At 31.7% G+C, this 60,916-nt stretch overlaps 5 protein-coding genes, 1 long non-coding RNA gene and 1 other non-coding gene across 8 annotated transcripts; 2 read left to right on the forward strand and 5 right to left on the reverse strand.

Moving 5' to 3' along the window:
* Positions 1 to 10,115: 10,115 nt before the first annotated feature.
* Positions 10,116 to 10,802, reverse strand: LOC112419410 (uncharacterized). The gene is made up of 2 exons (XM_024777058.1): positions 10,496 to 10,802; positions 10,116 to 10,408 (listed from the first exon to the last, which is right to left on the reverse strand). The coding sequence occupies exons 1-2, from the start codon at positions 10,800 to 10,802 to the stop codon at positions 10,116 to 10,118; spliced, it is 600 nt and encodes a 199-aa protein (XP_024632826.1).
* A 6,734-nt stretch (positions 10,803 to 17,536) lies between these two features.
* LOC11423868 (CTP synthase) lies at positions 17,537 to 24,524 on the forward strand. 2 transcript variants are annotated; one of them, XM_003595823.4, is made up of 22 exons: positions 17,537 to 17,842; positions 18,218 to 18,359; positions 19,020 to 19,099; positions 19,374 to 19,460; positions 19,557 to 19,607; positions 19,700 to 19,817; positions 20,024 to 20,080; positions 20,195 to 20,259; positions 20,424 to 20,507; positions 20,602 to 20,652; positions 20,749 to 20,811; positions 21,021 to 21,067; positions 21,498 to 21,567; positions 21,669 to 21,731; positions 21,871 to 21,960; positions 22,042 to 22,080; positions 22,199 to 22,426; positions 22,511 to 22,596; positions 22,910 to 22,958; positions 23,045 to 23,125; positions 23,243 to 23,336; positions 23,690 to 24,524. In XM_003595823.4, exons 2-22 carry the CDS (start codon positions 18,242 to 18,244, stop codon positions 23,884 to 23,886), a joined length of 1,818 nt encoding a protein of 605 aa, XP_003595871.2. In that variant the 5' UTR covers positions 17,537 to 17,842; positions 18,218 to 18,241; the 3' UTR covers positions 23,887 to 24,524. The 2 variants fall into 2 exon arrangements, with proteins under 2 accessions (XP_003595871.2, XP_039686550.1); XM_039830616.1 differs by lacking the exon at positions 17,537 to 17,842 and adding an exon at positions 17,942 to 18,061.
* A 2,034-nt stretch (positions 24,525 to 26,558) lies between these two features.
* Positions 26,559 to 27,372, forward strand: LOC112418975 (uncharacterized). Its single transcript, XR_003008948.2, has 2 exons — positions 26,559 to 26,664; positions 27,012 to 27,372. It is a non-coding gene; the product is annotated as an uncharacterized lncRNA (long non-coding RNA).
* A 58-nt stretch (positions 27,373 to 27,430) lies between these two features.
* Positions 27,431 to 37,696, reverse strand: LOC11445004 (ABC transporter D family member 2, chloroplastic). The gene is made up of 10 exons (XM_003595825.3): positions 37,224 to 37,696; positions 36,477 to 36,711; positions 34,323 to 34,390; positions 32,844 to 33,170; positions 32,568 to 32,732; positions 31,381 to 31,609; positions 30,226 to 30,464; positions 29,831 to 30,137; positions 28,247 to 28,506; positions 27,431 to 27,890 (listed from the first exon to the last, which is right to left on the reverse strand). The coding sequence occupies exons 1-10, from the start codon at positions 37,449 to 37,451 to the stop codon at positions 27,714 to 27,716; spliced, it is 2,235 nt and encodes a 744-aa protein (XP_003595873.2). The 5' UTR covers positions 37,452 to 37,696; the 3' UTR covers positions 27,431 to 27,713.
* A 3,028-nt stretch (positions 37,697 to 40,724) lies between these two features.
* LOC11440726 (uncharacterized) lies at positions 40,725 to 41,234 on the reverse strand. Its single transcript, XM_003595826.3, has one exon. It carries the CDS (start codon positions 41,162 to 41,164, stop codon positions 40,922 to 40,924), a length of 243 nt encoding a protein of 80 aa, XP_003595874.1. The 5' UTR covers positions 41,165 to 41,234; the 3' UTR covers positions 40,725 to 40,921.
* A 2,578-nt stretch (positions 41,235 to 43,812) lies between these two features.
* On the reverse strand, positions 43,813 to 43,899 carry LOC112419615 (small nucleolar RNA Z221/R21b). The gene has a single exon (XR_003009740.1). It is a non-coding gene; the product is annotated as a small nucleolar RNA Z221/R21b (small nucleolar RNA).
* Positions 43,900 to 47,075: 3,176 nt separating this feature from the next.
* LOC11441712 (uncharacterized) lies at positions 47,076 to 51,321 on the reverse strand. Its single transcript, XM_003595828.4, has 5 exons — positions 50,997 to 51,321; positions 50,376 to 50,510; positions 50,224 to 50,261; positions 50,026 to 50,092; positions 47,076 to 47,684 (listed from the first exon to the last, which is right to left on the reverse strand). Exons 1-5 carry the CDS (start codon positions 51,180 to 51,182, stop codon positions 47,271 to 47,273), a joined length of 840 nt encoding a protein of 279 aa, XP_003595876.1. The 5' UTR covers positions 51,183 to 51,321; the 3' UTR covers positions 47,076 to 47,270.
* Positions 51,322 to 60,916: the final 9,595 nt, after the last annotated feature.

A 60,916-nucleotide genomic window follows, 5' to 3' on the forward strand; every position in this document is an offset into this window, starting at 1 on the left:
TCGTCTTTGGTCTATGATTTCTGGTTGGGTAGGTTTTCATCGGTTCATCATGGTAATTTAAATGATTATCTTCTTCAGTTTGGTGGATTAGGGAGTTTTTCAAAAAACTCTTGACTAGCTTTTAATATAATTTGGATATTTTTGCTTTTTGTAATATGGAAGGAGAAAAATGGGAGGAACTTAACTCATAAGACAGTTCTTCTTCAATCTTTAATCGAAAAGGTCAAAATCCAGACGTTTTGTTTTGGTGGTTGAAATCATATTTTTCTCTATTTGAGTTTGATTATATCACTTGAAGGTCGAATCCTTTGTTGCGTTTAAAGACAGTTTCTTAATTTTTGTCTTTGACTACTTTAAGTAGCTTTGTATTGTAATGTAAATTTTTTGGATTGTTAAGTTTCTCTGGTATACCTTTTTACGAAAGAGATTTTGTTTGATTTATTAATATATTTTTTACTCTTAAAAAAAAAAACTTTTATTTTACATATCTAATAAATATGTCTTTGTCAAAATAAAAAGATTCTTAGGAAATATAAGAAGTAAGTACTTTTTTTTTACAAAAGGAAGTAAGTACTTTTGAAATTGATAGGATCCAAAAATTAGTATGCATGAGCAACTATATGTGTACTAAATATTAAAGTATAAGTTGATTATGCTTCTAAGATAACTTTTTCTTTTGTGATAAGCAAGTTAATCGGACACATGCGTCTGAACTAGAAATTTATAGTTAGAAAACATTATTATTAGTAATTTCAACCAAAAGTTACGGTTAAATGTTTGATTAACATTCTTGCGTCTATTAGAAATTTAAAGTTATATTTTATTACATGTCTTATTTGCATTTGTTCTTTAACAAGTAAGGGCGTTTTAGCTCAACAAGTGTCACATGGGTGACAATAGCATCAACTTTCCATATAGCAAATGAAATTATAAGCTTTTTCTTTTAATGTAGTCAACTAGTATGTTACTTTCTCCCACAAATTAGCTAGTTCATACTCAATAGTCAACATAACGTGTGGGAATCTAAACCTTAAAAGATGATAGGGCTCCAAAAAAATGGATGTCAAATTCCATCTTTTCAAGCAATAGAAAGAAATGTCCAATGCCATACACATTCCCCTCCCATCCATTTCAAAGGGCAATGTGCTCCAATAAGAAAGATAAGTGATAACTGAATTTGATAATAGAAGTTAGTTGCTTTTACTATATTGAGAAGAGTTAGGTATCTCTCCAAGACGTGATAAAGATTTTTAACCCTCGTAGTGTGTAAGTTTTTAATTGGTGCCAATAACAAAAAGGGATGTCGATTATTTTTTAAGAAATAGAAAAGATCAATATGATACTTAAGATTTTTTTTTTTTTTAAGGAAATATGTTTATAGCATTTCATTTATAATAATAGGTTCAATACATTGTGCGATTACATAATAAATATTGGGACTAATTAAGGAAGTGACTTTTCTTGCTAAACCATGAGCCGCCACATTCATTTGTCGCCTAATAAACTCGACCCTAGAGTTTGTGAAAGAGGAGAAAAATTGCACTCGACACTCATCAATAATATTGCCAAATTCTGTAACATCTGTCTCAAGGGAGTGGAAAGCATCCCTCTTTATTTTAGAATCTAGCTTGAAGTCTACATTGTCGAATTGCATGTCTTGCATCCATTGTATGGCATGGTAAAGACCTAGAGCCTCGCCAACAGCTACCGGATAAACTTGATCAAATTGCAGCACTTTAGCTAAAACAAAAGTTCCATGATTATCCCTAAGACACACTCTGATACCTGTCCGTTGGAAAGTTTCAGAGAAAGCCGCGTCGACGTTGTATTTGAGTCTCCCGTTGCATTTAAATTAATCTTTTTTTTTTCTTTCTAAGTTTCCTTCACATGAATTAATCATATTTGAAGTGTGTCATACATTAAATGTGGATACCTCTTTCCGCTAGGATTTAAAATGAAGTTTGTCACATTTTGAGAGTTCAGTGCCTTAGGCTAGACTTGGTCCCTTTGGTTAAAGTTGACTCTAATAAAAACTTAATTTTTTAAATATGACTAGAAATTTATTATAAAGATAATTAGTTTAACCCATATTTAACATTCTTAATAATTTCCTTAAAAAAAAAACATTCTTAACAATTAATTTGTTTTATTTATCATATACCAAATATGTCTATATGACTTTTTTTTGTGGTAAATATGTCTATGTGACTTGCTTGTCGAAGAATAAATGAGTATTTACACCAAAAAAAAAGTATTACTTGTGTGCCATATATTTTGCTTTTACTCGCAACATATTTTTAGTGTTCATACGTCTTATGCTCCTCTATAAGCTATGGGTATTTGCATTGCATTTTGTAATACACATTACACATTAAATGGAAAATAACATCCAAAAAAAATGACAACGCCCCACTATTCATGTATACTATGCTACTATTATAGGGTGTTGCTATTCCATGTACATAATAACTTAATAGTGCTTTTCACCCTTGTAATATATGTTATTTCCGGTTTTCGCCCCTATAAATTTTTCGGTTTGATTTGCACCCTCGTAAAAATTTTATTTTCCGGAAAACACCCTTAATAAGCCATTAAAAAATCAAAATTTCTTGAAAAAAAAAATCTGAAAATGGCCTATTAGGGGTGTTTACTGGAAAAAAAATAAATTACGAGGATGCAAATCAAACGGAAAATTTTATAGGGGCGAAAATCAGAAATGACATATATTACAAGGGTGAAAAGCACTATTAACCCTACATAATATTTTTAAGCTTAGCACATTAACAAATATTGTATCGGATAAAATAGCATAGACAATTTTTAAGAAACGAAGGGGTGAGGTGGGGAAAACGCCATTGAGCATCCTATATACATTAAAAAAAATAGTATCAGAAGCGAATTTGAGATGCGTAAAGATTAATTGTCCAAACCCTACACACTGTTGAGTTAGTAGATTTCTGCTATTCGCCCAATACAAAACACTCACGCCCAACTAAAATTACCAATTTACTCGTGCGCTACTTAAGTAACACGGCGTGAGTTAATTCACGCAAGTGTTAATTTCAGTTAATTTCAGCGTGAGTTAATTCACGCAAGTGTTAATTTCCAGCATGAGTTTCACTATGTAAGATGCACGGATTTTAACACTTGCGTTGGTTAAATTTTCAGCATTTTAGCTGAGCACGAGCATTTTGTGTTGGGTGAAGAGTATAAATCGAGTTAGTATTCCTAATGACTTGAGCTTGGCCCAGTTTCTTAATGATTTTTTATGGTCACTTGACTGATAAAAAATCCTCACCAAATCCAGTGTGCTCAACATTACTTGCTGCTGCTGACTCCCCATCTACGTGGATGGATAATACTTTTAAAAATGGGTACGATATCTAATCAATTCCAATAACTATTTTTAATTGAAAATTGAAAATCATGACGAAGGATTCAAGAGATCACAAATTTATGTTGCGACTTCAAAAGCATGCTACACATTATATTCCTAGTTATATATTGTCCAACTTCCGTGCGTAATGCATGCACGTCTAGATAACTCAGTTCAATTCCAATTAATATATTTTTTCCATAGGTTTTTGAAGATAATTGTTAAGATATCAAAACTGAAAGTGATAACATTGTTACCTTATAAGTCAGTTTTGTAAGGACAAGTTATACACAGTACAAAAACTTAATACGGTGTTAAAGTCTATCAATTCAGACAACCCATCATTTATATCAACTTATCAAATCAAATATTGATGAGTGTATATTGAAAAACTGACACCCCCACCTTACAATATGGTTTTAAAAGATGAATTAGATTCAATATAAAAACCTAATATTTCTTAAAAATAAAAAAAAAAATAAAAAACCTAATAATAATCACATTCCATATAGTAGGCGCTACCTCGTATGTCTTTTTGAAGATTTGACATTATTGTCCTCCTTAACTCAACCATGTTTTGATAATTGACGCATTATTAATATTAGGTGGTGCTCATCCTCAAGCTTAGATTGTTTTTCACTTTGTTTCTCTTCCATTTATATAAGGCTAAAGTCGTGAACCAAAGTGATTAAATTAGATGTCTTTCTTCTTTCTACTATCTCAGATATGTGTGAAATATTTCTAAACGAAATATAGTGTTTTTTTTTTTGAGCAAAAACGAAATATAGTGTTATTTGAAATATATTTTAAATCAGTGTGAAATTCTATTGAAAAAATCATTTCAAAATAACTAAAATATTGATGTGTTTTTGTCGGTAATTCGTCTAAAATATGTTTGAAAGAAGTTGGGATGGAATTTGAAACTGGCGTATTCAATTTTTGACGAGAAATTTGCAAACGATAGATGTTCGTCTGAAATATGTATTCCGTCCAAAGTTTTTATGTAATTCGTATGTGTTTTGTTTATAAGTCTGTGCAAAAAGGTAATGGGGTAGATCCAACAGTCTAACCTATTTTTTCATTTCTAGCATCAAATACTAGATATGAGCACATATTTGTGGCAAGATTCAAACTTTGGTTCATTATATTGTGAAAGTCTAACACCTTTTGTTACATTCAACTCTCGTTGGTTAGTTTATGCGGGGTGTGTAACACCCCGTTTTCCCAACATAAAAATTTCGCATAAATAATCAGAGTTTTTCAACATAAAGAGAATGTCACATTCTTTTCTTAAAATCATAAACTGAATAAATAACTATTTATCCTTTAAAATTCAAATACAAAATCTTTAATACTTCGCAGCGGAATTTATTTCAATAACTAAAACAGTCTTTGGCACGAAGGCCTCTTCATAAATGTCTCATAAAAATCCAATCTAAAAACATAGTCATAAATCTTCAAAAACAATACGTAAGGAATAGAAAAGCAATAACAAAGTTCTCATCCCGTTACGTATCAGAGCACCTAAGACACACGAGAAGGAAAGTTCACACGACATCAACTATTCTTGGTTACCTGTTAGTTACCCATGGTGAGCAAACAGAAGGGGTGAGATTTCACAAACAATAATATTAAGCATATAATTCATCAATTACATTTAACAACATAAGCATCATCAATCATATTTAACAACTCATAGACAACATCATGTAATCATCATAATATTCATCATAGATAATAATATATCATAATTCACTTCTTTAATAGTTCATATAAATAATCGCAGTTTTAAACAATTTCATGATTTAACAACTTAACAACTCGACAACTTGATAACTTGACAACTTGACAACTTAACCTCTTGACTATGCAACTTAATCTTCTAATCATGCATGTGGTACCAATCTTTGAGCGTAAATAGGCTCCAGGGCATCAAGCCCTCAACTTTATTTGAGCGTAAAAAGGCTCCCAGGGCATCAAGCCCTCAACTTAATTGAGCAAAGGCTCCAGGGCATCAAGCCCCCAACAATGAAATGCTAATGCATGGACTCGACCTCTTAACATCTTAAATCGACAACCTCTTATATAATCCAATAATTTGGAACTTCATCATCTTAATCAACTTAGACCGACTCATGCAGCTTAGTTAAATAACAACAGCAACACAGCAGTATACAAAAATAGCATGACATAATAATATCAAATGCAAGTCAACAACGTCTCAATTATTCACATATAATTCAAGTAATGCATATACAATTATATCACAGTATAACAACATCAAATAATAATCAACATCTTAAAACATCATATATACATATAACACTTCATCAATCATGGAAAATATCGTATTCACAACATATACATTCATATACTAATTCATCAATCATATTCAATTATTCACTGTGACCTACGTGCAGTAATTTGACTATAACTCTAGTTCTATAAATTCTTTTGAAGTCAAACCAACGGCATTAGAAAGCTAACATTTATACCTACAACTTTCGTGTTTACACCTAAGATCAATTCTGTACCAATCAATACCAGTTTTCATTTCAAATTCGGACAAGGTTGTGCTGAAATTCATAAAAATTCACTGTGACCTACGTGCAGTAATTTGACCATAACTCATAAACCAAAAATCATTTTCAAGTCAAACCGACGCCACTGTAAAGCTAACACAATTATCTACAACTTTCATGTTTACACCAAAGGCTAATTCAAAACAGAAACGTGTGAAAAAGACGCAAGAACATGAAACAGGACATGCTGTCAGAGAGCAACTCGGGAAAAACACAATTTTCACCCCAAAATCCCAATTTTAACTTCCCTATGCCCAAATTTGATCCCAAAGTTTGTCTAAACATTTATATACATCAAAAGAGACTCAAAACCATATAAAACTTGACCCAAAACATTATTTTAGAAAATCATCAAATAATCACTTTTAACCCTAATTCCCAAATTCTCAAAAACTAAAACCTACAACATGTTAAATCCAATTTCCAGAATTAATGACTTAAGATTATTGAATGTTAGTCTCACCCTTACCTTATAGATGAAAATCGCAGCACTCCTAGGTCTTCCCCCTCCTCTCGGCTTTTTCTCCCTTTTCTTCAAAATTGATCCTGTTATGTTTTTTCTAAACTAGGTTTCTCCTATTTATAACCCTTTTTCTATTTTATCTTATTTCTCTTTCTCCCCCAAAACTCTCTAAAATCTCATAACAAACTCTCAACTCAATCTTATTTCTATTTTCAAATCTTAATCTATTAAATAACAACATAAGCCACTTAATAAATCACATAATCAAATAAATATATTTTAAACTCTTCTTAATAAATTTTAGACTCAATTAAATAATGAAATAAATCAAATAATTCAAAGAGGGCGTTACAACTCCACCCCCCTTAAAAGAATTTCGTCCTCGAAATTCAAAGCACACAAGAAAGGAATTCAATTATTCCCTAAACATCTTAAACCAAACATAGCCAAATAGAAACTTCAAACAAAACATGTAAGCCACATCAAAGTTAGTCAATCAAACATGATCACATAATAAACATAACCATTAGTCAGAAAACACAACAACAATCAAGACAACATAAGATAGTATTTCAATTGTCACACGACTTGACACGACTCAACTACTTGGCCAGACGGACCGACCTGCTCTGATACCAATTGTAACACCCCGTTTTCCCAACATAAAAATTTCGCATAAATAATCAGAGTTTTTCAACATAAAGAGAATGTCACATTCTTTTCTTAAAATCATAAACTGAATAAATAACTATTTATCCTTTAAAATTCAAATACAAAATCTTTAATACTTCGCAGCGGAATTTATTTCAATAACTAAAACAGTCTTTGGCACGAAGGCCTCTTCATAAATGTCTCATAAAAATCCAATCTAAAAACATAGTCATAAATCTTCAAAAACAATACGTAAGGAATAGAAAAGCAATAACAAAGTTCTCATCCCGTTACGTATCAGAGCACCTAAGACACACGAGAAGGAAAGTTCACACGACATCAACTATTCTTGGTTACCTGTTAGTTACCCATGGTGGGCAAACAGAAGGGGTGAGATTTCACAAACAATAATATTAAGCATATAATTCATCAATTACATTTAACAACATAAGCATCATCAATCATATTTAACAACTCATAGACAACATCATGTAATCATCATAATATTCATCATAGATAATAATATATCATAATTCACTTCTTTAATAGTTCATATAAATAATCACAGCTTTAAACAATTTCATGATTTAACAACTTAACAACTCGACAACTTGATAACTTGACAACTTGACAACTTAACCTCTTGACTATGCAACTTAATCTTCTAATCATGCATGTGGTACCAATCTTTGAGCGTAAATAGGCTCCAGGGCATCAAGCCCTCAACTTTATTTGAGCGTAAAAAGGCTCCCAGGGCATCAAGCCCTCAACTTAATTGAGCAAAGGCTCCAGGGCATCAAGCCCCCAACAATGAAATGCTAATGCATGGACTCGACCTCTTAACATCTTAAATCGACAACCTCTTATATAATCCAATAATTTGGAACTTCATCATCTTAATCAACTTAGACCGACTCATGCAGCTTAGTTAAATAACAACAGCAACACAGCAGTATACAAAAATAGCATGACATAATAATATCAAATGCAAGTCAACAACGTCTCAATTATTCACATATAATTCAAGTAATGCATATACAATTATATCACAGTATAACAACATCAAATAATAATCAACATCTTAAAACATCATATATACATATAACACTTCATCAATCATGGAAAATATCGTATTCACAACATATACATTCATATACTAATTCATCAATCATATTCAATTATTCACTGTGACCTACGTGCAGTAATTTGACTATAACTCTAGTTCTATAAATTCTTTTGAAGTCAAACTAACGGCATTAGAAAGCTAACATTTATACCTACAACTTTCGTGTTTACACCTAAGACCAATTCTGTACCAATCAATACCAGTTTTCATTTCAAATTCGGACAAGGTTGTGCTGAAATTCATAAAAATTCACTGTGACCTACGTGCAGTAATTTGACCATAACTCATAAACCAAAAATCATTTTCAAGTCAAACCGACGCCACTGTAAAGCTAACACAATTATCTACAACTTTCATGTTTACACCAAAGGCTAATTCAAAACAGAAACGTGTGAAAAAGACGCAAGAACATGAAACAAGACATGCTGTCAGAGAGCAACTCGGGAAAAACACAATTTTCACCCCAAAATCCCAATTTTAACTTCCCTATGCCCAAATTTGATCCCAAAGTTTGTCTAAACATTTATATACATCAAAACAGACTCAAAACCATATAAAACTTGACCCAAAACATTATTTTAGAAAATCATCAAATAATCACTTTTAACCCTAATTCCCAAATTCTCAAAAACTAAAACCTACAACATGTTAAATCCAATTTCCAGAATCAATGACTTAAGATTATTGAATGTTAGTCTCACCCTTACCTTATAGATGAAAATCGCAGCACTCCTAGGTCTTCCCCCTCCTCTCGGCTTTTTCTCCCTTTTCTTCAAAATTGATCCTGTTATGTTTTTTCTAAACTAGGTTTCTCCTATTTATAACCCTTTTTCTATTTTATCTTATTTCTCTTTCTCCCCCAAAATTCTCTAAAATCTCATAACAAACTCTCAACTCAATCTTATTTCTATTTTCAAATCTTAATCTATTAAATAACAACATAAGTCACTTAATAAATCACATAATCAAATAAATATATTTTAAACTCTCTTAATAAATTTTAGACTCAATTAAATAATGAAATAAATCAAATAATTCAAAGAGGGCGTTACAGGGTGTGTGTGATGTTCTTTAATGTAAAGGTTAATTGTTCAGATTGACAATGCATTATATGCGAAAAATATGATGTGTAACATAGCATACATTTTTAGCACAAAAAAAAACGTAGTTCTCTCAGTCTTAATTTAGTAATGATGTATTTTTTTTAAGAAGGATAATAAGAATTATCAAGTATACACTTGAACGGGTTGGGTTCACGAGTCCAGTATCCCAAAATCTCAACCCACTGCCCGAACCACGTTTAGGTTTAAACAAATTAATTCGGGTTGGACCCGAATTTGAATGGATTGGATACAAAACTAGATTGGGTTAGTTGGGTGTATGGGTTCACAACTTGACTTGTACCCATAAACACCTCTAACTTTTGATTGCCTATATATATAGTTGAACCATGATTCAACCTGGTTTGAATCAATTCTAAGAGAGAAAGAATTGATCGAGATTGGACTAATTGACAGGTTTTCAGTTTAAGTTGTTGAATCGATCTATCGAATTTAAAAAGACATATTTTCATTCACATTTTTATCATCAAAATAAATAATTTTACCTTTGGTCCTGGATATGAGAAAAAGTTTAGTAAACATAAAGTGATGTTTTTGTCGAAATTTTGAGTCAAACACATCAACTTTTGTTTATTCAACTTTCTTTTTTCTTTAAGACTAGAGGGTCTTTATCCAATTTTGACTCAATATAATTTTTTGAAGACGAACATTTAAGAGGTAGATTAACCTTGTTTGGAAAAAATCAGATTTCTCATTGCTGATTTGCTTATTGAAATGACTACCAGAGGTTAAAGGTCTTAATTAAAATTAATAAATGAATATGCATTTTCATCCTTTTTTTTATAAGTGAAGAAGCTTAAAGCATTTCATTAATCAATATGTGTTCAATACAATCAGGTATTACATATAATAACTGGAAACTAGCTGACAATGTAGCCGCCTTAACTAAAGCATGAGCTGCCTCATTTGCTTGTCTCCGTACAAACTCCACCTTAGAGTTTTCATAATAATTCCTAAAAAGAGATTGACAATTTTGAATGATATTTTCGAACTCAGTTGCATCATGATTTGTCGATAAGAAATTATCAGCAACCTTTTTCGCATCCATCTCAAAATCCATAAGACCAAGATTAAGCTCGTGAACCCATTCTAGAGCAGATAATAAACCAAGAGTTTCTCCTATATGAACTTCACACATCGGACTAAACCATTAAGTTTTAGCTAAGACAAACGTACCTGTGTCATCTCTTATACATATTCCTATACCAACCTTGTTTAAGTGCTTAGAGAAAGAGGCGTCGATATTGCATTTATATTGACCTACAGTTGGTTTCTTCCACTTTGAAGAATCAGCGGTATTTTGTATCCTTGAAGAATGTTGCTGATAGGATTTAGCTGCTCTCCAGTCTTGTAAAAGTACTTTTGCACGTTCCAGAACAACAACCTGCGCTTCAATCACACCATTCCAGACCTTGTTGTTTCGTTGCTTCCAAATACTCCAAAGAATGCAGCAGAACAACGCTGCCTCATCACCATTTAACATCTGCAACAATTGAAAAATAACACTTGCACTATCCTGGCCTTGATTTATCACATTATTCGCAGTACCTAAAACGTCTTTGAATTTTACAAATGTCAATCAATTTCATCCCTCCTTCAAGGCTCACCGTTAACGGTGATGACATGTGATGTTAAACGCATACGTGGATTGCCAACTCATATACCATATATTTAGGGACGAAATTGATCGAAAATTTTGATTTTTTTTTTGAACTTTTTCTTAAAATGAAAATCATTACAAATTTCTAGATCATCATATCGATCCCTGAATTATTCATTAAAAATCAAGATGGTCCATGAATTATGTTATTCACTATCAAATCGATCCCTAAATTATTTATCTTAATTATTAAACTGATCCTTGATGCTGTCAAATAAATACTAAAAACTAAAAGAACATATTTAACTATTATTTATTACATTCTGCATGTTTGAAATGAAACTTCATCTATGTTGAATGTAGTCTCCAAGGTCTTCATGCAAAAGTGTTGAAACCACTTCAAATTATCTGTTTTCTACACCCACAAGCATTTTGCATATTTTTTGCACCCAAGATGATGATGAAAACCTTATTGCCACAACTTCTGGATCTATGAGATAAAGTCATGTTTCAGTTACCTCGGTAACTTTTCTTTTCATTAGGACGCCATAAAAATTTGAAAGAGAGGTTAAGAAAAACACTATGGATGAAAATGATGTTATTGTAATTTGTGACAAGGACCCTTTTAAATTTGCATACACATTACGTGTTAAATATTAATTGATGTGGATTATATTATTCAATTTTATCTTGTATTATCATGTTTTGGTTGTATTTATTTTTATGGGTTACACATTAATGCATGTTTGATCACAAACTGTCAACGTGTCTTATTCTCACGCTGCTAGTCACGATTTTAAATGGTGAAAAGTTCTTTTATCTCTTTATTGTTGTACTACCAAATCAAGGTTTGTTTTGCTTGAGAGTTAAAATAAAAATAAATAATTCAGAGATTGATTTGATGGTGGGTGACATAATTCAGAGACCATCTTAATTTTTAATGAATAATTCGGAGATCAATTTGACAATGTAGCGATTTGTAATGACTTTCCTTAAAAAAATCAAATATTTCCATCAATTGCATCCATGAATACGTAGTATCTGATTTGGTTATCCACGTCAGTATTTAACGTCATACGCCATCACCGTTAACAATGAGACTTGACGGAGAGAACAATGTGATCGATGTCCGTAAAATTATGAGACTTTTTAGTCATTTCAAATAATTTGAAGACAAAGCAAATTCGAAGATGGAAATGCCTTTTCACTCTACAATTACTCACTCCGTCCTGTATGTAAGCTCCTTTTGCTTTTTTCACATTTCTTAAAAAAAATTGTTAGTATAATTAATGTGTTTATTTTATGTGTTAATATTACTAAATTGTCCTTTGTTTGTATGTGTATTAAATTTGACTTTTTATATTTCAAGACAACAAAACAAGTTAGTAGTAGTATATTAATTAAAGGTATGTTTAGAAAAATAATAATAAATACATCTAATAATTTGAAAAGAAGTTTACATTTATCGACATTTTTAGTGAATTGAATGTTTTCATATAGATACGGAGGGAGTAATTAGGAAAAACATAGCTCGATTTTTGATGCACCGATTTTTAGAATAAAAAATAGGACTAAATGGCAATGTATCAATCTAATGCACACTCACATGCGAGTCAGGAACCAGAACACAAGAAAATGCAGCAGTTGCATGTGGATTGTCTTTGTTCTTATGTGTCTTATAAAATTAAATTAAATTAAACAAAGCCACATAGAGGCGCACAGGTCCAATAAAGACAAAACAACATCTTTGGGATTTTGTCCAAGTTAGATTATTGTTAGTAACATTCATTCATGATTCACTTTTACCTTTAACCTACCATTGGACTTAATAACTGTCATGGCTAAAAAATTCTAACCAGAAAACAAAAATAATATAATCTCACCAAACCAAACTATACAGCATGTGACATCAAAGGTATCTTAACAAACTCCCATGTGTATATATCAAATCAATCTTAACAAACTTAAACGGTTGAATTATTGTATAGGAAGTTATTTATAGTTAGTTTATTTATTGAACTAATGATTTTAAAAACTTATAAAATATATCAAGTGCATGCATGTGAAATTGGGGGATCAATGGATTCCCTCGTATTCAATTTTAGTTATTTGGAATCTCAACCTCTAATCTAATATGTTGAATGAAAGAGAGTTTCTTTAAAAATAAAGATAGATCGATTAATTGGTGGAGATTAAAGACATGATCCTTTCATATATTTTTTCAACATAATGGGGTCATATTTTTGTTTCCTAACAGTGACATTGACAACGACTATTCTTTGTTAAAGAACAATGATAAATGATATTTGAATAACTATTATTAGAACAACAATTGTGACAACATTTCTTGTCTCTTCTTTTGGATGAAAAACAATAGAAAGAAAGAGAGAGAAAGAGAATTATTCTTGAGAAATGATATTTATACAATTACTTTGGAACAAAGTATTAGAGTCTCTTACCATACTCATATCAACCACATGTTGGTAGGGAGGTCTAGGGGACAAGGATTATTCTCCCGATCCTCGTCATGCAAAGTGCTCCCTACCCCGTCTCCGTTCCCTATCTCGGGAAATATTTCTTGTGCCTGGGTATTGTCCATATGCCGATACTCTATCAACATACAAAAGAGACTCGAGAGAGCTTTCTCCCTCATCCTCATCCATACGAGGAAAAATTTCTCACCCGCGAATTTCCAAATGTGATAATTTTCACAGAAACCCCGCTTAAAAATACAAGTTGACATCCTTAAATACTGATTGACACATGTGAAGTTTGAGATGTAATCTTACTTAATGAATATTAAGAAAATAATAATAATGCTTTACCGTGAGAAAAGTCTAAAGGCACAGTAAGTAAGATATGGATTTGTTAATCATCCAAAAGAAAAAGAAAAATAAAGATAAGATTTGTTTAGCATATAATATAAAACGGTCAGAGATGTAACCTAAGTAAGGGATAATATAAAATAAAAGAAGATGAACGTAATCTAAGGAAGTAGGGTAGGGTCCTATGCAACAACAGGGAACGATGGCCTTTCATTTTCAACATTTTGAGGGCAATAGCATCAGCAACAAAAGGCCAATAGCCGCATGGTCTTGTGCTTAAATTGTGTCTCTTTCTTTTCAGATAATTTCTAATTAGGTTTGCCATGTGTTGCTTTATACACTCTTTATTCAAAATCTTATTTGTCTTGTGTGAATCAATGACTCTAATATGGAACGACATTGCCTTTTTATCTTTGATTTGATATTGCTTTTATAGAACCAACCAATTAAAAGTCTTGGTTCAAATAAGTGGGAAGGAATCTAATCTGATACATACCCTAAAATGGTTTCTAAATTTTATTTCATGCTTTCATATATGATACGTGTTATATTGAGATAGAAAGAAATTTTTTGAATTAATTATTTCAAAAATGTGTATTAAAATAAATTTTTGTGGACATATACATTTTTTAAATGGAAAATCAAATATATAAAAAAAAAAAATAATAATCAACGTAAATACAAGGAATATCACTAATACTCAAGTCAAAAAAACACTAAAAAGATAAACAAGAAAAAAAAAATATTACGCCCAACAACATTGACCCATCTAATAACCACGACCAACCTGCACAAGCCAACATGATCCAATGACATTCGATCAATAAACCTCTATCTGTCGGAACAAGTTCCACCTCCCACTCGTAGTAGTAGGAAGAACACCAAGAGTTCTTACCAAAAAACATTTCTAAGAAAATAGATAATTTATCCTGATATCCACCATTTGCTCTCCAGAGGTTAACTTCTTAGTGAAGATTATACCATATATCATAAGATTTTCAGATGAACCACACAACATCATACAAAATTAAAGTCAAACTCAACTCTTCAACCGACCCATAGTCCTTAGAAAAAGACAATGATGCTCTGCACATCCAACAGGGAAACAAACTCGCACTCTAACCACCTAAAGATATTACACCACACACGAGAACGAGCTCACATGTAACACACATGTGAGTAGACGACTCCAACACAACCCCACAAATGCATTTTACAGTTGAGCTCACATCTTAATTTACACACACATTTATTAATATGTTGTCATGTCGGTTAATTAAGATGAAAACACATGAGTTATAATATTCATTAACTCAGGTAGCAATATATCGTCAGATATATGTGTAAAATAATTATACACTAATAAAGTATACTAATTAAACTCTGAGCTCTTTACGAATGTCCAAAATTTCAATAGGTACCCATGCACATTGTAGATAAGCCACATTCCCTAAATAAAAAATTAATATATAAATTTAATAGAAAAATTCTTTGGAAAATTGCATTTTTTTTAATATTTTTTTTCAAAGCACACCTTTTTTTTTATACCACTTATATTTCCATCCCAAAAAAATAAATAAACTTAAATTAAGTAACAAGAACAAAATTAATTAAAGTCGAGTTTTTTTGTATTATATAACTACTGTTGAGCTAAAAAGTATAATCAACAAAGTGTATACATTTTTTAGATGAACACACTAATACAATAAAGTTTTATTGGTTGAGAAAATTCAGTACACCAAGAATTGAACAAGATTTTAACCTTAGTCAATGATGAAACCAAACATACCGATCAACCAGCTTAGATACACGTACTAAGTACGTGGCATATTCGTTATAATCTCCCTTTCACTATTTTGGTTAAAATCTCCCTTTCACTATATATAAGTGTAAATAATTCACGTGTAGTTTTTTTTTTTGTATTATTTAATGTTTTTTTTCTTTTATATATATATATATATATATATATATATATATATATATATTCGTATAATTGTTTTTTTCTCTGAACCGAGTATCTTTTGTGCAACTGCAAAGATTAATCTCTTAAAATAAACAGGATTATTATGAGTAATAGAACTCTCTCACAATTTAACATTGTTAAATTCTCGGACTCATACCATCAATGAAATGTTTACTTGCTACTTGATCGGTTGTAAATTTGTAAACTTTTGAGGTCCTTTCTCGCACACCTTGTGCTTTTAAGGAGTCTCCTTTGGTTGTAATATATTTATTTTTATTGTTAAAAAAAAATTAATGAAATATACTTTTGTCTCTCAAAAAAAATGAAATAGACTTTTGTAAAATATACTTAAAATTTCTCTTTTTTAGTTAAAAATTTAACGAAGTTTTTTACTTCTTAAAATGACATAATTTAGAATGAAAAAAATACTGATTTCTTATATGATTGTCTTTGAAGTCACTCATAATCACTTATACTGTGACATAACATGGAGGTGTGTGTCTCTTAATTTTATTTTATTTTATGAAAAAAAAGTCAAATATTTTTAATGATTTAATGATTATTATTGATTGGCAATTTGGCATTGTAAAATATAATTACACGACAATGTATGTTATATAAAGATAAATTAAACCCTTATACAAAATAAATGTTACATAAAAACTTCAATAGAGGATCACTGCTCTTAAAAAAATAAATACCTTTCATTTATGGTTTCACATAATTTTTTACTTTTATGGTACTCTAAATATAATAGCAAGTTCAAAAATCATTTGTTGATTTTACACATTTATGATTATATTATTCCTTTCTTTAGATGAATGTAATATTTTGGAGAGAAAATCATAACAATTAGAGATATATTACGAAATTTTTCAATATTCATTTAACGAGTTATCATCCACTATCAATATTATATTGACCGAGTGAAATTAAATTTAAATCTCTTATGTAAATGTCGGATAAAATTATAATAATGAAAAAAGACTCCTTTAAGAATGTTTATCTGAATCACCTATTGAAGATTAATCATCAACAAAGTCAATTAATATTTCACACCAATATAGTTGAAGAAAGAGTTGATATAGGCTATCAAACACTTTTTTGTACCCAACAACCATGAATAGAACCTTTAAACAATACATTGATATTGATATTTGTTGCTTCAACTAAAGAAAACCATTTTTTATTTTGCTTAATTTCATTGACCTAATCCAATACTTCTTTTTTTGACCATAAACCTAATCCAAAACTAACCTTAAAAGGACCATTTCAAAAAATAAATAAAAGAAAGAACTAATCTTATAAGTTGGAGGGAATTTTTAAGTCCAACATAATATAATATTTTATATCCAAAAGCATTTGATGAAATTGTAAGAGATCTCTTCCAATTTAACCATAGATTTTAGGTTTGAATTAAAAACTCTAGTAATTTAACAATGTTAAATCTTTAAAGGGAGAACTCTATGAACCATTGTAGTTCTAATCGACTTAAATGAATAGTTTCGGCAATCGCGCACAAAACAAGCAAAATTATAATATACTTTTTAACTTAATAAGGAGCTCAACAACCGACTAATCAAATAACCAATCTCAACGTATCAAATAACCAATCTCAACGTTCACTAACGTAAATACATACTGAAGCACGAACGTCTGATTCAACAATTGAGATCTCGAGAAAGACACTCATATGTCTCAAATCTTCGTCATCCGACCCAATTGAGATTAATTATTATATATTGAGTGATATAATTTATAAATATAATTATTTATATTTATTTTTAATTTAGGAGTGATGAATTTTGGTCCTTTTTAAAGTTGAAAGGTGAAGCCACATCTTCCATGTTCACCAGCCGCCTGTAAGAACAACAGCAACAAGAAGAAGAAGAGAAGAGAAAAGGGTGCATTTTTCACCCTCTTCCCTATCCAAAACTCTCTTCATTTTCCTTCTATTACAAACAATCAAAATCCCAATTCAAAACCCTTCAAAACCATCCATTTTTTGTTTGATTTGAGCCATTATAGTGATTAATACTTTTGTTGAAGATTTTATCTATAAAGAGAGAAACCCTTTCGGAAATAGAGAGAGAAAAAAATCAAGAACCATTGTAAACACCGTCATTGTGAACAAGGTTGTTGAAAGTTTCTTCCTTTTTCTATTTTTTGTTATTTTCCTATTTTCATATGTTTTTTTCCTCTTATGATATCTATGTTAATGTCTCTTGTCACTGCCACTATATATCTATCTTATCCGAATCATATTACTTTGTGTTTTCATTTTGCATTGTGTTTTTGTTTTTTTTGTACTGTTGTTGTCATCATTCTTAGTTTTATCAGAGCAACAAAAAAGGGTCTGTACTCTTTTTTCAGTATAAGTACCTAAGTGCTTGTGTTTACGACAATATATATCTGTCTGTTTTTATAGTCATAGGTTGTGTTGTTTTGTTTTAGTACTGATTTTTTGGTGTTTGTTGTGGATTTGTGCATTTTGTTTGGGACAAGTACAGTATCCAACGTAGGAAGGAGGAAAAATGAAGTATGTTTTGGTGACTGGTGGTGTTGTGAGTGGACTTGGAAAAGGAGTTACTGCTAGCAGTATTGGACTTCTTCTTCAAGCATGTGGTCTTCGAGTTACTTCTATCAAGATTGGTATTTTTCTTATTTATCTTCTTTGGATTTGACTCTCACAGCCTCTATATATACACTTGTATGTACATATATACATGGTTTTAAATTGCGGTTACGTTGTGTATTGTGGTAAAATGCAGCAGATGCGGTTGTGATGTCATGGCAGAGACCTCAAAATCTTTTATGTTGCTGTTGCAATTGTGGCTGCGGGCCGCAGTATAAAACCATGTATATGTGCATATAAATCACATAGATACACATATCTGTGTAATACATGTACTTATGTATATGTATGTATCTATGAAATTGCCATTTAAATGGATGAATAACCATCACTTGGCTATGCGAGGTTTCATTTGATTGGAACTCTCGAACAAAAAGGGGGTTTTTCTTTGTTTGATATAAAATTGGATTAGTTTGTTCTTATTGAGCTGGAGTATTTTTCTCTGATGTTTTCTTTTCTGATTTTGAGGTATCTTTATCCTCTTTCTGTATGTTCCTATCACCTTAATATATTTTTTCTTTTATTTAAGGTAAAAATAGCAGTTCCAATTTTGTGCTCAGTATTTCCCTTCCATTCTATAAGAAAGCAAAATGTTATCTTTCTATTTTATCATTTTATATAATAATATAAAGTACCTATTTTTTTTAATTTTGTTTAAATTTATTTATCATTTGTAGATCCCTACCTGAACACTGATGCGGGGACAATGTCTCCTTTTGAACATGGAGAAGTGTATGTCCTAGATGATGGTGGTGAGGTAAAAACACATATATATATATATTTTTCTATCCTAAGGATGCAAATTACTAGTTTATTGTTGGGATTTTGGTGCCTAGTTGATATTTACAATGACATGCCATTAACCATTTTCTGAATATACTTATGTTGTTTTTTACCACTTGTTCACTCTTTTCAAATTTTGTCATTTTACATGAAAGTACAGACAAATTTATCTTTTATTTGTTCACTTGGGTGGTTTGACTCTAATTTTTAGTTTGAAATTTTTATTCTTTCTTTTATATGTATTGAAGGTTGACCTTGATCTTGGAAACTATGAACGTTTCTTGGACATCAAATTGACCCGCGACAATAACATCACTACTGGAAAAATTTATCAGGTGAACAAATGAACGTCCTTTTTACCTGTATTTATTATTTGGTTTTGACTTGCCATGCCTAACGTGTTGTTGGACTTTTATTTGAATGTCTTTTAGTCTGTTATTGAGAAGGAGAGAAGAGGAGATTATCTTGGAAAGACTGTTCAGGTATGTTTAATCATTTTAATTTTTCTTCTTTGATGCTATTTTTAATTGTTTTTGGTGCCTTAGTTTTCATTTTGTCTTTACTTTATTTGTAGGTTGTTCCACACATAACAGATGCCATCCAAGAGTGGATAGAGCGTGTAGCACAGATTCCGGTTGATGGTAAAGAAGGGCCTGCCGATGTTTGTGTCATCGAATTGGGTGGAACTATAGGTAAGTTAATATTCTTAGCAAAAAGCTTTTTTATAAATATAGAATTTGAACTTGATTTGCAGTACTACTATAATTCCATCATCCATTCAATTTTTCCATATTTTAAAGAAATTTAAAATGGTTTCTATTTGGTAAATAGTGAGAGAAAGTAGTAATATAGTATTTTGAAACCTTTGTTTAATTAAAATGATTTTTCTTTGATGCAGGGGATATTGAGTCTATGCCTTTTATTGAAGCACTTGGTCAATTTTCTTACCGCGTAGGTAATGTTTGTCACACCGAAAACCTCTTGCTAATTTACATAAGCTAATTTGGTTTTTGGTGTACTTGAGTGAGTAAAACTATCTAATTTTTATTTTACAAAAAATATTTTGTAGGCCCTGGAAACTTTTGTTTGGTTCATGTCAGCCTTGTTCCTATTCTCAACGTTGTTGGCGAACAGGTATGTTGTAAAATATGTCACCAGTTTGCAATATTATTCTAATTAGAAATGATTGCGAAGTAAAATTGCTTCAAGTAATGCCATAAATAAACTCGGTGGAGTTTTTTTGGTTGTATCTTTACAAGTGGTATTATCGTACACTTATATGAAGTTTTAATCTGCAGAAAACAAAGCCAACTCAGCACAGTGTTCGCCAACTCAGAGGATTAGGTTTATTCCCCAATCTTCTTGCTTGTCGCTGTTCAAAGGTATGTCTCTTGTCTTTATTTCTCTTTTTATTGTTCTGCCAGTTCCATGTGTTGACAATTAAAGAATCTATATTTCACTTGTCTTTTTCACTAGGAACTTGACGACAATGCTAAGGCAAAACTTGCTCAATTTTGTCATGTGCCGGTAATACGACATTAATGTTTTCATCTTTGACACCGCGTATCAATAACAGCCGCACAATGATACTAATAATCTTAAAACACGCTTTTGTATCTGCAGTTATCAAACGTACTTACTCTCCATGATGTTCCAAATATTTGGCACATTCCCTTGCTATTGAAAGTAAGTAATTATATTGTCTTTTGAAACTCCTTTCTATGACTGGAGGAACTATATTTATGAAGTTCAGTTTGTTTATTTATGGCTTTTATTAACTAAACATTTTGTCTTTTCCTGGGAACACTTGAATTGCATGCTTTTCATTGAGTGGTTTAATTTGTGTAAGATTCTGATTTTCTTTTTCTTTTGAATTTATTTTCTGTCCCAAATAGGACCAGAAGGCGCATGAGTCGATCCTGAAAGCATTAAACCTGCCAGGGTTCGTTTGACAAAACTCTTTATTTTTTGTATTGGCTTATAACTCCCTCCCATGATTATTAATTTCATACGATACATGCGAGCCGTATCTCGATACGAATTTCTATTGTGTATCTATTTCGGACATGAATCTCAATCTTCTAATTCATTCTATCAATCACTACCTAAACTTTGTGTAACAAACCACTTTTTTCTTGTCAACTTTGTATAGATTACCACTTTTTCATTTGATTTATGACTTGAATCTTGAATTATCTTACAATTCAAGATTTAAAAAATAGATCTTCTGATTCACGGTTGAATCTCGATTTGGTAGCCATGCTCTCCCTCCCTGTTGCCATAAAAAATCCTTATACATTGCGGTTTGATGTTCTGAAAACGTAATGTTAGTTTAAGTTTCTTTCATTGAACTAATGGCATTTTTATTGCAGTGTTGCTACAAAGCCTAATTTGAAGGAGTGGACTGTTAGGACAAAGAATTATGACAAGTGTCATGAAACTGTAAGTCTGAAACATATCATCCAAAGATTAAAAAATCAACATATCTTGAGTTTTCCAAATATCCACAACTGTTGAGCTCACAACTATTCTGTGCCTCACAGGTTAGAATTGCTATGGTGGGAAAATATACCGGTCTTTCAGATGCATATCTTTCTGTTCTTAAGGTAATTTCTCCGAAATTAGTGGTCCATAATAATTTGCATTCACTTTATGCATTCTCTGCAACTTTCATCTCTAGTACCTAATGTTGCTAAAAAGAGATGAAAGTAAACTTATTAATCTAATATTCTGTTATTTATATAGGCACTTTTGCATGCTTCTGTTGCTCACAATCGTAAACTTATTGTGGACTGGGTTCCAGCTGGGGATCTTGAAGATGTTACCTATGGCGAGGTCATTACTAATGTTTCAGTTGTACAAAAATATTAATTAATTTTTTGGTTTTCAGTACGCTGATGATTTATGTAACTGCAGGATCCAAATGCTTATAGAGCTGCTTGGAGTCTTTTGAAGGTTTCCTACTATTTAAACTGAACGTGTTTTCTTCAATATTTCTAAACTAATGCTAATGTTTTATTTAAATAACTGTATCTAAGTGAAATTATTAACCGGTGTATGGACTCCGCTGCAGGGTGCAAATGGAGTTCTAGTTCCAGGTGGTTTTGGTGACAGAGGAGTGCAAGGGAAAATTCTTGCTGCTAAGTATGCTCGAGAACATAATGTTCCATATCTCGGCATTTGCTTGGGAATGCAAATTGCTGTTATTGAGTTTGCACGATCTGTTCTCGATCTCCATGACGCTACTAGTACAGAATTCGATCCTGAAGCCAAGACCCCTTGTGTCATATTTATGCCAGAAGTATATTCTCTTATACTCCTACACCAGTTGATAATATTGTTCCTCTGAGAACCTTTGTTAAACATGTATGTGTTTCATTGATAGGGTTCAAAGACACATATGGGCGGAACTATGCGTCTTGGTTCAAGGACAACTTATTTCCAAGTTGATGACTGCAAATCTGCAAAATTGTAAGAATTAAGAACTCAAGCTTACTTACACATGTATAGGTTTTCCGTCACCTTGTTAATTAAGGGCCTGATTGGATTGAATTAGTCTATTGACATAAGCAATTGTGAGATTGTTTGGGGGAGCTTATATAAACAATTTGCAACACTTCCTCAACAATTGTGACATAAGCTTTCTAGGATAGCTTATGAAAATAGCTTATTGCTTATAAAAAATAGTATAATTTTATTATATCTTTTGTTATAGAAATAGTTTATACATAAGCACTTAGTTGTTTATCCACATGACCTTAATATATTTTGGAATTTTTTGTAGGTATGGTAATGCAAGCTCTGTTGATGAGCGACATCGGCATAGATATGAGGTAATTTGTGTTTTTATGCTGAAACTTTCTTTGCGAGCAAAGATGCAATGGGGGTCACACTAACAACTTTTATGCTGTATGTACAGGTAAATCCTGACATGGTATCTCAGCTAGAGAGTGCCGGTCTATCTTTTGTTGGTAAAGATGAAACCGGGAGTCGCATGGAGGTGTGTATTTATTTACATGAAACTGCAAAGGCACTGATCTTAAGATTTGCGCAATAATGATATTAATTGTAGTAATAATAATAATAATAATTTTGGTAATTATGGTTATGAGTGCAGATTGTTGAACTGCCTAGCCATCCATTTTTTATTGGCGTTCAGTTTCACCCTGAGTTCAAGTCCAGACCAGGGAAACCTTCTCCCCTCTTCTCAGGTATTTTCTCTACAAATTCACCAGTCATCTTTTACTATTCAAAATCATTTATTGATGTTGTCATGTTAAAGTAATAACAAAAAGTCACGTCAAAGTAATTATTTTATTGTCCATCAAATTTGTCATTCTGGTTCCTGTTGGCGCTATTTACTTGACTATCGTTGATGAACCCTGTATCAGGGTGTAACAATGATTCCGTGTTACAGACATGGCTAAGAATTAAAACCAGTTCCCTTCCACAATCATTCTTGATTATCACTGCAAATGGTTCTATTACATTTTCTAGTCATCTTAGTTTGATTGAATGATTATCGAGTTATACACTAAATCTATTTGCCTTATTGATAAAACAGGATTAATAGAAGCAGCTTGTGAGCCAAAGAGGCCAGTGCTGAGTAACGGCCACGCCAAGTTAACTAATGGAATATATAATGGACACTCACCAATCCTGAAAGCACACCAAAATGGAAACGGTTTCATATCATCCAATGGATCCCTAAACGGCGTGTTTACCAATGGCAACGGAGTGTATGTGGATGGTAGTTGTTAGCCATCCTAGTTTTCCGTCTTTGAATAATGATGGCATAAACTATATCCAACGACATTATGGTTTGTCCTCGGTCGGTCGCACTGTACAGTTAGTGAGTGGATAGGTCTTTTTAGCTAGGGGCTTGTCTTTCATCATGAAACCAAAATTTTTGAGTCTAACAAGCTTTATTGTTTCCTGATATGGTTGTGCTGTGGTGTGGCAATTGCAGCCACCATTGATTTCACTTTTTTGGGTCAAATACTTGGCCAAAACTACACTCACTTGATTGATGATCATGCCAAATATTTGGGCTTTGGTGGCTTTTTTTCTTGCTATTTAGGGTTTTTTGTTCCAAGCATACAGGTTGAAGGTGTAAAATTACTTTCAACCAAGTGTCTTGTTTTGAGTGGCCATTAATGTAAACTCTTGTGAACATTGCAGTTGAATTTTGTTTGGGGGTAACTGCTTTTATCTTTCTTGATTTTGTATTTAAATTATCAGATGAAGTGTTAGACCACAATAATTGTGTTGGTTCTCTTTACCTTAAAGATTTTGCCTGTAAGATTTTTCTAAGAAACAAAGGACTGTGAAGGAAGAATATAGATCTACTTCTTTTGCCTGTAATTCAATCCATTTATTAGAATGTATTATCTGCTTCATTTTATTTGTGATAAGTCTTGAAATAATTATGTTGACAAAAATGTCTGTATTGCATGAAAACCTGGTAATGGAATTAATTAATATTGAGATATCAACAAATAAGCATATTGTTTTAAAATACTCTCTCCCTCCCTAAATATAAGACCAATTGTTTTTAAAAATGTCAAATCAACATTGAATGCATTTATACATAAAAGGGTAATTTACTCTAACAATTTTTCTTAATACCTATAATTTTTGTAAACTCTTATATTAAAGGATGGAGGGAGTATTATATTACAAGTTTCTAGACCTTAATCAAAATTGAAATGCTCCCACCATTTCTTTCTATTGATGTTTCAGTATTAGTGTTGATGTTGCAAATTTTTACATACTAAGTAAAAAATGTATTTTTAGCATTATTCTACGTTATAAATATAAAATAGAAAAATGTTAACAAAATGTCCTGAAATAATCAATCTTTTTTCTTTTAAATGTAGAATGAAGCTGTCTATATTTCCATCAGTTCAATTATATCCACCATTTGCTTGAAGTGAATAATTGCCAATTGGCAAGTTAGATTGATCCTGTCTAGGAAACAAAGGGTCCATACCATTAATAATTCCCATTTGTTTTCCAAATGTTGCCAAATCATCCCTCATGTTCTTATATTGAGTCTGACTGTTAAGGGATTCCTTAACATGAATGAGACTACTACCATGAAATCATGACTGACATTAAGATTGTCATATAGAATAACTATAACCTGTGTACCAAACAATTGACATATGCAAGTGGTGTACCCCACAAGACCCAACATAGTTCAGAAAAGGTGGATATGATAATTTATAATCAGTTTTTAGTTGAAAAAATAAATGTAAAAAATATTTATTCAAAAATCAAAATATTCCTTTTCATTAAAGATTATTCCATTTTCAAAATGAAGACTAACATCATCATAATGTACGAATGGATAGCAAGAATAATCTTTCTTTAGTATTGTGTAGTTTTATATACTCTTTCCGATCATTATTATAAATAAATATTCATTTTTTCTATGGTTAAATATGTTTTTGGTCCCTACGTTTTGCACGATTTTGAGAGTAGTTCTTACATTTCAATAAATATTTTTAAAATCCCTACATTTTTCCTCAATTAGTGTAAATAGTCCCTGTTGTCAAATTTCTAACGTGATGCCAATGTTGGCAGTTCAATCTCGCCGGAAAACTTCCCTATGAACTTCACCACGATCTTTCTCCGCAGCGTCGTAGATGTGGATCGCCGCTGTTCGTCACACTTCCGATGAAATATGTTGGTTTAGAGGGGAATATTTGGAGGCCGAAAGCGATGATGTTATCATTGAAAGCGCTTGCTGTTGCGGGTGTGGAAGGTGTTGTGGTGGAGATTTGGTGGGGTGGGGTTGAACTTGTTATGATGGCTTGCGTTTCATCAAAATGGCACTGATGGTAGGGACCAATTGCACTAACGGAGAAAAATTGTAGGGATTTTAAAAACATTTATTGAAATATAGGGACTATTATCAAAATCGCGCAAAATGTAGGGACCAAAAACATATTTAACCATTTTTTCTATTCATAGAGTAATTGATTTATATGATTTATGCTATAGACCAAGTACATCAGTTATTCAATGAAAAAAAATATTGTTTATAATAGCGATCGGAGGAAATATGTATTTATGTATTATTTTGTAAAAAAAAAAAATGTATTTATGTATTATTTTGTATGTAAAAATTTGCAATTGGCTTGAATATGCCGAAATGGTATTGCCAAAGACATGTTCATAAACAATTTGAATGTAATGGTTCTTTTGAATGTTACATAATATTTTTTGCAAATGTAATAGTGAAAACTCCTCCACTCATAATTATATATACTTACAAATATAATTTGACAAAAATTATATTACTCAATGAAATAATTTTTTTTTTGACATCATCATCCTATCAAATCAAATCAAATAATATAAAAAGGAACATTATTAAGTCACGACCATCACAAATTTTATAGAGAATCTTTGACATAAACCACAAGTGCATGATGAGAGTTATCATGTTATAGTATGACAACGAAGCCTTTATTTTCCATGCATTTTCTCTCTCTTTTCTTCATCAACCAATCAAAGAGTAAAGAAGATTGAGTAAGTTGTCTCGATTTATTTTTCTTTGCGAAAGTTATTTTTATTTTTTTCTCAGAAACTAAATTGGGGCTCAAGAATTTTCTCGGGACCAAAATCAATCTTTGCTCTTTTTCAACTTCTTTACACTTGAATGTTGGTAGTAGAAAAATAGTTTGTGTTTTTAAGTAAGTTAAGAACAAGTTTAAAATCCAAAACAATGTTCTTCATTATTTTGTATTTTAAAATCCGAAATGTGTTGAGAGTTAGGAAAATACTTATTTTTTGTATGATTTTATCCATGTTTCAAAGAATGTGTTGAGAGTTAGGAAAATACTTATTTTTTGTATGATTTTATCCATGTTTCAAAGATGGACAGTCACGTCAATTGCATTAGGGGGGAACAAGGTGTGCTGCCTCTGCTAGGCAGGAGCGTCAAATGCAGCTCAGAGCCGAGAGAGACGAACCATTTGTGCCACATCAAGAAGTGCATTAGGTAGGGATAGATCAGGAGACACAACCACATCAGGCTCTGGAGTCTTTATTTTTCATATTTACGGTTAAAATAGGGACTTAATTGAAGTCGGTTCAATATGAGCAACATATTTTTTGTTGTCTTAATCAAACCGGTATCAATTAAGTCACTAACATCTACTATCAAGAGATGACGTGTGTGATGTTTGAAGTTTTAAACATTGTTCAAGTACTATTCCACGATAAACCATTCATGAATGTGGTGCATATTAGAATTTCTCCTATAATGCATATTATCAGTAAACAATGACAATAATTTACAGCTCAGTGCATTTAAATTTGATGCACAAAATTAACACACGAATCTCTCTTTAGATACATCGGTTCAATTTTGTTGTGAAAAGAACAGCAAGCCTAAATTTATAAAAAGCATTCTTCTATGAGTGTTTCTATGGATCTGTATATAAAAATTAAATGTTATAACAATAACAAGTTTCCTGGGAAAATCTACATGATGACATCCGTACTCCGAAAAATTATGGTTCAATGAATTTGAAGCATAGATGTCAATACCAAAACCCTGCAACAATCATACATTTCTAAACTTTTAAAGAGGATTCACGTCTAGTGGGTTCGATGTGCCAATTTGGCTGTTCATTGTTTGAATCGGTTGTAGATATGCGTAGGATTCTGTCGTGGAAGTTGGATAAGGTTGACCGATGGCCAACACTAATGTATGTTATGCCCGCTGCTGCAATCTTTTCATACAAATAAACCTGTAACACAAAAAGCATAAGAAAACGAATCATTACCACATGAAGCGATATGTAATCATGATATTAATTAATCTTTTTTACTCTTATAGATCCTCTTACAATAACGCTCAACTTTTGTCTGTTCGAATTTGTTGATTTTAATTTATTGAAAACTTTTTTGTCAAAAGTTCTCTCTAAATCATTTTAATTAAATCAAGAATTTAAGTGCACATGTATTGTCGGTGTAAAACTTTTTTATAGCCTTATGGTGTCTATAATAGAAGGAATGTAAATGAATGATAAAATTACTGAACAAAAACTTCCATATTCATATCACATTCACAAATCTGTCAAATTAACTTGGAGTTCAAGAATACCTCGTTGGCTTCATCAAGTGCGCTTGTTGATTCATCCAGTAGAGCTAGTTGAGGTTTTGAAAGCAAAAGACGAGCAAACGCTAGACGTTGCTGTTCTCCCAGAGAGAGAACACTAGACCATTCATGTGTTGAATCCAACCCGAACCGAGGTAATATGTAGCCAAGACGAACATCCTCTAAGATCTTTATCAGCTCGTCTGTTTTTGGCTTCATAAGTTCACTATTCATATCATCTGAGTTTGACAAGAAAGGAAGCACATCTGCACAACAATTTTCAGTCAATCAGGAAATTATACACATCATTCCTGCTAACATACTAATAATATCACCGGTGGTATCAGTCAGGTAAATGAATTTTATATTTAATCGGATAACATAATAGTTTTTCTTTGACTTATTTATATGATTACTTCAGCACTTCAATGATGATTTGGCAAGACAATATTCTTAGGAATGATGGATAATACTTAATAAGAACATGTCGCAACCTAGAGGTTAATGCTCCTGAGAATTATCTTGATTTTATTTGTTCCTGTCAGGAATCAAATACAGTAATCCTGATTTATCTAAACTTAAGTTACTTAACTGAAACTTATTAACCAGGTCCGATATATCTCCATTTCATTTATCTCAATGACAGTTATTCAAAAAGGTGTGTTTTTCTTTGATGAAGATTTTCGGCTTAGTTAACTATTAGATTAACTTTGTGTAGGCGGAGGGTTTACCAAAAATATATCAACAGTTTTCTTTGCTTCAATGCTCATTATAGTTGCATCTTCAAAAGAACCCAGCCAATAATATCTCTTCAATAATAATCATATATACTTTTTTATCAGATTATTTTCCCCTTAATGTCCGATAATTGTAAAAACTCCCACCAAAATTACGATATAATTTCTGGTATTCTTGCAAGAAAAAAATACTTCCTCTTAGAATTTGGGTTGAACTTAACTCAACCCTATAAAACTGACTAGTAAGGTGAGAATAGTCCAAGCTTTATATAGGCACTACTTAGCCCCTCACAACCAGCATACTGGTAGCACTGGGTGCTGCAGTGAACACAACTCAAATGCCGCAGTGGCGCACCGCATTAAGGTGGAACCTCCAACACGCTCAGGTCCAATGGAGCTGGAGCGTGGACAATGCAGGCAACCCAACAACGGATCTAAGATACGCTCACATACCATCTTTTAGTTTGAGCTAACTCAACCCCACATAACTGATTTCTAACGTAAGGACTGCTCAAACTTTAGAAACACTAGTTAGGCCATATCTCTATGCGATGTGACTTGTTAGGCTAACTAGCCCACACACTCAACAGAATGATGGTGTTGGAGGCTGCAATGAAGGTAACCCAAATGCCACAGTAAGGCGGAACTTCCATCGCTTCCTTGTCATTGAGCATCTCATCTCCTATGTCAGACCTAAAATTTCTCTATTGCTGTAGTCTCGACAATCGTATTAAAGCAAATGAGTTGTCGACATAAATGGCAGAACAAATCATAAAAAAAGGTATGGAGTCTACAAAAGAATTAAAAATAATATATTTAGTTGCGTGGGGAGAAGGAACTAGAAATCACATACTTTTTTGTTTATCACTATCCAATGTTGGAACGACATCGTCACCCCAAGTTGGATAAAGTAATTGTTGACGAAGAGTGCCCAAAACCATGTACGGCTTTTGAGGTAGGAAAAAGATTCCGGATTTTCTGCTGATGGATTTTCCACGATCTTCAGATACATCACGAGGAGTATTCACATCTGAACTAATGGATTTCTCAGCATCTTCCCCACCTTTTACATAGTATATGATCTTTCCGGTTCCAGTTCTCCATAGACCAGCCATAACTCTTAATAAAGATGTTTTGCCACTTCCACTTGGTCCTGTTATCTGTTAAATTGTTTATATATGAAAATACATAAGTACAGTCCTACGGTTTTTATATATGTTTACAGTTAGCGGGAAGTTGATTGCTTACTAGTAAATTATCTTTTGCCTTGATTGTCAATGACAAGTCTGTAATAAGTGTAGAATCACTTGGTGTCTTCAGAATCAAATTATCTATCTCCAGTAATGTTTCATGTTTCTCTTGTGGAGTCAATCCATTGGATTCCAATGCAGATGAACTTATAATATCTTTGTACATTATATCTATGTCTTCTAAAGAATCAGAGAGAGATTTAGAGTTGCTTCTGTCCAAAATATCATCAAATTCACCTGCATAAATATTTAAAAAAATAAATAAAAAAATGTTAACCAATCTCACAGAAATGGACTAAAAATAGGATGAACAGATAGATTTTTATTGAAAAAGCATCCCTGATCGGTATCGATGTGATACAGAACCGGAGGCCACCAATGATACAATATAAATCTCTCAAGTCTCAGATTCTAAGGCATTCATTTTAAAAGACCTAGTTCTCTTCCACCCTTATTCTATGTTAAAAACTGACCCTTTATCATTTCCCTCCCTCCCTCCCTCCCTCTCTCTCTTATGATATCAATTATGTAAAAGTAACATATTTTTGACAAATTAAGGCTACAACTACTTTTCTTAATATCCGTAAATTTTGTAAGTGGGTCTTATTATAAGTGACGGAGGGGGTGTGGTTTTTCTTAATCGTTGTGAAAAAACCTTAACCTACAAATAATTTGAATTCGATAGCGTATCTACTTTCCTAACAAACCAACCGTCGATAAAGTTTTCAACTTACAATGTGTATTCAAACTAAGTGTTGATATTTGGGCCAAGTATCTAACACATGATACAAAATTTTCAGAAACATTACTAGCTTATTTATTATGCAATCTTGTCTCCTAGGCATTTGACTATGTCAGTACATACATACCGACCCATGCATATATAGAAAGGGAACATTCTGAGAGGACAGTATACACAGAAAAGGAAACAATCTCCATACAGTTGTCTCACAAATAACCTCTTAATACTTTGTAATGTCTTCTTTTCTTTTTCTGAGGCATTTAATACCGTATATGCAAACAAAACCACAAACAAATGAACAATCTTAAACTCTTTTCTGCAGAGCGAAACTTCATTCACTTGTGCTCATATCTTACATAAATTATTATAATGTAACAGGAAAGATAATATAAGGGAAAAACAATGCTGTACCTAACCGATTAATGACAGCAGAAAAAGCACTTATAGCTTGAAACTGGTATACAATGAGAGAAAAGTCACCAAGGATGTGATTAAAAGCAGAGACTGACTGGTTAATAACACCAAACTCGATTTTTCCAGAGAAATACATGGGAGCAACAACAGCAGCTGGAAGAACTTGAATGACATAGCGGTAACCATTGGTGAAGAACTCCAGATTTCTAGACGAAATCAGTAGTTGCTGTAAAGAAAGAAATTATAAGTTAAAATTTTATCATAGTTTTAACATCTGGTAGATGATGAAACTTCATTATTTAACTTAAGAAAAAAGTGATTAATAACACAACAAGGTGACATTTGGCAGTGAAATAACACTTATATTTCAAATGAAATGAAATATTCTGTCAACTACCTATACATTGAAGTCAAGAACTTTAAATAATTCATATTGATTCAGTTTTTCAGTCATGAAAAATGTAACATACAAATCAGCATTACATTATGTGCTGCTTACTTTTTGCTGATTAAACAAAACTTAGAAGTTTATGAAGGAGACATCTACAGTGTTGCTATTTATTACGAAAGGAATCATGCAAGAAAACCAAGAATGATAATGTGCCAAACCTTATAAGGACTACTTTGGCCATATCTTTGGTTGATATGGGCAGTGACGGATCCAAATACACAAATCAATGTATGACTGATAAAAATAATAGCACAATTATTACAAAGCAAAAATTTAGACCAAGAAAGTTATGCTCTTTTATATCTAAAAAATTAAAGATGTCTAAATATCTATGAATTATAGTTCTCTACGTGTATTTATATACTAAAATTATTATATGATTTATTTTTCATTTCAACACTATCAAATATATTTCTTGTATGTATGTGACCAACTGATCATTGAATAATTTCTCTCATACCATTGTAACTGTAACTACTAACTATCAAAATAAAATTTTCAATATTTTTTTATGTGGGGTCAATACTTAATTTTTAATAGAACAAAAATAAGACTATTGAATAATTTACAACAAATTAAGTGAGTGCGGGCCCTTCCCCCCAATATAATGTACATAGATCCGTGTATGGATATGGGATCTTAACGCACCCCTTCAAGTCCAGCACAAAGAAGGTAGAGTTTCTAACAACAGTTTTTTAAAAAAAAAAAGCAAACAAAAGAATAAAAATCTTACGGTTAGATTTTCGAAAGCACTTTTGAACCGCTGCAGAAGAAGTTGCATCTCACTCTCTTCACCACCATAGAAAGCAATTGACTCAGCATTTTCCCGAACCCGTACAAGTCCATAACGAAAGTCTGCTTCCTTTTTCTCTTGCAAGAAATTTAGAGTCACCAGCCCCTGCCATTTTCACCATTTCCAGTAAATGTAAACAAAACTATTTAAAGGTCCTCTTATAAATTTTTGCCTCAATTTAAAACTATCACTAGAAAAAGAAAAATAGACTATTACCTTTCCGAGGAAAACACTGATAGCTGTACCACCAATAGAGTATATGAGAAGAACAACAAAGAGTGGAGGATATATTCCATACAAGATGTTACTGAATGAGATCAAGTCTATGGCAGCATTAAAGAGTGCCAAAGAGAAAGAAAGGGCTGTTCCGGTGAAAGAACTTAGATCATCAACAATTCGCTGGTCTGGATTATCAATAATTGATTGTGATTGAATTTTATAGAATGTCTGATCCTTCAAGTAGCGATCCATGTAATACCTCGTCATCCAAGACCTCCATCTCAATGAAAGAGTTTCTCTTGCATAGTCTCTCAATACAAAAAACTGGAATACAATGATGAATAAGGTTAGAAACATAGGCAGAGGCTTGGAATAAGGTACGACAACCTAAAAATAGCAGAGGCATTCATAGAGCTTGTATACAGTCAATCTAGAAAAGTTTAGAAAAAAGAAAAAGACACAGAACATCAGCATAATTCTTTAACAAACCTAGATATACTTGTTGATAGCTTCTCCAAAAATAACTAAGCTATTATTAGGAGTCCCACATCGAGTAGATCAAAGTGCTTGATGTGGTACTTAAACCATGAGGTTCTCCCACCTAATGGACTAGTCTTTTGGGTTGGGCTCTCCTCATGGGCTTAAGTCCTAACAGTTGGTGCTTTCATTGAGAGTTGGACCATGGAAAGGGCTACCTATAGGCTGGATTAAGGTGTTCCACCGAATACTGATAGGTGAGTGAAGCCACCAAAAAGGAAAGGGCTACCATTGGGTCAGTGTCGATAGAGTGAAAGCCGCCGTGGACGTCAGCTCTTAAAGGGCGTGGCAATGTTTGGAGTCCCACATCGAGTAGATCAAAGTGCTTGATGTGGTACTTAAAACCATGAGGTTCTCCCACCTATTGGACTAGTCTTTTGGGTTGGGCTCTCCTCATGGGCTTAAGTCCTAACAGCTATTAATTAAGAACTTTATTAAGATTGCTAATGAACAATAGTTACATACATCCCTTGCGTTACTTTTCATTTTTATCTGGGTTAAAGTCTTCATGTACTCAGTATTAGGGAGTTATTGACCAGGGTTCAAGCCCTAGCGAAGGAGAAAATACTAACATAACAACTAATATACTAACATTTGGATATAAAAAAATAATGAAGGGATTCGTTTATTTCAAGATCAATTACAGATTTCAAAGAAATGTAGTCACAGTTGAGAAATGGAAACAATTCTTAAAGATCAAAGGATGAAGAATAATTATGATGTCTAACTTTCCCTACAAATATTATGATGTCAAAGTCATTATATGACAGATAAAGCCCCAAAACATGACAAGGTGTGCCTATTAAAATCAAATATAGCCCCAAACAACTATGATGTCTTAGTCCAATTAGGCTGCATCAGATGACAATGTTTATCATTTTAAGAACTAAAGCAAAGTCTAGCAGAGCTATACCTAATAAAGTGCAGCAATGTGCTCACCGGGATTCCTCCAGCAAAACCACCCAAGTAGTAAAGTAGCTGCTTTGTAAATTGCTCTTGATCCTTGTCTTGCATTAATAAACTTAAACAAGTTCAGTTGATTGTTTCCACTTCATAGTTCATACTAGAGTAAATAATTTATTAAACAAACAAAAAAAAAAAAAAAGCAGAGAAACTCAAGAAGCAAACTATGTAAAGCCCAAATAGATAATAAATTGGAGATAGAGGAATGCTAGCATCATACTTTTAAACACTCGTTAGCACACTTTCTATAGTTAGTTCATTCTCTTAACATATACTTTTTTTAATAGGAAAATGCTAGTTGTTAGCAGTCAGGGTTTGAACTCTAAACCTCGTTCTTAAACTATTTTGGGTGTCCAAGCTTAACCACTTGAGCTACATGTTGGTACAGTGTTGAAATTTAAGTGTGAATGATTAGTCTCACATTGACTATAAATGAGAAAAATGAAGGATATATAAGAGAAGTGATACATATACTCAATGTTTTGGAGTTTTGGGTGGAAATGTAGTTCAAGGTCTCTTAGGTGTCTGATCATTAGCCCATTGTTGCTCCAGGCGTTCCGACAAACTCTCCAACAATTGGTGGTATCAGAGCCTTGATTCAGCTAGGTGAGGAGTGGGAGTGGATCAAGATATAATGGATCCTTGTAATCGAAAGTATTCCTAGAAGTTGAGTCAGGTGGTGTGGTCCATGACAGTTATACTAATCTATTCTATTATATTTATTAAATCAGGCCCTCAAGACCTTATGCTGACATCTCACACGCCATTTGCTACATCACTAAATATCTGATGTTGCAGCCTTTACAATACTTGCTTCCTAACTACTCTTGCATCCATGCTACAACATATAAATCTAAATCCTCAAACTCACTGCATTACTTGTGAAACTTTCCTTTCCTATTTTACTATATGAGCATATGTTTTTTATTGAAATAATTACATAATTAATAGTTTTGCTAGCTACTTATTAGTAGTCTAGTCACAGGTTACATACCTTATGAATTATTTTATTTATTATAATTAACCTATATTATCCATTATACCATGTTAATATATTTTGATATGGTATTCTTCTTGACAAATATTATACCATGTTAAAATTCTATTATCCACTGCACAGTTCTCATCACCACCTCACTCACATTTTTGACGTCAAACAATATAATTGAATATTATAATTGCATTTGCGTCATCTTTTGGTAAGGGGGTATGAGGGTTCTCACTATCTTCTTTGGTTTTTCACGGCTAATTACTGGTTTGAAAGTTTGTTTTTTACACAAGTTTCAATAGTTTGTGTTTTTACATATTAAAAATCAGGAATTTGCAATTGACAACAAAAAAAAATACCAGTACTGACACACACTCTCAATACGTCTTTTTCTATCATATATACATTATTTATGCTGCATTTTTTCTCTTGGCTAACAATAGTGTTTCTTTTTCATCTATAACTTTCGATGCATCTTTCAGCATTATTTACCTTTTGCCTCTAGCTACTCATTTTTCCCTTATAGTCATTTTAAATGTTCCATCATATCCATGGATACAATTATACCCCTCCTAAGGGAATATATACCATGAAATGTTGTCTACAAATTGTTCATGAAGTGAATGAATCATGGATTTCTATAGAGTATTTAGCACGCTCTAAGTTGTAGATAAAGATGTATTCAAAGTAAAGATGTTACTCCCATTGCGTTGATGGACCAATGATGGTTTAATATCAACCCTATCTGTATTGCAGTTGTATTATCATTATGCAATTCTTATTATTTCTAACATAATATAAATTACCTTCAGTAATATCGGATTACGTGCATACTTATTAATCAATGTCAACCTATGTTTCTTATTCTTATCGTCAATTCTATAGGTTATGAACAACTATACTCCATGTGTAATTAGTAGTTATTTTTTTCTTAAACTATCCACAAACTAAATATTTAAGATATCTGCGCAACGCGCGGGCTTATATCTAGTAGTAATATATATTAAAGAGTGTGTTTAATTTAAGAGAGTATTAGTATTCTCATCAAAGATAACACAAAGCAATAATGTATGTAAGTACTAACATTTGCCTTTAATAAAAATAAAAATAATAATGCACATAAGTATAACACAAAAACTTACTGGCAAGTGCATTATAGAAATCTCTCCCTAGAAAACTGAAACCAACACTAATTCCAGTAGTAGCCAAAGTGAGAGCAAAAACACCAGCAAGCTGCAATCTTGCTTGAACCTTATCATCAGAACTCCAATAAGGAGCTGCCACTTTCCAAAACCTTCTAAAAAGTGTCTGAAGATCAGGATTCTCACCCTGCACTTCCACCACACCATCACTGGTTTCTCCCACTATCTCATCTTTCTGCACACACCAACAGATCAAAAGTTTCAAACTTTATGACATAAACAATGACCCATCAACCAAACCTTCGACAAAATTAACCTATGAAACACCGGCACAAATAGATCTATCAGATGAGCTGGTCTAGCCCAACCAGGGCCGAAGGGCCAACACGTATAAATGGACTGGATAGGACCGACCCGATTGCTACATTGTCTACAAAAATTGAGCTTGGCCCAACGAGTCATGCGGCATGATGGGCCAGACCGCCCCGAATGCTACAGACACTCGTGAACACCAGTAGTAACTTAAGAAAATGAGAAAAATTCAAAGTAATCACATATGTTGGTGTCGTATCAGACACAGACACTCTAACATATGTCAGACATAGACACCGGACACAACACCATATCTGTCAGACACAGACACCTGGCACAACATCACATTTGTCACAGACGACACAATACAGATTCAATCAAAACTATATAAGTGCTAAAGAGAAATCAACGGTAAAAGCAAGAACAAAAGAAAACCTTATCTGGGTCAGTTGGCAATGGAGACTGTCCTGATTCAGAGACACATTTGTTGAAATTCTTTCTCCTGAAAGGCCTTCCATTGGAAAGGGGCATAATGGGCAGTTGTGAAAATGGTGTGTGCAAAGTGAAACCTTGATGAAGTTGCACATGGTTATTGAATGAAGGGTTTGATTTATATGAAATGATGAAAAGTGGTTGGGCTATTTGTTGAGTCAGCAAAATCATATTTTTTTAAACAAAAAAGAATTAATTAATATCCTTTCTGGGTATTCTTAATTTTGGTCTTAAACAATAAAAACATGTAAAATCAATGTTTGGGTTGCCTTTGATTTTTAGAAAACAAAGATATAGGCAACATTGTCGTACCTTGTGGTTATGGAGTGTGTGAGTGAATGAAGAGGAAAATTGGGAGGTGAAGTGATTATTGCTGAATTATCTGTAACGTGGGATTTTGTGTGATCCATATGTGGCCACGCAAAGAATGTTAAAAGCCTCCATATAGCCATTTCATATTTGTTACAAGTTAAATGATGCATCGAAATGAACATATCCGACACCGATATAAACATGTCGATATTGGTAATTCGATGTAATCATGTATATTAGTGTCAGACATCAACACATGTTAGATGTCTTGGATTCTTTGAAATGAAATGTTGTTGTTTCAAACTTAAGAAAAAATTAGTTAAAATGTCAACCGATACTAAATGCCCGACATCTCTTATTTAGTGAAACTCATGTGAGCCTAACATTTCAAAAATGAATCTCTAATAACGCTAGATTCACATATGTTTCACTCAATAAAGGAATAGGTGGTAAAGAAAATGTTAGAAAATAGTATTGCTAACATTTTTCTTGCCGATATTAACCCCCGCACAAATGAATCAATCCATGAAATCAACATTATATAGATACAGCCCGCCCGTTTATAATTGCTTAAAAATAGTAACTTCTATCTTGTTGTAAAATTAAGGCTTAATTACACTTTTGGTCCTCGTGTTTTGGCTTACTCACGAAACTGGTTCTGCCCTTTTAAAACAGAACAAAGCGGTCCTTCAATTATCATTTTTGTTGCATTTTTCGTCCTACCCCCCATTTTATTCTCCAAAAACACAGAGAAATAACAGTTTTAGACCTATCCTCTATGCTCAATCATGAAATAAATAAGGAATAAAACATGTGGGTACAAAGAACCACTTTATTCAACACACTAACCAAAAAAACCCTAAGATGTGTTTCAAATTAGGGTTTTTTTTGTTAGTGTGCTGAATAAAGTGAATTCTTTGTACCCACATGCTTTATTCCTTGTTTATTTCATGGTTGAACATAGGGGTAGGTCTAAAACTGTCATTTCTCTGCGTTTCTGGGGTTTGAAAATGGGGGGTAGGACGAAAAATGCAACAAAAATGATAATTGAAGGACCGTTTTGTTCTGTTTTAAGAGGGCAGGACCAGTTTCGTGAGTAGGCCAAAACACGAGGACCAAAAGTGTAATTAAGCCTAAAATTAATGAAAAGTATCACAATATATTGAATAGTATAGAAGAAAATAAAGAGAGAACAAGATGGTATATTGCATCACTTTAGAAGTGTGTCTTTACATGGTAATATATGCCCTATTTATATGACACAATATTGTAAGTTATAAGTGCGTGAATAGTCATAGGACTAAATGTCAACACCAATGAAGGATGTCCATGAAGGATATGTCTCATTAAATTTGTGTATCATCATAAGAGTTAAGGAATATAGAAAACCTAGGTAATATGGACATTCATATCATAATAATATTATTCATAACACTTCCCTTTGGATGTCCATGAAGGATATGTCTCATTAAAACCTTTACTAAGAAAAAATCAAAAGGGAAAAAAATCTTAGTCAAGGAAAAAGAGTACAATATCCAATATATATGTCTCGTTAAAAACCTTACTAGGAAAACCCACTGATACAAAACCATGGTGAAGGGAAAAATAGTGCAAGATATATTTATATCTCCTCCTCATCCAAACAATCATCTTTGAGACAATGAAGATCAATCTTTTGAATCAGTTGTTCAAAAATTATGCCTGAAAGTGACTTTGACTTTGTGAAAAGGTATACAATATTACCACACGAATAAATTTGTTGACTGCTTATCTCATATCCTTTCAATTTGACAACGCATATGATATTATATCCACGAAGGATTGTTGCCCGTTTTTCTCGAAGACAAACCACAAGTTTCTTCTATTGTTCAACCATAAACCTCAATCAAGCACATTATTATTGAGGATCAAACAATCTAAAATAAAAAAACATTATTGTCCTTTAATTGAACTAAATTATGGTACTTCAGGACCAATTAATTCTTCATAATTTACTCAAATTTTCAAGCGACCTTTGTCTATATCTGATAACTTTACAACCATTTGAGTATACAACAAATGAAATTTGTCTATATATAAACATTTTAGCACCTTGTTATATAAGCTTCTTGATTAACAAAAGTGTTACTCTTCAAACACTCTACTTGTAATCTAAAATAAATATTTACCCTTTCTACATATTTCAGCTTAATATCTTTTATTTAATAAATCATCTTCCAAAAACTCTTCACACGAGTTCTCGAATTTATTTTTAAATGGACAAATACTATTTACAACATGTTTTAATATTTTTATTTTATTAAGTAATCTCTTTGAAAGTCTGAATTGTATGCCTCAATAAAATTAAATACTTTAAAGAATTTTATATAAAAATATCAAGCATGTGTATATTGTAACAGACCCTTAATGTATAAATTGTGCATTTCATATAGTACTAGATTTAATCAAGTATGGCGTACTTAAATTCACTTCAGGTAAATACATCTCTTCATAGTTAATAGTAAATCTTCAACAATACTCTTGAAGAATAAGCCAAAATTTATATAAAATATTTCGTAATTATAATTTTATTTTCACATCTTCAGATGCATGGACTGTCGATCAATAAACCATGACACGGTATATCAAAATCTCTTTATTTTCATTAGTTGTTGAAATTGAAAGATAAATTATTTGAAAGTCCTTTATCTATGAGACGCATTGAATATTAAATTTATTTTGTGACAACTGATATTTTAGTTACTTAACTTTACAAATAAATTCATATTTTGCACTTTTGATGCACACAAGTATATGAGGATCAAGATAATATAATAATAATAATTTATTTCAAAGGATTCTTTTGAAGCAATACTCAACTTCAAATTGTGCATCACCTACAATACTCCCACTATACTCCAACTGAAGCAATGACAGCACTCACATCTAACATGTCATTGTGAGATTTTCCAATTAAGTCTCAAGAATATATTCTTCCACATCACGAACTGTATTTTTAAATTTCTACCCATTATTATTATTTAAAATTTATGATACAAATAGAGTATGAAATTTTGTTTTCAATTCTAAAAAAAAGTTTGTTGATCTCAAATAAAAACAATTACAGAAAATAAATTTTAAGAACTCGGCACATCATCAACCACAATTTCATCCTTTTTATTCCACAAATCTTGAGCACATACATACATGATTAGAAATACACATTACTGTCCCATTCACAAAACTTCTGAAAATGAAAAACAAAAGAAAAGCAAGTGGCTGAATCTTGAAGAAGCACCATGCATGCATGCATGATAGTTAATTTAATATATACATTATTTCTAGCCTAGCTAGCCAGTGCCAGTGCCAGTGACACCAAGGTCTTGCTTATTCTCATCTTTGCCAGCACCAAAGACAGGACCACCTTTTCCAGCAGGATCATGGACCTTCTCTTGCAGCTTATCAACTTGAATGCCACCTTGATCTTCCTTTGAAAACAAATCAGTTCTTGTACGATTTTCTCCTCCTTCTATTGATTCATATATTGTTGCTGTCTTTGACTCTTTTGGTTGTGCTCCTTGTGCCCCAGACATGTTCTTTCACTCTTTTATGTTTATGTTGTTATTCAATTTGAACGTACTAACACAAGTTTTACATTACCATACCTATATTTATATATATATTAGTAGTATTTAGAGGCAATGTGACCTACCAAAAACAACCCACGTACGTGTTATGTTAGCAAGCCTTGGATCTACACGTGTGCCATGTCTTTGCCAAGTGTCACTATTGTTTTCTTTTTCTGCCACGTTTTTGTTTGCAATAAGTAACCATGTTTTTGAGACAACGGTGATAAATCGTTGTTTGGCGTGGCGATTTCTTACAAGGAAATGTTTTTTCTTTTTAGCACCTTCCCAGATATTAACGAAAAATGGAAAATGAAATAGGACACACACATATGTATAATTACATTTTTCTTTAGGGAACATGTGTATAATTACATTATTTAGACATTTTGGCACATTATATTGATATTTAACAACAAATTAATTATTTCTCTGTATTGTAGTGATTTTTTTATTTTTTTTGCTATGTCCGTCCTTCCAACAAAGCCTATATTTCTTTGAATGTCTACTACACTCTATTTGATCCATTTCAGTTTAAATTCGAGTAGGTAATGGACGATCTTTTGGATCCCTCCATATGGTTGGATTATGGCACAATTCATTTCATTGTATTCTCGCAAGTAGGAAGAGGAACTAGTTGGAGCTCCTCTTTGTAAGTGTTGAAAATATATTATGTAACGGGAAAGACATGTACATCATGAAGTCATGGTGAATTTTTGAACAACGGCTATGACATGTGAACAAGGATAACGTAATGCCTGAAATTCACCACAATCATACTATTGTTTCTCAAGGTCTATCATAAATGTCCATGTTTGTTGGCCGCTTGGTGAGCGAACCAACTCCTATACATCGTAAATACTTTGTCCCAATTTATGAATGTAGACTTGATGAGTGTTTGATATTGATCGTTCTTTGACAAGATTATCCATGATTTTATCTAAATAAATCTTACCATATGCCGTTATTGATTGGACCTCACTCTCTCTCTCTCTACGAAAAGTTTGGTAGACCAATAAATTTCTTTAAAAATATAAATAAAAACTAACAAATTATACTTTTACTTTAAGTTAATTAAACAATTAAATATATTAGGCCTTTGCCATTTTTAAGTCCATCGTTAAATATAAAAATGTTCATTGTTATCGTCTTCCTTTAATTTAGAAGTGTCGAATTAAAGAAAAAACAATTTTATTTAAGTCATATAGATGTATCGAACATCGACGCATATAGAACACCGTGATATGTCAAATTATAAAGGTGCTTGTGCTTCATAGAACTTAACCCAGTAAAAAGAATTGCATTGTAACAACATTAACGGTGGAGCACGAGAATGGAAGGCCAAGTCAAAAAATCAAATCTCTTTGCTTTATATTTTAGAAATTTCCAACGCTTCTTTGTTTTAAGTATACTTTTTAATGTTCTCTCTCCTCTTTTTTGAATTTCAACTTTTTGAAATTCAGTTAGGTTTAAAAGGGTAAAATTAACATATTAGGACGATGATCTTTTCTTTATAATAGAGAATTGATTGTTGTAAAATATTAGAAGCTACAAGAGTAACTTTGCTTAGAATCACTTGGGTTAGTTTATTAGTGTTGATTTGAGAATCAATTTTACAAATGAAGAACCAAAATCATTTTAACCATTAAAATCACGCTAAACATGTACAAAAGTGCTTTTGGTCCTCCTAGAGTGGAACCAAAACCTACATAATCCTAAACTAAAATACTTAAAATCATCAAACAAAGATGAACATACATAGCACCAAATCCCCTAAAAAAAATCATATAATAATATGACAGTGTCTTCTTATACTACAATGAAAACACAAAAAATAAAAAATAAAAAAAACTAAACATGAGTAGCATCACTTTGTGATTGAAGCTGCGTAGCGGACATTGTAGAAGATCGAGCATTACCAGTGCCAACACTGCAACCAAAGCCATTAACATACCAAACACCACTTTTAGTGCAACCGAATGAGACATGCCAAAATAAATTTCAGACCGATCATCATGCTTCGGAGAAGAATAAGGTGGTTCAATCAAGGCAGATACTGAAATGCTCAGTATCAAACAGAAATAAAGACTTGTATAAAGATGTTTTTGTTTAGCATTTCTGAAAGGATGGATATAAGACATGGAGAATTGTTGTTCCCACATTTGGTTTGGCTGTGCCACACGAGTACTTTACGAAAATGTCCTTCGGCACTAAACTGTCGAAGTTTTTAGTAAACCGGCGGCAGTTAACTGCCAAGGAATGAAAAAAAGGAAGGAAAAATAACGTATTCTTCTTCTTCTTCCACTTCAATTGCTTTTTTTTTGTTTTCTTTCTTTCACAACCACAAACTTCACTTTTCTTCTTCTTCCAAATCAAACACTGCTACATTTTGCAAGAGGTAACAGAAGAAGAGCAACAAAATCCACATCCAAACACAAATTAAAGATTGTAAATTCTATAGATTCATTGAAACAAATAAATTGGAAAATGAATTGAAGAAAACTGTTCAGAAAATTGACACAAGTTAATTGCTGATGGGAGAACCATCAGAAAAATGAAGGAAATAAAAGGGTGTGGCGTTGAGTCAAAAGAACTATGATAATTGAAGGAATAAAAGGCTCTGAAAAATAATGGGTATAAGAAAGTTATCAGCACAGGAAATCAAAGTGGTGCATGACTATCTCTATGATTCATCATAGCCTATGAAATTAATAGCTTTATACTATGTTATTATGTTATAATTGAGAATGAATAATTAAGATTGCAAAAAGAAAAAGCATAGAGAAGAAACTAGAGATTGAGATATTTGTGAAGAAGACAATGAAGAAAGAAGGGTGTGGCGTTTACAACTCCTCGGTACTTAAGTGCCAATGGAGATGGGTGAAACTGAATTTCGGCAGTTAACTACCGAGGTTTTCCTCAGTAGTTAACTGCAGCCGGTTTCTTCAGAATTCGGCAGTTAACTGCCGAGAGGTATTTGGATAATTTACTCGTGTTTCTCAGCCAAACAACATGTGTCAACAACAATTCTCTAAGACATGTAGTAAAATTTAAGATAAAGTGCACTTTTCTACCCCTAATTTTTAAAAATTTACAATTTTGGTTCCTAAGTACAAAAACTACAGTTTTAGCCTCCTAAGATTTAGCACCTTTGCATATTTGGTCCTTTTGATCAATTTTGACCAAGTCAACGCATATGTGGCATGCCGCGTGTGTAAATAATGAATTAAAAAAAAAGGGTTAAATATGTTTTTGGTCCCTATAAATATACCAACTTTTCGTTTTAGTCCCTCTAAAATTTTCCTTCAACTTTTAGTCCTCCAAAAATTCTCCATCTTCACTTTTGGTCCCTCTTTTAAAGTAAACTCATATGTAGAATTCACATTTTTGAATAAAAGTTTGCAGAAAAATTCATAATATTATAAGAATCTCTCCTAAAATAATTTAGAATTTTTCAACAAAACATGAATTTAATATGAATTTTTATATTTTTTATGGTTAAAAATTCATATTAAATTTATGTTTTGTTAAAAAATTCTAATTTTTTTTGGGAAATATTTTTACAATATTCTACACATTTCTGCACAATTTCATTAAAAAAAATACTAAAATTAACTTAAAAATAGGGACTATAAGTAGTGATTGAAAATTTTATAGGGACTAAAAGTTGAAGGAAAATTTTAGAGGGACTAAAACGAAAAGTTGGTATATTTATAGGGACTAAAAACATATTTAACCCAAAAAAAATGCTTCATAATCATTTTATAAATTTTAAAAATTAAAAAAGATATTAAAAATTAAAAAAATCAGAAAAAATATTAATTTTTAATTTTTAATTTTAGGCAAGTTTTCTGTTTTCTTCGTAAACTATTTTCTGCCTTAATCAAAATTATGTACATTTCAGGAAACTTTTATTTATTTTGCACGGTATAATTTTACAGCCTTTAAAAACCTGACTTATATGAAAAGGTTTAACAATTACTGCTTACGTGTTTTTTCTAGTACATAATCAAAATTGTGTACATTTCAGCCAATTTTTAAATTTTCTAGTATTAATTTTACATAATTTAAAAACTTGACTTATATGAAAAGGTTGAATAATTACTGCTTTTAAAAACTTACTGAATAAAAGTATCCCATATATCACACGTGTTTTTTTTAATATACCAATAAAAATATATTAAACAGAAATTCTAAAAGATATTAAAAATCAGAAAAATGCCACGTATTGTTTTGGGATTTATTTTTAATTTTTTCTGATTTTTTAATTTTTAATATAATTTCTGTTTTTTTTTATTTTTAATATATTTTTTAATTTATAAAATAATTATGAGACATTTTTTATATTTTTAATTCATTATTTACACACGTGGCATGCCACATATGCGTTGATTTGGTCAAAATTGATCAAAATGACCAAAGATGCAAAGGGGCTAAATCTTAGAGGGTCAAAATTATAATTTTTGTATTTAAGGGGTCAAAATTGCAAATTTTTGAAAGTCATGAAGGAAAAAGTGCACTTTAGCTTAAAATTTATTACGAAAGAGAGGGAAAGTAGTAACATAGGTGGGTGAATCTTGGTGAGTGTCATAAATAAATATGGAAGTAAATATTTGGGAATCTCACTTAAATCACTAGAATTCAAATTTCAAATGGTATATGAATTCAAATTATTAACCTACCTTGTGGAAATTTTATTAACTTTCAAAACCTACTAATAATTACCACAATAAACCCAATATAGAACCCACTTGGGTTGGTTTGGTGGTATTAGCTTGGGATCTGGAAGTGTGCTCCTTCTCGAGGTCTCAAGTTTGATTCTCTTCGATATCAATTTAGGTGGGTTAATTTAGCTGCTTTAAAAAACAAAAAATAAACCCAATATAGATTTATGAGGAGACATTCATTTCATTCATAGAGAGGAAAAATGGATTTATTTATTTTTTTTAGAAAAATGGAAATTAGAGACCATTCAAATAATTATTTTTTTGGTCTTCCATTATTGTATTTGTTTTTTATTCTTTCATGCACAAAGACTATTCATATGTAATCTTTCTTAAGTTTTGTTTCATTTTTCTTCCTAAAAAAAGGTTTGTTTCATTTTTCATTTACACAACTAGGAATGGCAAATGGTATAGTTCGGGTGGGGTGTTATAGTACCTATTTTCACAGTTGGGAGAAAACATGTACCCAAATCTATATCGGCGCCAATATCCACTTAGTATAGATCCAATTCATTTTCTTTAATTTTAATTCTACTATTATATTATATTTAGTTGGTAAAATTGCACTTATTGTTCCTTAAGTTGAGAATGTTTAGGTTTTGTAATTGAGTGATTGATATTTGATTGTGTGACATTAAATCAATTGTAAATCTCTTGTTCAAAGTTGAGTTTATTGTGTAAATTGTTTTAGTTGATGATATCCTTAGTATTCTTAATCACATTTCCACTAATCATATCAATTTACAAAAGTAATTTTGAAAAAATGTTTCCGCATGCAAATATTTTAGAGGAAGTTTGTCTATTCACCCCAAATTTGTATTGCTATCGTCATATCGACAAACAATTAGCATATTAGTCCGTACATTTTTAATTGAGTTTTTTAAAACTATGGAATGGATCTTGACAAAAAAAAAAAAAAACATGGAAAGGATTCAAAGAATTTTTGTAAGCCCTATAAAATCTATTTATTTTTTTTTTTTACAGTAAGCCCTCTAAAATCCTTTTTCAACTATTTCTTGAATGCTTCATACGATGAAGAAAAATAAACCCTCAATAGGTTGGAAACTATATATCTTTTTCTCGAAACCCTTTCCCCTTTAAACTTCCAAATGTGGCCTTGGAATCACCAGATTTAGAGCTTAGCTTCTGTTGTCTTGTTTTGTTACTTTGTTTCCATTTGATCAATAATAATAAATAAATACTCTATGCTACACATGATATTTGTTCAAAGAAAACAACCCTAAACCTATCTATAACTGACTTGATATCTCCCTCTTTACTTTTCATTTCTATAACCTATTCAATATAATGTATAACATTATGAAATAATTCATAAAAAAATCAAGATTTCACTTCAAATTATACACAGCCAGCCCAACCAAAAATCCAAGTAAACCACCAGCTACGACTTCAACCTCAGTATGACCAACAGATTCTTTTAATGGCAGTAGACCATCAGCAACCAACTTTGAGGTTTCTTTTGCATCTTCTAAGAAATCAGAGGATTGTAGCTCCTCGTCACTTTGCCTTATTATGCTTTCTGATTTAACTAATACATTTGTATTAGCTTGTTGTGGTTCCAAAGAAGTGGTTTCTTGGAACAAAAGGGATTTTTCTTGAGTTTCTGCTTTTGGTGGACTGGATGATCCAGGTTGAGAGTTTATCAGACCATCTTTATGTTTGGAATGTAAATGGTTGACATGCATTTGGAGAAGTAGTTTGTTGATTGTCCTAGCATGAATCCCTACTTCTCTTCTTACACCCTGCGAATCACAGAAGCCAGTCTTCATTGTAAGCCAAACAGGCCCACACTCACTAATATAACAAAAACAATCATGTTCTATAAACAGAAACAGAATGATAAAAGGATAAAGGTTTTATATATCATATAAGTATTTATGTAAAATATTTTAAAAATCCAGGGTCTGCGCAAAATTGGGAAGGGTATGAAAGATCGTAACTTTGGATCATAGCATAGATCGTAAATTGTGGATCATAGCATAGATCGTAGCTATAAACACACACACACACACACATGCATAAAAATTATCATAGACGAAGAAAATAGCCTCTAAATCACACCATTAAAACAAAAACTCATAAGCTTATAACCATAACCATAAATTCATAATCATAAATACAGAGGCCTGTTTGAAGCCACTAACATTAACATGAAAAAATAACAGAAAAAAAAAAACTCTCACAGCACAAGTAACAGAAGAACTGGCACAACAACAGTGGCGCCTCGGTGAAACACTCTGTCGCAGTTGCAGAAAACAGAGTGTGCTGTCTTTTGCCGTAAACACAAAAATGAAGAAAACTGGAATATTTCCATTTTCTTTTTAATTTTAAAAATGGGTTTTTTCTCTAAACCCGGACCAGTGAGCATTAAAAAACAGGATTTTTTTGCGGAAAACCCAGCCCGAATTGGGGAATTTTCTCAGTGATCTGACTCACGATTTCTGCTATCCTGCCACTGATTCAACCGATCCCAAGAATACAACCTTAACGGCACCGCAGCACAAAAATCCCATTCTGAATTGTATGATTATACTATGATCGTGAATTCCACCATCATACTCACGATTCTACAAACACTGCTTATATATCAGCTATTTCTATAAAAAAAGATGACAAACTAAGTCAAATTGTTTATCCTGAAGAACTAATAGAAACACGCTCAAAATGGCTTATGGGTATATTATAAACTGTTTTCATAAGCCCTTCCAAATAGTCTCACAAATACTTATGTCGGTAGATAAGCTCAAATAAGCCAATCAAAAGAGGCTTTAATTCACAAGTACCAATAACTTTTCATCTGCGGTATCAATTTGCTCAAAAGAAAAGTTGTCTTCTAGACTTGAGCCATTGACTATGGACAAAGTTGAAGTAAGGATAATTACAGGGTGAACAAAAAGTTTCAAGAAGTTTAAAAACCTTCACAAGAAATAAGAAAATTACTTTGTGTGCAATAAACAACAAAAGGGAAGACAAGTTTAAATAAAAAAAAATGTTAACACCAGTAGTCAGTGCAGACATGCAATATATCCTCTACGTATATAGAATATGGCTAGAATATGATTTCTATACCATAAGGGTTGTTTCGGCCTTCTCAATAGGATAGCCTATTGAAGCCTTTTAAGCTTTTAAGCGCATTATATTGAGTAGATGCAGATCTATCTACAGGTTGCACCATATCAAATTATCAACCTCTTTAAAGACTTTCTTAATCTGAGGACTCAGTCTATCTTTCCATCATTTGGCACCTGATTAATAATCTTAAAATACAGAACAATTTTCTTCCATTAGTTAGGGTCGTCTAGACGAATCAATCGTCATCATAATCCATGTCTGAGATAAACAAGTTCGTACAATTATTTCTTATACTATTTTCTTTGTAGAACCTTCACTCACTAAGTTTACTGTAGGTTGAAGTGACAAGGTCAATACAGTTGCAGCCTATAGAAAGGAGACCAAAACGAGTGCCAGATACGATATTGTTATGTAACTCAGTAGCTGCTAGTTAGATCATCTTATAAGTTATAAGATATTTCAAAGTGAACATTGGGTATAGTGCAATTTGAGTTTGATTGTTGAGTGAGAGTGACCACTCCTTATAATCTTTATTGATTAATTAGAAATCTTCTGTTTGACCAATGAACATAGTCATTGTGGGTTTAACCTTGGTTAAATTCTGTCATTTTCTTTTCTCCTTGGTTTTTGTCGCATGTCTGGTTATTAGAAATGATTTACCGACATTCACAGTTCCAGAAACATACCATTTCATACACAGACACACACGTACACGCACAAATAACTGAATTTTTTAATTAAATCATTTCCTGTTTATTTACTAATAATAACACCATGGTAATTGGTAAGAATTCCACAAATAGTTTGATCATTGATTAGAGACAATCATACAGCAAAGATACTCGATATCTTGGAATTTCTTAATTTAATCTGACCTAAGATTCCTTCATTAAGTTTGACATAGTCTAAGTACAGTGGAATCCGAGCATAGTTAAAAGGGAACATCAAAAGACAGATATGAATACATGAAGTAAATAACGCAAAAAATGGGATCTGAGAAGAAGATCACACCTGAGCATCATACATAATCAGACCAGCATACACAACTGCAAGACCAAAAATGGGATCTGAGAGGCCTCTGCATTTGGATAATAAACAATTAAAAATAAATACAGAAACATTATTCTTAAGAAAATTGCAATTTTCAGAAGAGTGAAGAGAAAAATGCCATGAACTAGACACCAAGTCAGCATAACTGAATTATCTTACCTCTCAAGGCCAAGTAATGTTGCACAAGCCACTGTTGCCTATCCAAAAGAAAATTTAAACAACTATGTGAGAATAAAAGTGAAACAACACTAGTCAAGTGGAATAGATGAAATGAAAGTAGGATTTACTGGTTAAGGGTTTCAAGTTCATACAGAAGAGTGTGATGATGGAAACCCTCCAGCTTGAATAAGAGCCTTGATATCAAACTCTTTGCCATACAGAAACACAGAAGTAAATGGCTTAGAAAGTTGCCCGATTGCCATTGAAACTCCAGCTGCAATCAGAACCTAAGCAGAAAAATATCACAAATGAGACACCAAGTCAGTATAACCTACAAAATCGATCTATACGATGAGGGATGTCTCCCCACCTATAAACACTTTTTCAAACCATATCTCATCCAATGTGGACTCTCAACACATTCTTCACGCCCACGACTAAACATCTGGCATGTAACATGAGTGACACACGATAGTGTGTAAAAGTAGGCTAACGAATATTTGATAAACTCTAATACCATCTTAAAACACGTTTTTGAGAACATGTTTAGGCCATATCCTATGAAGCACGGACACATACACATAACATAACATGAGAAACCAATAATTATTTGTGTTGGTTGGGCCACGCCTTTGATCAAAAGTGTCGGTGTGTTGTGCTCATCTAATTGGAACTCTCAATAGATAGCTTAAAAAACCAATAAAAAAACAGAATTTTGAGCAAAACCCAGAATTTGCAGAGACATAAAAACAAGTGATACACAAATGGGGTACCTTATTATGAGCAATTTGAGCGACATCATTGAAAAAACCAGCAGCAGCAAGAGAAGAAATTCTAAAGGTGGAAGCTTTATCCTTTCTACGAAATTGTAGGTGATGAAGAAATGGGTTTCTTTGTTTGAGTGAGGGAAATTGAGAAGAAGGAATTGGACAGAAATTTGATTGTTGCAACAACATCATTGTAGCTATAAAAGTAAAGCATGAAACATGTTTGGTTGGTTAAGGTAACATGCTGTGGATAATATGAGAGGAAGATTCGAAGAACCTATTTTGCTTGCGCAGTTCAAAAACCTTTGTGTCGTTATTTGAAACTCAAATGAAAATAAAATAAAACATGAAAGGGAAGAATATTCAGATTTTTTTATGTTTAATAAAATTAAATAATACTTTTTTACGGAAAAATATACTTTTTTATTTTTTTTAAAGGGAAAATAATATTTTTTTATGTAAACCCACCGGAAGCTCAAATAAACTTAGTTTACGTTAATCCATGCAACAAAAAATGCTGAATAATTAATTTTTACTTAAATTAAGTTTGCAAAAGTTCGCGTAAACTGAGGTTGCATGTGTTTCAGTGAATGAGTTTGTAAACTTATTAAGCTTGTAAAATCTCGTGTGAACTAAGGTTGCGTGTGTTTCCGTCAATTGAGTTTGCGAAACTTAGGTAAGCTTGCAAAAACTCGTGTAAACTGAGATTGCGTGTGTTTCAGTGAATTGAGTTTGCAAACTTAGGTAAGCTTGCAAAAGCTCGTGTAAACTGAGGTTGCGTGTGTTTCACTAAATTGAGTTTGCGAACTTAATCAGTTAAGTGTATGTTCATCTATGTGACAAATAATAGGATTGCAATTTGAAATTTTGTTTTAATTTAAGAGCGCTTAAATCATTTTATGGTGCAACCAAATTTTAAAGGGGTGTAACTAAAAAAATCTTATGATAATTGAAATTGAAAAGGGAGTATTAATAAAATTTGCAATAATTATAAGGATAAACACTATAATAAAGTCTCCTTAAAAAATAATATAGTAAAGTTATCAAAGAAAGTATTATTAAGAGAGTGGAAATGCAGGATGTAAGGTATTATCTGATGCAGTAACGATAAATGGTTGGGTGGTTTTGTTAAAGGTATTGGAAAGTGTTGCATTGAGTTTTGAGGAGTGTTTGAAGGTTCCAAATATGCTAGAAGGATGGAGTTTGGAGCAATTTGGGTGGATGTGGATTCCTTAGTTATTGCTAATTGTATTAACAAGAATGGGAATGAGAGTCCGGTTGGAAGGTCGTTGGTAGAGCGTATCCGTAGATTGATTAGTCTTGATTGGGATCAGTGGTGAAGCACTCCTACAAGGAATCCAACCAATGTGTTGATGCTTTAGCAAACTTTGGAAGCTCTTTGAATGAAGATATTGTCTATCATTTGCTTTTGGCTGATGTTATAGGGATTTTCATCCCTCGTTTAATTTCAGTGTAGTTTTCTTTTTCTTTGGGCTCCAACCCTCTTTATAATAAAAAAAAAAAGTATTTTTTTTTAAGTATTGTTAACCTTAAAAAACTAATTCTTTGTCAGACTTTACATATCTCCTGACCGAACTTTGAATTACTAGAAACTCATTCCTATGGGATTAGAAGGATAATAGAAAAAAATGAATTTTTGACTTTTGTGAGTATGAAAATAAAATTAAAATGACCAAAACTTCATATTTTATGATTTGGTAAATTAGAGAAGAATATTTTTTTTTTATTGTTCGTTAAGTTAGAAAATGATGGAAAACTTCCTCATGAGCTTAGGTCTGTTGGTATGGATATTGCATTATATATGTAGGGGGTCGGGGTACAAACCTTGAATTCTCCACTTCTTGTTGTTGTTGAAGGTTACTGCTTGAAGTTTCTTTGATTGTATGTTTCTTTTACTTTGTACATCTAAATTTGTTGGTGTGACTTTAAGTTTGAATTCACAACACCTAATAAGTATCAGTCCAAATATTTTGAGTGAGATCTAAAAATAACCTTTGTAAAACAATAATCACAAATTCTTCACTGTAATTTTGCATTCTTCATATTTTAACCATATACATGGGGCTATTTTCAGACATTTTAACCCTTTACAAAAGCTATTTTCATATTTTCCCAAGTTACAAAGACTATTTGAGTTATTAACTTTAACTCTAATTCATTACATTGGACTGCATAAATTAAAGAGAGAGGTCTTATACAAGTAACAATCTCTTTGTCACATCGTTCGATCAAGCGATTTCAACATTTTTGTGGGTTTAACAACTTGTGGACAAAAGCAACATTATTTGTAAATACGTAAAATTAACTTAAATTTTATAAGTCGATATGATTTCAAAAAATTAAATTTTATAATTGTTTTGACATTGACCTTCCTCATTGAGATGTCACTAATGATAGAGTTATTATTGAAAGCGTCGAAGCTACACTGAAGTATATACTCTAGAAATTCTCACTGTTCTTCTTTACTTGTTTTTGCTGTGCAGATTGCGCATGATTTTATTGTTTCTATCAGAATCACATTCTACTTACTTTTCCTTCAACTTTTATTTGTTGTTTTCATGACTATTGTTATAAACATGATTTGCAATACTGTTAAATCTCAATAGAAAATTCATATTAAAATAAGATGTTTAATATCTCTTTATTATGGGGAATATTTTGGTTAAAATAAGTGTAGTGAAAAATTATATGTTTTTCATCGAGATTGTAGTACGTTTATAGTGCAATTGAAACACATACTATCGTAATAAACAAGTTTACAAATCATATTAAATTTGTCGGTTGCAATACCAGGTAAGTCATTCTGAATCTAATATGATGTAGAGAGGAAATGATAGTTCATTGTTTTTCTTCTTGTGGATGTGTATTGAAGAGTTAGAAGTTTCTTCAAATCTAATAATTTTTTACATTATTCAAGAGCTAAAAACGTTTGTGCATTACCAATTTCCAATGAAATTGATAATCGAGGATATGAGTCTCTCACATTTATAGAATGTATATTAAGTGATATTTGTGAACCAATACACTAATAATGATCATGTCGATGAGTTTGATATTTTATTACTTTAATCAACTAGACTTCTGACATGTGCGACACATTGATCTTGTGTGTTGATATATGTTACAATAAATAAGCATTTTTTCAAAAACATACCAACATTAAATAAAAAATTAAACATTGAACAAAAATAAGCATTATTCGAATCCTTTTAAAAAAATATTAGTCAAATGCAATATCAGCATAATTTGTGTTAGGTAAAGTTAATATCCATTCAACTGTTTCTCACAACTTAAGTAGTTGACATATACAATCTAGACGAGATTGCAATTTTCCTACAACTTGTATATCAAACAACATAATCGCACATTAGGCATAAGAAAAAACTTTGTAAATGAGAGCTTTTATTGAAATATAGTATTTTTTTCCGAGGGTTTTAATGAAAGATAGTTAAATAACTTCAAAATATATCATACATACAGTTAAAAATAAATGATGAACTTTTAACATCTAAATAACATTTCTATCACAAAGTTACTTCAACATAAAATACCACTAGCTTCCAAAATAAAAGAACAAGAGCAATAATCTCTAGCCTTCAATTAGACATAATAATCCACAAAATAGAGTAAGCAGTTATAATACAAAATAAAATATAGTCGTCACTACAATATATCCTCATCATCTTCCTCTGTAGGTGGTTGACCAGCAAACCAACTAGGAAAGAAGCATATGACTAAGATAAGTACAATACTCGAGCAGAGGAAAACAAACATTAAGGTACCCAAGAATACGAAAAACTCATTAATGTGGTATAATATTTTGATTATTGTAAAAAAGTTGAACTTATTAGATTTGTCACTAAACCATAACAAACTACACCTAACAATCCATGGTGAAAAAGATATGAATTTGGCGTAAAAAACATCAAGTGATAAGTTTATAAGAATGCAAAAAGCAAATGCAAATAGCCACAAACAGGGCAGAAGAGACATTGTGAATCTTTTTATAAAACTAATAGTACTTGTATCTTCTGATTTTCATATCTACCCCAACCGTGACAATAAAACATCTAATAATCCACAAAATATGTTCAACAGCAACACCTTAGTTTGGATGCACATAGCTCTAATTTTTCAAACAATAATGATGTAAAGTCCCTGAATGTTAGAGTGACAGCAAGTGTTCTATGAGAAAAAGTGGTGGGAGTAACAAAAGAGTAAATAATAGGGGATGTAGTGATTGACAAATATAAATCACCATAGGATGACACATGCCCTGGGATCAAGGTGGTTGAAACCTCATTTGACATGTCAGTGTTAGGTTTCCTTAGCCAACCTAACATGCCTCTCGAAAATGTTAAACATCGAGATAGGATACTACCCTGTTTTTTTTAATAGCAACGAAGATTTAATTAGAATGTTAATAAAACCAAAACAATAATAGTTAATTGTATACATAAAAAAAATCTATAGAAAGATATCTATAAAACAAAAATAATAACATGATCTACAAGATAAGCGCTATCAGAAATGAAATATCATAAAATATCTAATTCAAATAATTCAAACAAGTCTTAAAGACCAAAATTGATCACATAATATTTTAAAGCCGCAAAATAAAAAGATTATATATGCCTCTTGAAAGTGTTTTTAAAGTAGCAAAATAAAAATAAAACAAATATCAAGAATATTTTGAAACATTAACCACATTTGTGAGTGAACACAAAGCTGTTATTGATTGTAATGATAAAATCTCACATCATAAAATTTATTTGTTTTGTATAATCAATGCTGTGTTTATGATAACTGATATAATAGAGATTATAATTGATATGATACATGTGAAAATATAAAAGTTATATTATTATAAGGGTAATGTTATCCAGTGCCCACGGGGTACTGGTAGAGCTGTCAAAACGGGCGGCCCGGCCCGGTCGGACAACGGGCTTTTTAGGGCCGGGCTAAAAAGCCCTGTTTAAATATGGGCTGAAATAATGGAGCCCGAGCCCGGCCCTATACAGGCTCCCGGGCTAACGGGCCAGCCCGAACATACCTTTTTTTTTATCCATTCTTTGAACACATTTTTTTTAACGGCATATTCATTAGGAATTTTATTCTGTCAATTTTTTTTTATCCTTCTTTGAACAAATTTAATTCTGTCAATTTCTTTATGTATATACTGTCACGTAAAGCCATAGCTGCTGGAGTGGTTCATTAGGAATTCTTATTCATCAGTGAATCCTATAGCTACTGGTAATCAAGATAATGGAAATAACAAGTGGATTAATATTGTTGTTCATGATTGGTTAAGATATATAACTTTTTTAATCATGGAAATACATGCAATGAATGAAGAAAGTAGTAAACCATTACTATTCTACAGTCCTACAATTTACAATTACAATGTTATCAGACTTAATTAAGTTATCGTGTTGTACAATTTTATTTTAGCCAAGTTATTACATGCACACACAGCCCAGTTGCACATACAGACTACAAAAAATAAAAAAAATAAAAAAGACCAGTTGTATTTTTCGCGGGCTTCCGGGTAGCCCGGAGCCCGGACGGGCTAGCCCTAACGGGTTATGAGTTTTTACGGGCCGGGCTAAAAAGCCCTCTTCAAAATTCGAGCTGCAATTATTCGGCCCAAGCCCTACATTTTAATCGGACTTTCGGGCCGGCCCGTACGTCCCGGCCCATTTTGACGGCTCTATGTACTGGTTAAGAAGCAATAAATAGATGAATCTCAATTGATTTACCTCAATTAATTTGAGAAATAAGTCAACAATTTAACGTAAGAAGTAGATGTATTGAATACTCTTTAAAAGACAGCCATAAAAGATCCGCAATGATACACGCGCCTGTTAACTCAGCAATTTATCTTCCTTCGCCCTCCGCTCTTAAAGTAATATCCATGCCACCACTCTTTTGCAGCTTAAGTTCTATGATACTTTTCCCACTTTTCTACAGTTGCTACAATACAGCTTCTATTATATTTTTGTACTACTCTTTCTTTTATATTTTTATGTCTGAATTGGATTTGAATTGACTTTCTTTTATATTCACGTAAAAAATTAAAATTCACAGCAAAAAGAAAATTATTAAGAAATAAAGGCCCAAAATTCAAATCATGAGGAAAGGAAAGAAAAGCATGCGCGTGTGCTATATATATCCTGGTAAAGGAAAAGAAATTTGGAGTATTAAAGACAATTAGTTCTTGTTTTAATTAATTGATTTATTTATCACTTTAATTAAGGTAAATTAAATGAGAATAATTTATTTATTGTTTCTTAACCCGTGTTCCGGGGGCACCGGTTAGCAGCACCCTTGTAATAAAGTTACACATGGAGAATGTATTATACTCATTTAAACTTTATAGAAATTTATTAAGTTTAAATGATATTCTTCTAAATTGATATCATATTAAAATAAGAAATGAATGAGATGTTCAATATCTCTTTATCATGGTATACTCTGGTTAAAATAAGTGTAATGAAAAGTTATACGTTTTTTATCGAGATTGTATTACATTTATATTAATGTTGAAACACATACTTTTGTCAATGTCTTTTTATGTATCGATGATAATATGTATCTCATATGCATTAATGACAAATATGTGTCTCGTGCTTTTCCTAAGGGCATCGTTTAAGGAACTTACAAGAAAAACATTTGTCTTGAAAATATCAGTTAAACACATGCAAAAGTCATAACTACATAACTTTAAATGTAAAAGTTACTACTTTTGGATGTTTAAAATACGCTTTAAGGACATATGTTAACATTTTTTTTATATATATCAAATATTTGTCTCGGGTTTTTATATATCATTGACAAATATTTGTCTTGTAATTTTTATACTCTTCACTAAGAAATATTTGTTGCGTTTTTTATTTATGTTTTCTCTGCTTGCTTGTATTTTTTTATATTTATCCGCGATAAAAGTTTGTCTCATGTATTGGTGAAATACATTGTTTATAATTAATTTAATCAGAGTAACTTATCTTAGAGTTATTCGTGGATTCAACTTATCATAACTTATTTTTATTTTGAATAAGTGGTGTAAGAAATTGATATTCAACATTTTCTTTTATTTATTTTTGAATGAAATCATCATAATTATTTTGTTAAGGGAAGTTGAAGTTATTGTGAATAGATAAAAATATTATAATTACTTTTACTTATTTATTAATGTGAATTGATGAAATACCATTAATGTTACATTATTTTTTTCTTTCTTCCTTTACTCTTTTTAATAACGCGTCAATTTTGTTTTGTAAGATCATTTCATTGTTTGTAGTTTTTAATGTTTTGTTTGTTAGACCATTTCAATTTTATTTTTTTACTTTCACAAAAAATATTTTTTATACGTTAGAAACAATGTAATCAATTGAGATTATAATTCTTCGGTCAATGCAGAATATATCCTATAAATAAATAAATAAATAAATATTATATACTTTTAGAAAAATCTACTTTTGCAGACGTAATAAATTATGATTATAATTTTTTATTTTGAAATTATGTCATTTTATATAACATTTTATTTAGATTATTATCAAATACTACTTTGCAGACGTAATTTTACTTAGTTGTTGCTAAAAAAAACCTTAGTTGTAAAATGTAATGATAAAATTTAATGAATCAAGATTTTATTTGATTGTTAGTTACAACACTTTGTTACTTTAGTATGTCATAAATGGGGCTCCGTCTACGGTACATGACCTATATAGGTCTCCTACCGTGAGAGACCTCTTTTTTCTTCTTCTTTTTGTTTGCAAAATGACACTTTTGTTACTTCATTCTTTAATTAAGGGCATTTTGGTAAAACCATTAACACTTTGCTTCCACCATCTTCTTCCCGTTCTTCTCTACCCATTGTACAGTCCCTTCTCCTTCATCCATTCACCTACCGGTCACCATTACCACCCTCATCTTTCTCCATTCACCACACCAACCTTCAAACATTTAAAAACGTGGTAATAGTGATGACAGAATACACACATGTTTGCAACAGTAACTGACACTCCAAAAGTTGACTCTTTTGATTCTATGTTGTGATAAGAATAACATGTTCCATTTCCATGTCGAAAGTCAGAAGAACCTTTAGAACATGATTAATTTTGAGACTCTTTGAAAACTCAGAAATACATCCAAAATCCACTTTCAGTGTTTGCAAAAGGAGGTGAGAGACAATGAAAAAGAAAGGAAAGGGAAGAAAGCAAAGAAATAAAAGGAAAGGAAAGGACAAAAGTGTAAATTTCGATTTAATCACCATTAGATTTAATCCAATGGCTCCTATTCATTTTTCAAACAAAAAAAAAAAAGAGGAAAAAAGAGGTCTCTCACAATCACGGTGGGAGACCTATATTGGTCATGCACCGGAGACAATGCCTATAAATCGTGTTATTAATTTTTTTGTTGTTGTCATAAATGGCGATTGAACTATGATTGTTTTTTTTTTTTGAAAGAATGGTTTGTGATTATTAGTGAATTTTGCATTGCCATTTCGACATGTAACTTTTTCATTGTATTTGATTTTGATATGCCATATGTATTTGTCTCATTATTTATTCTTAAACGAATGTGCAGAGGATTGCATAGTTTTTATATAAAAATACACATTATTTATTATATACTCAAATTTTATTACATAATAATGCGTTAACTATATTAAAGGAGAAATACACATTATTATATATTCAAATGAAGTGCGTTAAAACTACTAAAGAGAGTTTGTTACCCATTTAAGTCATATCAAATTGGATGAATTAATTCTTAAAGCTCCACACAAAAAATATCTAGCTTACAAAAAAAAAAGAAGCTCAGTTGTCTTTATTTTACAATTCACATTTATGAAAATTAATTAATTAAGAAAGAAACTAAATTAATTAGCACATTTAATTCAATTGGTAATATTAAATGAGTTTAATTTTAATATAATATCATCATAAAGATTATTTCACCAGTGTCGTGTTTTAAAAATTGATAATATGACTCTTCCAATATAAAAGAATCTAGATTTTGTTCTTTGAATAGTTCATGTAGGAGGAGTTGAGGTAGCCCAACTTATACAAAAAAGAACATATGCTCCACCGCAAACTCAATGGTAGAGAGTCCACATAGACTAAATTGTAGGTTTGTGGGATACTTTAGGACAAGATCGAGAGTCAAAAGTCTTATATTTAACTCATCAACGGTGCAATCATTTTAAATGGACAATGCATATTAATTTTCAGTTTTTTACTAATGACGACAAATATTGATAGAGTAATGATAGTTTAAATTTTTACTTTTTGTCCAAGTTTGAACCTAAGATTTTGAACTCCTTTACCTTTAAATGAAATTTGTTGAGCCACACATTTCGGAACAATGCATATTAATTAAATGCAACCGTCTGATCACAAATTTAATTCTTGTATGTGTATATGCAAAAATACATATTGAAAGAGTTCAACACCTTAAATAGATCTCGCTAATTTAAAAAAAATTAAACATCACAATCACAAATTGAATGAATATATTGGTTAAGAAAAGATAAACAATTAAATTTTACTAACTTCTCTAAAAAACTAAATAATTAAATTTTACCAACTTCATTGCTAAATATGAAACTTAGTTGGACTTTTCTTCTGGATTTTTTTTAGGGTTAATATCTCTTTTCGTCCCTGTAATATTAACGAATTTCGATTTTAGTCCCTGTAAAAAAAGATTTAGATTTAGTCCCTGTAATTTCAGATTCTTCCACTTTTGGTCCCTTATTCCACCACGTCAGCAGAATCTGCATACATGGCACGTAAAATGAGGGATCAAAAGTGGAGGAATTTGAAATTACAGGGATCAAAAGTGGGAGGAATCTGAAATTACAGGGACGTAATTTATGCAGATTCTGCTGACGTGATGAA

The sequence above is a fragment of the Medicago truncatula genome, chromosome 2, assembly GCF_003473485.1.
Source record: "Medicago truncatula cultivar Jemalong A17 chromosome 2, MtrunA17r5.0-ANR, whole genome shotgun sequence".
In the NCBI taxonomy this organism is placed as follows: Eukaryota; Viridiplantae; Streptophyta; class Magnoliopsida; order Fabales; family Fabaceae; genus Medicago; species Medicago truncatula.

Bases quoted from the DNA above. Each gene is read 5' to 3' on its own strand.
- LOC112419410 (XM_024777058.1), bottom strand. From the start codon at position 10,802: ATGTTAAATGGTGATGAGGCAGCGTTGTTCTGCTGCATTCTTTGGAGT. The intron at 10,409-10,495 runs GTACGTTTGTCT...TATCTGCTCTAG, and splicing joins ATGTATAAGAGATGACACAG to AATGGGTTCACGAGCTTAAT.
- LOC11423868 (XM_003595823.4), top strand. From the start codon at position 18,242: ATGAAGTATGTTTTGGTGACTGGTGGTGTTGTGAGTGGACTTGGAAAA. The intron at 19,461-19,556 runs GTGAACAAATGA...AATGTCTTTTAG, and splicing joins CTACTGGAAAAATTTATCAG to TCTGTTATTGAGAAGGAGAG. The intron at 22,959-23,044 runs GTAATTTGTGTT...CTGTATGTACAG, and splicing joins GACATCGGCATAGATATGAG to GTAAATCCTGACATGGTATC.
- LOC11445004 (XM_003595825.3), bottom strand. From the start codon at position 37,451: ATGATTTTGCTGACTCAACAAATAGCCCAACCACTTTTCATCATTTCA. The intron at 36,712-37,223 runs GTTTTCTTTTGT...TGGTGTGTGCAG, and splicing joins TGCCAACTGACCCAGATAAG to AAAGATGAGATAGTGGGAGA. The intron at 34,391-36,476 runs GTAAGTTTTTGT...TATTAATGCAAG, and splicing joins TTTCTATAATGCACTTGCCA to ACAAGGATCAAGAGCAATTT.
- LOC11440726 (XM_003595826.3), bottom strand. From the start codon at position 41,164: ATGTCTGGGGCACAAGGAGCACAACCAAAAGAGTCAAAGACAGCAACA.
- LOC11441712 (XM_003595828.4), bottom strand. From the start codon at position 51,182: ATGATGTTGTTGCAACAATCAAATTTCTGTCCAATTCCTTCTTCTCAA. The intron at 50,511-50,996 runs GTACCCCATTTG...TTTTCTGCTTAG, and splicing joins CTCAAATTGCTCATAATAAG to GTTCTGATTGCAGCTGGAGT. The intron at 47,685-50,025 runs GTGTGATCTTCT...TGTGATTCGCAG, and splicing joins TGATTATGTATGATGCTCAG to GGTGTAAGAAGAGAAGTAGG.